This window comes from Lagopus leucura, unplaced genomic scaffold (assembly GCF_019238085.1).
Source record: "Lagopus leucura isolate 7727_CA_CO unplaced genomic scaffold, USGS_WTPT01 Super-Scaffold_100016, whole genome shotgun sequence".
NCBI classification, from domain to species: Eukaryota; Metazoa; Chordata; class Aves; order Galliformes; family Phasianidae; genus Lagopus; species Lagopus leucura.
In genome coordinates, this window is record NW_024962270.1 from 8,043,887 (window position 1) to 8,115,975 (window position 72,089).

General features: G+C 36.4%; 1 long non-coding RNA gene across 1 annotated transcript; it reads right to left on the bottom strand.

The window, feature by feature from the left end:
• Nucleotides 1-1,136: 1,136 nt before the first annotated feature.
• On the bottom strand, nt 1,137-59,825 carry LOC122182963. The gene is made up of 4 exons (XR_006180051.1): nt 59,785-59,825; nt 15,616-15,740; nt 2,881-2,922; nt 1,137-2,426 (listed from the first exon to the last, which is right to left on the bottom strand). It is a non-coding gene; the product is annotated as an uncharacterized LOC122182963 (long non-coding RNA).
• Nucleotides 59,826-72,089: the final 12,264 nt, after the last annotated feature.

Consider the following 72,089-nt stretch of genomic DNA (forward strand, 5'->3'; position numbering starts at 1 on the left):
GTATGGTATGACAGAAATGTTGGGTCTTAGTAACATGATGTTCATATTAAGTATGACTTTAAAAAAAAAAAAATCATATTTTTAAGAAATTGCTGATACTCTGATACTGGTTAGTATAAATTTTGAGAGTGCATCAGTTATATGGCAGAAGGACCAGAAGTTGCTTTCCAGGCTATTTTCATCTCCGCTTTGCTGTCCATAGAAAAGTTACAATTCTTACATATAGATCACTGCACTACTATCATTTAGCATAGACAAAGTTAACGTCATCTCCTACTGCTTCTTAGTGGGAAAGTGCTCTGAATGTAATTTGCACCATCTCCAGGAAATAATTGTTTATTACAATTGTGAAGTAAATGAGGTCAGCTTACATAGCTGGGGAGAAAAAAAAAAAAAAAAAAGGAAACATATTGTTAATGATGTAGCACAGAAGTGATGAGTTCTTTCCTTGACTGTTGTTTCAGTTATTTTCTTTTTTTTTAAAAAAAAAAGAAAAAGTCTTTAAATGGAAAATTGGTTTAATTAAACACATGCTATGAGTTATGGGAAAAAATGAGGAAAGAAGCATGGTCCTTTATTTTTCCTTCTTTCCATATAAAACATCAATATCAGAGATCTTCAGAAAAGAGACAGAGGTTTCCTAATCAGAAAAGTGTTTCCTCCATCATCAATCAAAAGTAAATCTAACTCCAGACATCTTTATTTAGGCCATCTATCCAAGCTCTGTGAAAACATAACCTCAGTGCAACAAGAGATGAGTTGAACCTTTGACATTTCCACAGATATACATCAGAGCCTCAGAGATTTATGCGATCGCTACAATTCCAATAAGCACATTGTTCTTATTGAATCCAACTTACATAAACAAAAACTGAGAACATTAACACTTCATTATATCTAGCTTAATGGTTGGCTGGATGATCTTACGAAATACACTAACAGTCCCAGCAATAAACATTATCTTCTAAAACACAACTTAATAGCAGCACCAATGCAAATATTCCCTTCCTCAGCAAACTTCTGCAAGTACAGATTTCAGAAACAGCACTAAAGTGAACCACAGAAGAGACTATGCAAAAGTATGCTGGTTTCTTTTGACCATTCTCCTGAATTTTTATGTTATAAAAAATGTGATGAGAAAGTAAACCACAGGGATTCATGGATGGCTGAAAAAAATCAAAGCTCACAAAGGCAAAACCAATATATTCCACATTGCAAAATAGGATATAGATTCCAGTATGCTTACAAATGATCTGTAATTTGAGTTTCACTTCTTTTTAACTTATTGAGAATTTTTAAGAACAGTAAGGCATGGAGTGATCTGACAGAGACAATCAATACTCTCAGAAGTTCAATACTTGAAAGGAATGCTCACTGAGAGAAAAAGTTAATGCGGTCAAGATCTTTCCCATGCAGTGTTATTCCCAGTGGAAGGCATGCAAAATAGCAGCAACAAACAATTCATCCTAATAAACTTTCAGTGAGATGGATGGCTGGCAGTTTGTAAGTAGCTTGGATTGCAATTAAGTTTTTCAGGCAAATTTCCTATGAGGATGTTCTGTGATGCCTGAGGCATAATGTCATGATGAGTTCTTCCACGATTTCCTTCTGGAACTACATCTACTTTTAGGCACCTACTAGACAGTTAAAAAAGAGCACTGTTTTTCTTCAAACCTTATTTAGACAAAGAGAGAGAAACAATGGACTCTGAAAAGCAATTCAAATCTTTTCAGATTCAGACACTTCGCAGAGTGCCTTTTCTACCTCCTTCCTAGAGCACAGACAGGTCAGTACTTTTGTCTGACATTATGAGCACTTAATGTGAACACACACCTTGACATCAGATGAAAATGAGTTAAATACTAGACACTCACTGGAAACTCTCTCCCTTTTATATACCAACATAGTGTCAAAAGTGAACGTAAGCCTTTAGAAAACTCACTCCAGCTATGCCAGTGGTAACAATAAAGAAATGCCTCTCTCTCCCTTGTCAGACACACAGTCCTATGTCATTGCATTGCTTATTTACTGTAAGGGCCAAAGGGACAAGACTTAAATACTGCTTTAAAAAACTTTAGTTATGCTCCTAGCTACATAATCACCAGCTTTCACATCACTGAAGAGAGTGATAAAGGCAAACACACTTGATTCCTGAGCCAAAGGGCCAACACATCCATAAGGGCGCTCATTTACAAGAGAGAGTTTGGTAGCAGAGTCCATTAGGTCTACAGACAGTGATCAACAAGGACATGATCTTGATCCCACTGCAGCCACTGTGAATGTTCCCATTTGCTTCAGCAGTTGTTGAACCAGAGAATGCTCTGCTGGAGAAATGCTAACTATAAAAGCATTCAACTGACAGCAATCACAGTATGGCTGGAAGGCTTTGTGAATGAACTCAGATTCCTGTGATTCCCTTGCCTGGGCTGTAATAAAAATCAGAAGAAAAAATTAAGTGTTACTGACTATCTTAACCACCAAAGTTTCATACGTAAGAACAGTATGACAAATTACTGCTTTCTCCACACAGAGAATGTGGCATAGAAAGTAACTGATGGAAGTTGCTGCTGTTTTTATAGCAATCACTTGTGCAGAAGCCAAAAAATTCAGCAGGAGGCAACTATGTTGCATTCTTTTGGTTTTTTTGGGCTGTTTTATTTGTTGGCTTGTTTGCTTGTTTTTTTGTTTTTTTTTTTTTTTTGTTGATGTTGTTTTGTTGTTTTTTGGTTGTTGTTTTTTTTTTGTTTGTTTTTTTTCCCCAACAGGGATCTCTTGCAGAGTAAGCTACTAAGCTACTCATTTTAGAGAAATCGCACCATCTACAACTGAGATGGAGTGACTCCAACAATCCTGTCCAAATACAACTCCACTTTGACTTACATGAGATAGATGTTCAAATTAGGTAGACTTCTACTTCAGATCCTGGAATGCAAAATCATCGGTTCAGGAATTGGCAAGTTCTCCTTGGCTTGTAGTTTTCTGTTTTTTGGGTGGTGTTTTTTTTTTTTTTTTTGTTGTTGTTGTTGTTGTTGTTGCTGCAGTTATTTTTCTTCTCTTCCATATTTCACAAAAGAGCAAAGTCCTTAACTTGGCAGCCAGGAACACAGCAATGAGAGAACAATATTCTAAAATTACTTCAGAGAGAACAGGGAAGATTGCTGCCCTGCGTGTCTTTGACATCTAGTCAGAAAGCTTAGACATAGAAATAGCATTCTCTATTTATAAGAGGGAATAGAGTACAAAACATTAAAACAGCTGAATGCACTGGGAACTGGAGAAGTAAACTAAGAAAACTAGGGAAACTAATAACAGCATCAACATTGTCCATATCATAACACAGGGAAATTCTCCATTATACATAAGGAAATGTTAGCCAAGTACAAAAAAAAAAGTAAATATCACATATGAATAATAAAAAAATGAGTTTCTATGTAGAAATCACTCTTGGCAATGGGAATTTACACAAGATGAATATAAAACATCTTCATGGACAGTTGCAAAAAAAATTACAAACAGGTGCCGCAGTGAAATCTGCCACTCATTTGTCATTTAAGGATTCAGATATCTTGGTTTTGTACGTGAGAATTTTTGCAGGACATCAAAGTTGAATGTATTCTGAAATGCAGAGGACAAAATGCTATCAAGCACATTTCACCACTGAAATGTTGTATTCCTAGTGGTAAGTTGGTAGGTGAATTAAACGAAAGGAGAAAAAAGGATGTATTACGCAGGAAAGAGAATGATAAATTGGTTCCCAATTCCCATCTTTATTACACTGCAGCATGATTATAGCAAGACATAGTAGGGGTAAACACAAGACTCTTTTTATTAAATTATATTTAACTGAAGAAAACACATGTAGAAGTAATAAGAAATACTACAGAGGAAAGCATGTTAGTCTCATATCCTATTTCCAATCAGAGCCATGCCATATGCTTCAGAAGGAATTAGAAAGTAAAAGTATTAATATGGAAAGGGAACATGAGTAAGAAAAGCGTTTTCAGCTTCAGACGTTGGTTTATGCCTTTGAGTACGAGAGTTTTGATTTCCTACCCTTTCTGAAATTGGTTAATCTTTCCTAAAATAACTGTAAATGTTTGCTAGACACAGAAAAATATTATAGGAAATCACCAGGCTTGCTGTGTCAGAATACAGAATGACTGTAAGTCAGCAAAGAATTGAAGCTTAAGCAAAAATGTGATTTATTCAATGTGGTTATCTTGCATGGGACTTGAACAACAGCAAGAGTTGACAAACTTGCTTCTCTGGCCTACATACCAGACACAGATGTGCAACTGATCACCTTGCCTATAGCGTGGCAACTACAGCAAGAGAATGACAGCTGGGATGGGAGGCCTCACAGCCCAGTGTTGTTTCAGTAAAGTCAGAAGAGCATCTTCACCTCAGTATCAAACATAGGGTTCAGTATCAACCCCCCCGCATAATTAACAGCAAGCCTTGCTAAGATGCCTATCAGCATGCACAACCCAGCTTCACCATAATAGAGTATAAACCTGTCCCTCTGTCACCACTTTGTTGACAGAAGACACTCTAGATCTTTCTCATCCTCCTTTCCCCATTAGCAGCCACGCCTCCTAGAGTATGATACTGTGCCTCTGTTACTTTGCAAATCACAGCCAGTGAATTGCTAATTAATTACCAGTAAGCCTTGAGACATTAGCACCAAAGCAGATAGTGAATTTATCAATGGCAATCCAGCAGTGATCCTTCTGGATCTCCTGGAACCCAGCAAACCATCAACTCTGACTGCGACACCATGATGCTTACTAAGCTGAAGTCTCAAACTTCCAGAGCGAGGTCAGAGAAGACAAACCTTTTTCATGCAGACCCCATACCAAATAGTAAACTGCGGAGCACATTACCATTCTTGAACAGATTGTCCTACCACAACCACTGTATATAAATATATATACACTATATGTATATATGTATAAAAACAAACCTTATCCTAGTAATGATATTGTCATAGTAGTTGTAGAGACCCATAGAAACAATGGGGCATTCCATTGGTACAGATTTATGAGTGTGACATGAAAGCTCTTACTCATCACCGGCAAAACTGCATAGCTAGTGGTGGTGACTGCACTGAAAAATAACCAAATAGTGCTATTATGCTCTTTGTACCTGTTGTATTTTTCCAGGAAATAAATCTGAGGTATTACTTTCAGAGTGACCTAACGTGTATGTTCATACATATATGTACTTCATAAAAAAATTCTAGGATTCTTTATTCCATTGTGTAAGAATGATTGGTCAGATACAAGAAAATTTCTTTGCCTTGATTCCAGAAAGTGATACATAATTGATTACTCAAAATTCTTTGTGAGTACGTTATAGTAATTAAGGCCAAAGAAAATGTGATCAATTTGACAAAGAGAAGCAGTCTCATTTAAGCAAAATAAACAGGGATAACATAATTTAGTCTTGTCATAATTCAGACAAATGTATGACAATTTAGAAATAAGCACCCATAAGTTACTATGATGATATTCTAATGAAAATGTAACTAGATTATTTTAAATTTTAGAAAGTGGATATCCTTAATGTGGGACATAAAAACACAAGAGAAAACAATACTATAATTAGAAAAAATGTTAGAACTAATATACTGGAAAAGTCTGCAAACCTACTGCCTCCCTCCTAGTTACTGCATACATTCCTTATGCTGGTATATTGCCTTAAACAGTAATCTACTGCCTACTTTGTATTTCTGTAAAGAGTGGTTTTCTAAACTGTAGATAAGCACACTGTAGCTTTCATTGCACAAACTCCAGCTTCTAAAAGATCTTCACACAATTTCACCAGCTTCCTCACTTCTACATTCCTCTCAGTTATTAGCTCCTTCATTCTGCTTCCTATAAACAAATCTGACTCCTTCCACACAGTGGTAAACTCAAGTGACAAGGATGCTTACATGAATTTGCTTGTCATAAGACGTTTTATAACCTAACTCTGAACATCCTTGTAACATCAAGAAAGAAGAAGTAGAAGAGAAGCTACTAGCATACATAACATTCAATATAGTATCAAGCAGTAAAAACCAGATGTTGCACATTCTGTGATTCTCTATGGAACTAATCCCTATGCTTTCCAGGCGCATCCTGGTCCTCTCAATATTAAGCTGAAACCTCAGATCTCTTTGAAAACCATTAAAAAAAAAAATCAGAACAGGTTTTCCAGATTCTTTAATCAGTTTTTCTTTCCACTCTTTCAGAAACTTGTTCCAAGTCAGTGAATATTTGAAGCTGAAGAAATAGTTTATTTGTTGAACAGTAATGATGGACACCATCACTTACACCTTTTCATTATATTGTCTATTCTATACAATACCAAATTATTCTTTGCTTGTCTTAACATCAGCAGCTGCTCATGTTAATCTTGCATCTTTAGAATAAGGCTCTTCCCTGTACTAGCCTCTCCAGTTACATTCATTTAATAGTCCCTCATGGGTATATCCTTTAAACCTCTTGTCTGTTGCAAGATGTATTTGGCATGGCCAGCAGACTGCATCCTGCTGTGCTTTGTATCATATTATATCCCAGCAATATCTTTCTGTAGAATCTCTGCAGCACAGCAGCTGTAGAGGATTGTAAGCAAAAGGAATAAAAGGTCATTTCCTTTCCATGTTTCAAAGCAGTTGTTTTCTTTTTAGACTAGCTACTTAATTTTTAATAACACAGTATAGAAATACAGTGCAATGTTGAAATTAAATGAATAGAGACAAGCAAAATAGAATTTCTAATGAAAACCAGGTAAACATTAGCATGCCACACTAACAAGTCTATCTTAGAACAAAAGAAAAAGTACTGTCATTATAGCAACAATTTCTCAGAATACCAGATGAGATGCATGCAGAAACTTTATTGCTCAGTACATCCAGAAATGACCACAGGACAAATGGATCAGACAGATTGCTGACAGAAGCTCAGAAATTATAGCTACGTTCAGGATCTCAACCATATCACTGCCAGAGAACTTCATGCAGCCCAGCCACCCCCTCACACACAGCCCTACTCTCTATGTCACATGCCCTGCCTGTGCCTTCTGAAGAGCCTAGAACCATCCACTGCGACCACCAGACACAGGACTCTTCCATCAGGTTTCACTTGCCAGTGATGTTGTAGCTCTGGTACTAAGCCATGATTTCTAGCTCTTGCTTGTTAGAGTTTTACCTAGTTGCAATCTAAGCCACATTGTAATAACAATTTTTTACTTTTTATTTTTTAACTCTAGCATTAGAATTCTCAATTAAACAACACTTAAGTATTTCAGGCAATTAAACATAAACCTCATTTTTAATAGCAGTCAATAGATAGACAGATGTGATGCTGAAACAACTTCAATGTCTAGTATATAGTAAGCAAGTGAGACTCAATCTGCCATAACTAACTTTATTGCTGCCTAAAGGCTACTGAGACCTTAAGATAAAGCAGATATTGAAAACAGAGGAAGTTTCATATTTTGTCTAGAAAAAAAGATGTTTTCTTTTTTTAAAATCAAAGTACCTTACTTGATATGAAAGTTATCAGTATTCTAGAGGAAAATATTGCATAGGAAATGGCTTCTGAACTTTGTAGCCACGCTACTGCTGTTATCTCATTAAAAGAAATTTTTGCTGCTTTTAATGCGTTCAGACCTCAAAAAAGGTTGTAAAATCAGATGAAGTAATGCTCTCCTTTCTAGATGCCTGGCACTCATAAGACATCAGCAGATAGAGGCATGCTCTGACTACTTAATTACATCAATCAATTAATTGCCAGCACTTTAACAAGAACATGGCATGGAATTCCCTTTACCGTTATTGATAATAAGGGCTAACAAATGCTTATACTTGCCAGGGGGAAAAGAAGATTGAGGTGTTCATTTATCTCCATTTAAAGCACTGTCACAGCCATTGATCTATAAGCTTTTTTTTGGAAACAATATGATAATGTTTTTAAATTTATGTAGTTTATAGTTATTTTTAGCTAGTGCAAACAAGTAGAGCTAACAGATTGTTAAACAGACCAATATGTCCAGATGTAAGATTAATTTACCAAACCAAAACTCATTTGATCTTCACACGCTGTAGCCTTTGTTTTCATAAGTTAAAAAGCATTTGGGCCTCGATAGCAGATATTTAAAAAAACTTTGATTAATTTCTTCTATCATATATATACATATTTAGACACGTTTTCCAAATATGTTCAAGGTGAAGGAAGAGATCTGTAGCTTTAAAATTTCAATTTGAGCCAGAATTTAATAAAACAGTTATCTTTATTATCTGCAAACTCATTAATTGTTCATTGGTGAATAACACTGTATATAAAACATGGTAATATTTAATGGCAAGCAACTGCCCACCATCCAACAGCACTTTCAATGATTCCAAAGAAACACTGAAACCAACTCATGTTTGATAGATATCACAAGAAATGAATAGTAGGGTAATCTAACAGGAAGATAACATTCATTACAGATTTAGTACCTATGATGTAATTCTTTGGAGGAAAAAAAAAAGCTGTAATAAAAATCCTACTTAAAAATACTGATGGCTAGTGTCACCTCTAATCTTCTGCTACAACATTGTGAGACATCATCTTCTTGTAATTGAACACATGAAAATCTGTCTTGTTTCTGAAAACTTCAAATCAAGGATTTACTGCAGCACTATGTGTTAGAGCCAGTGACCAGGCTAAACCTGTATCCAACAAGGATCTCTTAAATGAAGAAATATATTGGTATTTCACTTACTTGGACTTATGTATTTCTTGACCCTGAAGGCCTTTGCTGGCAACCCTACCAGTATTGCAGTCATCCCTTTCTGCAAACCAATCCAGAACTGTGGTTTTTTTCCTTTATTTTCTTTATTCCCAACTCCATGATGAAACAACAAATAAAAAGCACCCTTTCATCAAATTCAGTAGTATTATTTTCAGCTTAATATGATACTTTAGGGTGACTTCTTGTAAACCTCTTTAAAAGAGCAACACATAGGTAATGTAATAGCTTCAGACTGCTGTCTCAGTGTACATAAAGAATAAAGTTCACTTCCTCATAATGCTGGTTAACAAGTTGCTTAGTTTAATCATTTAAAGAAAATACCTGCAGCAACCAGTTGTTCCCTTTAAAGGTTATTTGTACCATTACGCTCTGCTTCTGCAACCAGTTACAGGTGTTATCACGTGTTGTAATGTCATGTTCCTTCACATCCTCCTTCATCCACTTCCATGAGAGAATCTGGAGAACCAGTGATTTATCCTGCTAGTTACCATATCACTTTCAAACTTTCTCTCTTGTAGCTTAAAAGAACACTGATGCTTTCAGTATGCAGCTATTTTAAATTGCCCAAGGACTTTTCTCTGAATGTTGTGCAATTCTGTGCACCTCTCTTCATCCAGAATAAAGCATTAAAAAAAATTTTAAGCATGCATGCCTGTTTCATCCTAACAAGTTCTGCTTTTCTTTACAAGCAAACACAGAAAGAGATCTAATGCAAGTTATCGGCTAAGAACTATACAATTGTAGGAAGTCACAGGTATATCTGCAACCAAACAGAATTTTTCTCCTACTGGCTTTTCTCCACGCACATTCACTACTTCAAGAGGAAAAACAAGTTTTCAAAAAGCTTATTACTTGTTTGTGTCTTTCCTTGCAGGCAGTTGTAGAGAGCAATGAGGTAGGTCTCCCTGGATAATATTCCAGACTAAATACCATTCTCTCAGTCAGACCTCAGAACTCTTATTTTCTAGCCCCTTCACTCTTCCCTGCACGTACTGAAGCTGCTCAATACTCTTCTTGTAGTGAACTACCCCAAACTGAACACAGTACTTGAGGTGTTGTCTCACCAGTGCTGAACACAGAGAGAAAAATCAATTCCCTAGGCACATTATATTATTCCCTGGGCACATTATTTGTGACTTCTATGAGTCTATGCAGACCAGAATGCTACTGGCTTTTTGCCACTTGGGCACACTGCTAGCTCATATTCAACAAGCTATCAACCAGCACAACATCTGGGTACAACCTTACCTGGTGGGTAACTTTCTAGCCTCTCTTTCCCAAGCTTATTAGGTTGCTATGACCTAAGTGCCAAATCCAGTACTGAGTCACGTTGAATATCATGCTGTCAGACTTGGCCCACTTATCTGGACTGCCAACATCCCTTTGCAAAGCCTTTATACCCTCAAGCAGATCAACACTTTCACCTAATTTGGTATTGACCATAAACTTAGTGAAGGTACACATAAAAATGTTAAAACTATGACTGATACTGAACTCTGGGGAATGCCACTGGTGACTGGCAGGAGTGAACTCCATTCACTTTGAGCCCCACCATCCAGATAGTTCTTCACCCAGAGAATGGTATGTCTATCCAAGCCACGAGCAGTCAGTTTCTCCAGGAGAATACTACACGAAACAGCATCAAATAACTCTGCTAAATTTTGGGTAGGCAACATCCATAGCCTTTTCCTCATTTACTTATCAGGCCATTTTGTGACAGGAGGAGATTGGATTGGTGAGGCAATCTCTGCTTTTCATAAACATGTGCTCACACACGTGTTCACACAATCATCCTATACATGAAAGAAGGTGACAGACGCCAGATAGAAAAGGGTGAAATTCATTGGCTCCTTTCTCTCCTCCTTGTAGATTGGAGTCACATTTCCTAACCTACAGTAAACTGAGACCTCCCCAGATAGCCAAAACGCCAGAAAAATTATTAATAGTGGCTTGGTGAACACTTTCTCCAATTCCTTCAGTACCCTCACATAAATCCTGTCCATCTTCACGGACTTATTCAAATGACACAGTAGGTCACGTGCAGTTTCCCATTGATTATCAGTTCTTCATCTTGTTTTCTGTTACCATCTTCCAACTTCCTGAGTTGGAAGATATTGATATTTTATTGCTCTTAAAACAGTCTTTTAAGAACAGGCATTCACTACTTATCACCTCCAAAACAATTGATTACATCAATATAGCAAAAATTTAGCTTTTATCATTCTTAATGTAAATTCTTTAGTATACAAAATAAACATTTCTCAGTTCTCCTATTATCTGTAATTTTAGTGTTTTCATTTTATAAAATTGTTCTTAAGAGTGTTTTTATTGCATTAAATGTCATATGTTACAATAATTTTCAGTTGATTTTAACTTTCGTATGCATAAACTCATTGCAGTAAATTATCTGTCAGCGCTTCTACATTTGCATTTGAACTTGTTAATAAGTAGCTCAATGAACATGCAAATGCTTACCATATTATTTATATTTACAGTAAACAAATTATCTCTATTTGAATTCTGGTCTTTCACTTGAATTGTATTCATCTGTGTAGGAAAGGTCATTCACTATTCTTGAATAAATAACTGACAGCAGACTTCAGTCTTTACAAGAATTTTTTGCCACATCTGAAAATAATTCAATAACTTAATTGATTCTTGATCAAATATAGCACAGAGATACCTTCTTTGCAAAAAAATACAGAAATATCAATAACTTATGGAATCACATTCACAAAATCAAAATGTTCATAAGAGAGAAAGATTTATGAGTACTAACATTATTGGCTAGTTCTGTGCAAAATATAGATGGAGTAAAATCTGCAACTGCTCTGAAAAACCGTTAGTGGATGTCCATCAAAAGTAATCTCTCACATTTGGTGCTTAACAAAATGTAGGTAGGCAGATGAATTTTGTAGCTATGTGGATATTCAAATCTCCGCTGAGGGGGCTTACTGTCCAGTTAACATAGCATACAGTACTCAACATTCATAGAGACCTGAAATAAATGTTTGTTCTGAATTACATAGAAAATCTTTATAATTTCTTAGCTAGAGCTACTGCTGAAATAGCACTTCTGACAAATGTCACAATCTTATATTTGAGACCCAGCTCAAATCATCCTCACGTCACTAGAAACACCAGGAAAAGAAAAATCTGCTTATCCAACTCTGAAGAATCACCAAGCTACCAAGAAGAGAAGATCCATCCTTGTAAGCCACAAACTATTGCATAAGTAGCATTACCTTAAGATCACCAGTCAGATTAACTCTATGTTTTGATGTTCACTTTTGTAAGATTCGTGTTTGAAAAGCAAGAAAAAAAAAGGGTCTGTTACACTATTCATATTGAAAAAATATTACTTATTAACTAAAGTCACATCATTTTATATTACTGGTTTCTGCAATAACATAGGCCATATACTTCTTTATATTGATGTTTATTGTCAGTTTTATTTGCTGCTTTATGAGTACAGCTTCAAATACTAGGTACATTCCTATGTTTTTCAACACCGTTTTTATGTGATGGTGCATTTGCAGAAACAATTCCTATTCCAAAAATGGGGATTCATTCTATTTGATGCATGTCAGTCAGATGTGACTGAAGAAGGCTCTAATGACAGGTAATACTTCATGTGATGATGTGCATTTCTTATAAACACAGCACACATTGCCTATGCATTACATACTGTCAAAAGTACAAAATGAAATCTTCTAGACTTGTCAGTGCAGAATGAAATAAAATTCCTCAGTGATGGCAGCTCAAATACTCTATTTAAGTAGTAAGCACTACTAAGTTTTTGGAGCTATTCAGCCACATTTGTTTGCAATATCAAGCAGAAATCAAGAAACTTTGAAGCCACTAGTTAGCTTCACAGTCACATACACAAAGGAAGATGAAACCAGAAGGCCTAATCAGAAAAGCCATATGGGTAGTAAATAGCTAAGTATCCTCCAGCATTCTGGCTGTAGCATTTCCATCTTCACTGATCAGTAACTATTCTCCATATACAGCAGTAGTTAAGAATTGGCAACTAGAACTGCATTTATAAGTGCCTCACAGTTCTTCATTATGCAGCTAATGAATCAAGTGAGAATCGAGAACTTTGAGAATACAATCCTAAATACTTGATTTGATCTTCAGAAAATATTGGCCAATGTTATATAACCACACTACACTTGAACAAGAGAGAATTATTGCCCTGAGTAGATAATAAGCTTTGACAAAAGATACAGCTTTTTTCCCCGCTCCACAAGAAATCTTTCAGCAGTATTTAGTTATTGAGACTATATTTACTACCTTAATTTGCTGTGCTTTGAAAATTATATCTGCAGCAGCACTATAATAAAGCACAGATTTTAGTCATTAATTTTATGAAATGAGTAAACAATGGTTACAGCTGAACATCAAGAATTTAAGAGAAAGTTGTTTGAGCAAATGACGTTTTGCAGTTCCTACTCATTTAAGCCATTAGCTTCCCCAGTAATAACTATCAGTTGCATTCATCAGTCCACAAAGGTTATCTGAACACTGTCTTACATTAACACATTCCAATAGTCAATGAAAACCAAACATTACCTTCTTAAATCTTTATCCTATTTAGAGGTAATGGGCATTCTAATTGGGATTCAATGAAAGAAGAGTTGGTATCTGAGTAATCTTTGGCTGTATTTTCCCTTTTTTCAGCATAGCATACTTGCTCTGCACAATGGATAACAAAAATATCTGACATATCTAAGTGATAAAGTGCCCTCTGTTAGCTACAACTCCCTTCCCTCTTTTAAATGTGAGAGGGAAATCCTTTCACCTTTATAGTAATGACAATTAAATGCGTAATATGGTGAAAGCAACCTTCTCAGCATTTACCACCTGTATTATTTACTATTCAAAAGCCAAGTAGGTACCACTGAAATATTACAGTAGATTATAAAACTGCAATTATTGGAACACATTAAGTTTCCTTATGGCAACCTCGTTTACTTACAATATGAAGGTATTTTACTTACCTCAAAGGCTACTTTTATAGTTTAACTTTTTATGTTGCTGTTTATTCTGATAAACTACTTGGGTTAGACGCCACAATGGTTTTGCAGGTGTTGACAAAAGATGACACACAGCATGACCACTATTCTACCACATAAATAGGATAGATCTCAAAAATGCAATGAAATGGGAACTGGAAAAAATGGGTTGTTAATTCGTTTTCATCTTTAGTTTAAACTTAATTCGGAAAGTCTCCATCAAGAAGAACACAAATCTTAAAAAAAAAAAAAAAAAAACTAAAAAAACCTTAATCATCTGTCAATAATGCCCATTAAATAAGATACAACCTAAACAACTTTCTTCCACAGAAAATAGAATCTCCAGCCTAAGCAGAAACAGATAGGTTGTTTATCAAGTATGTTGCCCTGTACTTGTTTTCAGTCCAAGCTGAATAATACATCTTTGTATCTAAAACTGAAGATTTCTATCTTATACACCTTTCTGTCCTTTATGTTCTAGCATCCTCACTTTCTGTCTGATTCATTCACTGTCCAAGAAATCAAATCTCTGGAATAGATGACAGCACAGTGTGTCTCATCCCTTACTATGTACTCAAACAACTATCTCATCAGCAGTCTCAATATTCCTGATAATGTAACAACACATACCACCACGATCCAGATGGCATGTCTTATACATACCTATATTCCAAATGTAAGGGTAGTTTGCTTTTTTGGTTGTGGCCTTGTGTTAATCTGATACACTTGATATGCAGAGATATTTATTACACCTAGCTTTCCTCAATTGGCATTTTAATAGTCACAAATCATAAAGATTAGAAAATTCTGTTTAAGCATGACTTCTACCTTAGATTTAACAATATTCACTTTGAATAGCTCATCTAGTGAAATTAATAATTTCTCCTCTTTCCACAGATTACCTGTTTGTAGTTATGCATTAGTAAGTTCCATATGACAGTTTAGTATCCTAGATAATCTGGGAAGCAAGCAGCAGACACTTTTACATCTCCTCAAGCTTGGGTCACTCTCAGAAACATTGAATTAAGTTGATCTTTGATTTAATCCAGCACAAGTAGTCCTATAGTCAATTTTAAGTTTTACATAGCCTGTGCAGCTAATGCCTTTTCATAACAAGCAAGCCACCCCCTCCCACACACTTTATCTTCTTCAAGGATAAAAATCTCAATCTGCACCACATCAAAAGAAAGGTGGGGGGAGAGGGGCAGGGCAGGAGAATATAGTCGTTACTTTCCTTAAAGCCACTTTGCAGTTAAAATATTCCAGAGTATCCCTGTAATTGCTTTTACTGTTAACATTATATTCCCCTTCTCATACTCCTTTGTATTTAAATCTCCTTTGAAACCCTTCTGTACCTGTTATGGGCTGTGAAACTGTACCAGATAATCCACATAAGGTAATTCAATTTGTTTTGCATATCTAAGAGTATGGTCAGGAGACTGAAGTCAGAGGGTGATACTCTTTTAAAGTGTGAAATATAAAAGCAGAAGATTAATCAGTGCTGTGACACGAGTCCTGATGAACATCCATTAGTAAAATTGGCAGACACTTCAGAAATATCATTTTCAGCCTAAACTGAGCACAGCAGAAAACACAAAGAATGCGAAGAGTCTATGAGGCTGTCATTTAAGGGTTCTGCATGCTATATCTCACTACACTAAATCATCACAAAACCAAAATGATATGAATTTGCTTTACACTGGCTCTTGCAGGTACCCACATCATGTAGGAACAGAAACTCAAGTTCTGTAGCTTTTTTCAGAAGGCAACATTTGAATATTTTTCTACAGTTTTTTAAAAATACACATACCTAGATACTGTAGACAGTGGAGCAATCAGTACCCTCACATGGATTTTCCTAATGAGCGAGATAAGGCAGTGAAATTACCCAATGGCATAGATAATCTTCACAATGGAGCCACAAATTCCGGTGATCTGCAACAAGTCCAAATGCACATACTTACTGAAATCAGTGTCATTCATCACAGCAACACATCAGTCTCATTCATGTAAAAGAAAAAAAAAAAAGTATCTTTACATCTTCCTGGAAAAGACAACAATGCAAAGCAGTTCTCTTCTGATGTAAAGCATTGTTCAGTATACTTTGTAGAAGGCTAAAATACCTTTCTAGTCTGCATTTTTGTACACAGTAAATAGGGAATTTTCCTGACCTGTGTATAAATAGGCTGTTATTATAGGTAAGAGGCTGTCATTGTAATTGTTAGAGCAAAGAATATTAGCATACAGTATCTTTTAAAGTGGAAATATATATACATAAGCTTATTTCTAATATATATACATAAGCTTATTTCTAAGAATCCACACATATAACAGCCTACTTTAAATATTCAATTTCAAATATACTAAAATTTTATTCTGTTCAGGACATTCAAGTTCCATCAATGCCAAAAGCACTTCCTTGTGGTGAATTTTCTTTTTAAGAAAAAATAGTTAAGACAGCTGATCTCTTCTGTGCATATCTGTATACAAAACATGTACAGTCAGAAGCATTTGGATATCTGGGCATAGACTGTACTATTAATCTGTAGTTCATACAGTGAATTTATTATTACAAAAGGAATGATGTACTTTCATGCTGTAAGGATGCAGCTGTGACACAGAGAGCCATAACCACTAGATAACTGTAGACTTTCATTTCTCTAGCGTAAGTAACGTACTCCTAAATTCCCAGGTTTTTAATTAAAAGGAAGGAGATCATTCATTATAAAGTTCAGGAAGGTAGTTTTATGTGCAGATGACATACCTAGAGAAACATTTGTTTCCTCTGCCCAATCCAAGCAACGCCATCAACACAGACCATTTCTTTGTCACCTTCTTCACTGGGTGCAAGACTAAGTATAGTGATTTCTCTAGTTTGCACTGCTGAGCAGCTGGCACTTGTGTCGTGCCATTAACAACATAAGAGCTCCCTACCTGGAAGTCATTGTATCATGAACTTTAGAAGGGAAAACAGTGCTTTGCTTTGTGTTCATTGTCACATATACATGAGAGAGGAGCTTGGACAATTAAACTTTGCAGAGGAGACACACACAAGCCTAATACTGTAGGCTTCATTACTGCTGTCATAGGGCAAAACTGTTCTCCATGTCAGCTGCTAACAAGTTCTGCTGCAAGCCTTCAAGCGATGCATCATTAGTCTCCCTCTGCATCTTCCTATTTCCAAGCTGATGAGGCCCTAATTCATTGAGTCCTCAAGAGAGGGAGCCACTGGTGCAGAAAGAGACTAAATTCTGGTCCTTCCTTGGCAGTACCAATCTTGAGAGAGTACACTACTGGAGATAAAGGAAACAGAAACAGTCAAGGAATATAAACTATAAGTATCCTCATACTAGAATCTAAATTTTGGGTATTCTAAAATATGCAATGCATTTTTGCAGTTTGTCCAAAGTGAGAACTTGCAACAACCCTTTCTTAATATGGGTTACAACTTGTAAGTAATAATCAGCCTTATGCATGTACCTCCTCAGTAAGTCAGTACAAGACAGATTTCAAGTTCAAGCTGTTTTAATGACAGACACCCAAAACTGATGTTTCCAAGTACCTGTACTTTTACATCAATCTTCCAATTTTGTTGCTTAGGGGTAATAAAAGCTTATTCTTCATTATGCCTTTTTTGCACATATTTTAAATATCAACAGAATTTACATTAAAAACTATGTAAGTTACAGAGAGGTACTTACGTGGAATTCTGCACAGTTACTCACTGTATCTGATTTGGAGAATGCAAGTAAGTACAGTACCCAAGCTGTGAGTATGAGATTATTACTGCTGTCAATGAGAAGACTGCCATATTCTACAATTTATAAATCTTTCCTGTGAAGTCTATGTTGATACTGTGTTTGCTTCCTTCAACATTTTTGAGGGAACATTTACATGCAACCATCTTGGTATAAGATAACATATCAAAATCATACTCTATTCTACTTTTACTGGATAAGAAACATTCAGCTATAGGAGATATTGGGGAGAAATATCAAGATACCTGGAGGAATCTGGAGTATTCAAATTTGGAAGTCTCATCCCAAAGCAGCATTGCAATTATCACTGTACTTTGAGTTTCCACTGAAACACTATTAATGACAATAATATTGTGAGAAGGATATTATGTGTGTTTCATTAGAAATTCCATTTGTCTGCACTACAGAGATCATGGCAGTTTGTGTTAAAAATGTGCCTTAATCTCTTCATCACAACAAGGAGTCTCTCTTATATACTGTCACTTGTTTAAAATGGCCCTTTTCTGCTCGGCTTTTAGATACTCTGTGATATAAAATTGTTCCTCGTTTTCATTAAGTGCAAATATAATATTCTCTTTTGGTAAACTATTACTATGATTGAAACAATTTTTTTTAATCAGTTGGCGCATTTGATTTACCAAAGATTGTGTGCTTAGAATTACTTTACATTTTAATTAGATCTGTAGCAATTTGTTAGCTAGCACTGAACTCTGACAAACACGAGTCTCTAGGCATGTTTGGAAAAGCTCATGAACTCTCTGCCATTTGCCTAATGAACTATCGGAAAGGTTCCATCAATAGCGTCAAAAAATTTGTTTAAGGACCCTCCAGACGTGCTCAAGAAGCTTGAATGAAAGAGAGCTCATACAAGATGAATGCCACTGGGCTAAATATTTCTGGAATGGTCCTTTGCTGCTGACAGAAGAAAAATTAAAGGTCGGATTGAATGCGTGCTATTGAGGGAGTGTTTTTGAAGCGCGGATTGTAAAACATAACTATTAATAGCTTCAACATTAGCTAGAGAAAAAGACACTATGCAGGTATATATATCTAACTATCATTTTCCCAGCCATAATGCAAAGATCTGTTTTTTTCTACTCCTAGCTGTATTCTAACTGCCAACTGCCTTGTTAATTCACATGTAAAAATCAGATGAGGGAGGAGTGTCTCAGGACTCTGGGAAGTGTCATATGAACTGAGACAGAACTTCCAGATGGAAAAAAATAGAAGGGTTGCAAAGATGCAGAAAATTAACATTGTTCTTTGCTGTGGAAAGCAATTAGAAACCTCAGCTAAGATCTGTGCCACCCTAAAAAAAGCAACAGTCACCTAACTGAACTTTGCACAGCAAAGTTTCATCTCCATACTAGAAAGGAAGATTCCAGCATGAAAAATTGGTGGTCATTTTCTTCAGAACATGCAAGTCAAGTAAAAGCTGTTGTTCCCACATTCTTAGTCAGAAGCACAGAAACGATTGAATTTTGTCAAGTCATGAGAGAAAAAATCATGAAAGATAAAGTGAGAAATCTTAGGTTTCAAGACATGATGGGATGAACTCCTGCATCCAGAAGCAATTCAGAGTTCTATTCTAATCTTCCATCACTTAGACTGCTCCCTCTGTATTAAAACACAAACCTGTTTTGCACACCTCCTACCCTAATGAGACCTCACTGCACAGGAACATCTATTTTAGAGAAACATCACGACTAACTCTTAACATCTCTTAACATCATACATCAACATAGTATGTGATCAGTGGTCTGTCCAGGCCCTAACTGCTGGCATTGACTTTCAAGGATGGCAATACCCTCTACCTGTGTTCTATTTTAAAACAAGAGCAATTGCTTCTCATAAAAACTAAAATCATCTTTAATTTTTCTGACAGCATTAACAATCACTCCTTTTTAAGACTTCCTATGCAAGTGCAAACCAACAAATAATTGTGGATTCTGAAAACATGCTCCACTAGGCGTTAAACTATCCTACCTTTGCAGCTCTGTAACTGGGTGACTCGTCAGCATGTTCTTTCAGTGTTGAACTCAGTGATGTTGCTTAGTTCAGCAAATATTTTATTTTCCACCAATGTCAGAAAAAAGGAATGCATGACAAGTTCAAAAGATTTTTGGCATAAATGGCTTTTTTTCCCCTTCAGTTCTTTCCTAATATTTTTTCAAACATTCTATTTAATCGGGAGACAAAGTCTTATTGCTCCCAACTAATAAATCTGCATTTATTTTTCTGAAGATTGCTTTTCAGGTTTTCACACTTTTTCTGGCTGTGTCTGTCAACTAGTTTCTGTGAATGCTAAGAGAATTTGAAACTAGCGTTTTCAATGTTTGTATCATCCTCCACTTAAGGGATTTCCTACATTCACAGAGAACGGAGGGGTACAAAAAGGATAAAATTTCTTTAGGTACAGCAGTGGAGAAGGGCTGATAACTTGCACAACATGGAAATAGCTGCATCTTCTCTGCACATCTCTCCCTTCTGCCACACCAGTCTCAAAAGCTCTTCCCACATCGCTCTTATGTAATGCATGGCTTTCCTTACTGACATGTTTTATTAGTACTCTTTGGAGAACGACAGGGACAGCATTAGGGACTCAGATTGAGATGCATTTGTTCCATCTACCAGATAAAATTCTCCTTTACTATACAAAGGCTTTATTAGCAGCTCATGTGTATAAGACATGAGAGATAACTTCAGCACGTGCCACAGAAAACAAATACTCAGGTTCCGAGAGAAATCAAAAGTCCTCTCTAGGTGAATTTAAGAAACAGGTTGGACAGTACACAGAAGATCCAGAACTGGACTTCATGAATGCTGCCAGGGCCTCATCTGAGGACTTGCCTTACACATTCTTTGTATTTGGGATCACAGGCTTTCCTGAAGCTGCTTCATACCAGACCAAGAAGAAGCACAGCAGCATATGTTCTTTGCTTCTATACCCTTATAGGCATGAAGGAAAGTTAAAACTTAGATCTGCAAACATTAAATAAAGTTACAATTTGAAGTAGTAAGAGACTAATTTCTCAACCTTTATTTGCTATTCAGCCTGACATCCTGAAATCAATTAAGGCAGTATCATTTTACTATTTTTATGAATAAAAAAATGAAAAAATAAACTACTCAGTTCTCCTTTGAATGCCTTGGAAAGAATCCTTTTTAGATTCTCATTGCACTGCCTTCATCATCCATTACAGGATAGAGCAAATGACTGAAACTACTTGATAATTCCCCACTGGCACAGAGTGTCAGTTAACTTCTGCTCTTTAGAGTAGTCTCCAGGTGTGTCTAACCTCACTTTAGGGGAAAAGCTAGGGCAGGAAATCCAGTAAACTGCCTGTGGTAAAGTACGTGGCCCCTGAAGCTACAAATGCTCTCATTTTCTTTCTTCCTTCCTTTTATTTTTAAAAAGTTCACAGGAACATTTATTCCATCCTCTGAACATAATCACTGCATTTCATAAAGAAGAAGATTCCCACAAGGCCTCATAAAAGTTATTCTCAGTGTTATAGCTCTACTTCAAAGGGCAAAAAAAGCCATTTTACAATAACCTTGCTGTCATAGAGTGCTTACAGCCAGGGCATACATTAGGAATAATCTGTAATAGAAAGGAATCCTTTGGGACTATCTGTCCTACTGCCATGTGTAAAACAAAGCAGAAAAAGTGCTGTATACTTATCTGCACATTAAGGTACTGACACCTGCAGCATCAAAAACTAAAGGAGTAAAAAGGATAGGCTAATTAAATGGCTATTTCTGAAGTGCTTTTCTTTGAGGGCTTTATTTTGCTTTACATCATGTCTTTTAGTTCCAATTGCTTTTCTTCCTTTTTAGTTCAAGCTATCATTATTTCCAAGGCACTCTGCACAACCTTGTGCTGATGAAGTTCCTTTGAACTCCAAGCAGACTAAAATTCAGCAAGTGCAAATGCTGGGTTAAGGGTTGTGTGTGTTAAACACTGAAGTGATGGGGCACAAATCAAACCATACAGTTCTGACCTTCTCAAACATAATGGCTGTTATGCCCCAGGAAAAAGAGATTGTGCAGCTTTACTTTGATTATGTGCTTTTTTAAAGTACATATCGATAGAACTGAGGGGCTGGTATACATCTTCAAAAGCCAAATCCATAGGGAGTACCAAAGTAAAAATTCATAAAGCAACATTATTTTTCCTTACAACCATTAGCAATTTCAGCCTAGATCTATTTCCCCTTGACACTGCACTACCCTCTTAAAATTAGGTACTTTGTTAATTGACATAATTGGAAACCTCCATCCTTCTGCTACAGGATATCTGCTCTATCTGTACAGTACAATGCTTACATGAAAAACATTTTGGAATGCTTCCATTGCGATTACACAATTACTGTGTTTCAAAGTTAGAGCCACAAATAATCTTGCATTGTTGTAATTTTGTAATTTTTTCCAAGTAGTTTCAATTAGGTAAGATACATTTTTGCTTCTGCTTTTACTTAAAATTAATATTTAAGACTGATAATATCTCCTGGCACATCTATAAAGGGATAAAAATTCACAAAAGAAACAAACATGTCAAAAAGAGAGAACTTCTGATCAAAGTCACATACCGCAGATGAGTTTTATGAGTAGTCCTGACCAAAACAGAACTCCTTCAAGAACTTCTGTTCTACTCTTTCATCTACACTCTTTCATCATTATTTTTTTTTTTGTGTGTGTGGGGCGATCCTTAACAGAATAAAGATTCTTCCCACTTCATTAAATATTTAATTTCTATGGATTATTAAGAATTCCTTAATGCCTTCTATTCTATCCTCCTTCTACACAGAAAATGGAATGCTTCTGCTTGTTTTACCTTTGTTGGCAAATAAGATTTTTAAAATGAAACCCAGTTCAGTAAAATCGATGTGGCAAGGACTTTGGTCACACAGATTACATTAAGTACCACCTACTAACCATAACATCCAAAGCCTAAATACATGGAATGCTCAGGCTAGAGCCTCCAGCACAGATGTGTAAGCACTTCATTTTCGTAAACACACTGAAGGACTTCACTTCTAATCTCAAGCCAAACACACAATTCAGTAATTTCACTGAGCACAGAAAAGTTACACAACATTTGCATTCAGGTGCTTGCTCTGTCCTTACTGCAGTTATTACTCAAATACTATTGCAAGAAGAAAAAAATTATTGGTTAAAATCTTTTGCTATCTCTTATTTTCAAGAGATGCAAAAGATCTCATGGACCACTGGCTACTGTCAAATGCTTTAAGAAAGAGTATCAATTTGCTGGAGCCTCTTTTGCCTTCAAAGTGTTGGGGTTTTTTTGTTTTGTTGTTTTGTTTTTCTTTTTGTAGAGTCTACAGTTAATCTTCCTTGTGGTTGTTTTAAAAACCTCCACCAGGCACAACCTTATTGTAACACAGGTCAGTATGAAGTTGACACAAGTTATTCAACCAAGTAAGAAGGAAAATTCACTGATGTTTCCTATGGTTAACTTGAGGTTCTACCTGAAGAAGGACTGAACTAATAGCTATTTCAAATAGAGGGAGGAAATCAAGCTTCGTTGTAAACATCTGAAAAATGTTTTGAAAACATCAGCAAAAGAAAGGGCACAGGAGATTCACTGTTCCTTAAATCAAATGGAGGATGACTGAATTTTCAAACAACTCTGAGGGTCAGAATCCAGCTCAGAATGCAAAATGAAGGAAGATGCAAGAACTCAAAACAGTTTGTTAGATCCATTAGCACCTGGATCAGTGAACCAAAGGGAAGACTTAGGAGCCAGAAAGGGAAGTCACAACAGAAAAGAACATTTTGAACATAATCAAGAAAGGAACAGAAAACAGACAGGAATGAAATAAACCAAAGTGATTTAATAAACTTTGTTTGAAATGTCTGAATGTGAGGCATTTTCTCTTACAAAATAAGCAAAACAATGAAACAGATACCTCAGACATTCCAAATCAAAACCTATAGGCTCTGTTTAAGTTATTGACAAAAGGTGAATGGGATTTTTCTGAGCTCTACAGAGAAATTGCTTACTTCTTGAACACTCCAAGTGAGGAACAGTGAGGTGCTTTTAATCAAGTGTTCACTCATTTCCACCTTCAGAATTCCAAAGGAAAAAAAGCTGCTGTCCCTAATACAGAAGCCATGAAACAGGTAAAGAAGTTTTATATTACAATGCTGCCAGTGTTCCGCCCTCTGGCAGACGATCGGAGAAAAATAGCATTTAAAGCTTTTCTTTGTTACACCCATCATAAACATACCTCCACAAATTTATGTTTCTCACCAATTGCTGTGGTGATGGCATCTGACAGTTACCAGCTGCAGACACACACATCCATGTGACTACTGGACAAAATATAGGTCTTCTTACAACCAAAGCATATTTAAACCAACTCAGAAAGAGATTTGAAATGAGAAAAAAGTTCCCTAATTTGGCAATGTCATCCTTATCTGATAAGAGTAGTTGATGAGCTACAAGCCTCTACACACTAAACAATCACGTCTCAATGCACAACACCACTCTGCACCTCCAAAAAGAGCACACTTCCCACTGAGTTTCCAGATCTCTGTGGCAATTAGAACAGTTACTTGTAATATAGGCTTTTTAAACAATAAATATTTACTGCTCCAGCAAAAGCTTTTTATCTCAGAGAAGTCTCCCCGTGTAATTTCCACTTATGGAAGAGTTAATTCTAACAGTCAGAAATAGTGCAGTTTTTAAAGGAGAACATAGACTTGACCAAAATGATCTGAAAAACAGAACAAGGTGTGTTTAATGATCTGAGCTACTGTTTTATACTATATTCATTTTAATATTACTAGGTGAATACAATAAAAAGTCAAAAGATAACAAGAAATTGTTACAGTCTCCTAGATTTACCCTTGGGAAATAAAAAAATAAGTACACTTTTGTGGAAGAAAGTATTATATAAAAAACCAGGAGACAAATACGTAGATAGTAGGGTGCGATTGTGTTCCTTTTGTCACTGTCACTAACTTTTTACACTGTATGTAACTTTTGTTTCTGTCTTGTTTATAACAGTAGCAAGCCAAAGGACAGCTTTATTCTTTGAAAGATAAGTTTTGCTGAATGCAAAAACCATATTTCAAAGACTTGGCAGATAAAATAGTCCATAACAGAAGTTTACACTGATACTTTTTTCTATTTCCATAAGAATTAATTTCCACAGCAAATAATACTTCTGCATATTTTCAATGTTTATCTTTCTATAACACCTCTGAGATTGCTTACTAGAAGTCAAGATTTGGTTCTGGAACTTCTTAAAGAAGTGTTTTGAAATGTCTCATCCCACAAAGGTGAGCTGCAGATAAGGAAAATTTCCCTTATAGCAAAGACATAACATTATGACACAAGCCTTGGGACTTAAGCATATAAAAACCTAAGTATTTAACAGTAAAAATGTAAGAAACATTTTGCTAGCCTTAGAGATATGACTTTTTAAAACATACAATTTTTCATGAGAATTCAAAATGTTTTAAAGTTAAATGTCATGTTATAGTTAGAGAAATGAGGTATAATGCAGAAGGAATTAGTGTCACTAAGAACAAAGAAAAACACGTAGAATAGGCTTATATTGTCAGATTCCAGGTTTTTTTCCTTGAGCACTTTCTCCTAAAACCAGATTGCAATTTTACTCACAGTTTCTTAGGATTCTCTTTCCTTTGCCCTCTCCGGGTTCATAAGTCAGTATATCAGTTCTAGTACAACTATTTGAAACTTACTGTCTGCGCATAGAAGACATTTATCAAACAAGTTTGTAGCAGAGGAAGATGGGAAGTGCAGAAGGCTGATAAAGTCAGGAAAGTTAAACACTCAGTCACTATAAAAATAGATACAAACGAGGGACAGAGGTGCAGGAAAAACTGCCTGGCATTCTCATGCATACAATAACTTTGCTTACATAAACTTCTACACATTTTCTAGTTGAACTTACATAATATAGATCCCACTTGCAGTACAGCAGTAAGAAAAAATTATTTGTAATGTAGAAGTTCATCACTATTCATATGTAGATCTTTTTAGATACTTGTCTGTTATTAACTATGTAACTTGCCATTTTATTGTTCTTAGGCCTGTCTAATTCTTATTAATACTGAGAAACTACAAAAGCTTAACCCTTCTTAAGTTTCAACAGACTTAAATGTTATCTTCTGGTTAATTCAGAAATGTCTGTCCTAGAGAGCGATGATTCTTTGCATGTGTACGACTCTCATTCTTATCTTGCTTTATTTCTCTTTTTACAGTTCCCTGATCTCTACGAAGGCAATAGCAGTTTTTATCCACAGTTCTCAATTAGCTGTATCATCTATCTTCATGTTTTTCAATCCAAACGTTAATCTAAAGGGTGATGAAAGTGCTTACTTAACTAGTTGAATAAAACAATATTCAGACCTTGTTGGAAGTGAAATACTAAAGAAGTACCAATCCGTTATGCCTACATTTTAAATTTGAAAAGAGGATGCAAAATGTAACACCGGCTGTTCCCTACTAAATGACTGCTCACATCATCGACATTTCTGTTGCAAGATACGTGAAGACAGTGAGGAAAACCTCTGAAAATAAGGAAAAAAAAATATCAAATGATGTCAAAATATAAGCAGAAGAAGCTTGCATTCTGTATAAGTACAAAAGGAATAAGGAATGATCCCTGCCCCACTTTATGCCGATACACCCAAGAATCTTCTATTTGGATGTGACTTGAAAGCACCTTTCTAGTGTTTGTCACTGTAAAACACTGTCCTCTTCAAGTAAGAACAGAACACAAAGGGTTTTTTTCCCCACATACTGACAGCTAGGTAAGCCTGCTTGCTGTTCTTGGACTGTTAGCTTTACTTTGGGAGTTAAGCACAAGAGGCCAACAGAATGCCTCCAGACTTGTGCACTGCTGTGGACTTTTCCACCTGGAAGACAGAATCCTGCTCAGGGAGGTTTCCCTTTTCATAACACATCATTGTTCTTTTCTTCCTCTTTCAAAAGGAGTTAAAAATGCTTAGCACCATTCCAAGCTGCCTGCAGAATCTTTCTTCCCTAATTTTATTATTGCAGCCAGCAGGAGCCAAGAAAACATACAATAACAATGATTCTGTTGCCCTGCATATATACACCGAAAACTGAAAGATCAGAATACCAACAGTGTTCTTATAACAGTTTGCAGCAGTATCTCTAGCACAATTCAGTATATCTGTTTAGGAACTGTTGCTGTAGACTTCAATTGATGGTGGTAAAATTAAAATCCAGAATTTGCAGAGGTGAGAACACAGATGCAGAGAGAAAAGGCAAGTAAGCAGAAATAATTTGCCCAGTTTTTGACTAAAGGCTTCCTGGTATCTAGCCAATTAACATAATTCAGCAATGTAACTAACTTACGGGTAGAAACTATACAACAAAGCACCACGTTTTGACTTCAGACATCTAGCTTAATGAACATCCTTCTCCAGTTCTGAACTAGGATGGAACCTAGGCAAAATGAAGTTATTTTGTATACAATTGAGTTGTCATGGTGGTAAGGAAGAACTCCAAGTCTAAACTAATAATTCATTTACAAAACATCAGAATTTAACATCAATGATTGAACAGGGATCAGAAGAACACAGTACAGGGAGAAGGACCCTGCCTTTGACTTGGACTGCTCAGATTTGTCCCAATATCTTCAAAATAGTTTATATCTAATTCCTAGACTCTTACAGAGTTGATCCAAACTTCAGAGCTTCATCTTGCTTCTTAACAGTGTTGATACATTAAATAGACAATAAGAAAATATATAATTTTTAAATTATTTTCCCATTTGCACATAGGTAACAAAAACACCTTTGAAGTTGAAGAAAATAGGCAAAATTCCTTCTCTTCAGTCCACCACTTATTCCTTATTAGAACATTTTTTACTTATTTTACAAAAAAGTTCCTTTCAAGTTAAAGGATTAAACTCTGCCCACAGCAGGGGGTTGGAGCTAGATGATATTTAAGGTCTCTTCTAACCTAAGCTATTCTATGATTCTATGATTAAGATAGAAGATCTCTAGACAGAGGATATTTAATCTTGTAATTAATGCAAATAAACTCATGGTGATGCTTTGTCTGATGGTAAATCAAGTAAACTCCTTTGATTCCAGCTTTGTTTGTTATTATTTATGATGATGTGGCTTTAGCGATCATACCGAAGAGTGACAATTATTCTTAAAATGTTCCCCATACAGTAAAATAACATTTTAAAATGTATCCTGGTATTTCCTTACTTTTTAACTGTTTTATATTTTCACACCCAGAGGCTTTGCCTTTATTCTCACAGCATTTGCCAGCCTTTGTTCACAACTGCAAAGCAGCCTGATCATTTCCCAGTTACAGCTATGACACTGAATCATCATCATGTCATAGCAGATTGTGAAAATGAGCCCATAGTTGCAGCATACCAAGCTTTCCATTACACTACATCAGTGATCTCATTCGAATCACACACAGTTGAGGTTTTCTTTACATTGACACTATCTAGAATGTTTCCCCCCAGTTTCACAGCACAATATTTCTGTTGGCCAAACCCAGCAACCATTCAACACAATACCAAGGTTTCTGCCTCGGACACAAGTGGTGTCTTTATCCCTCTTCTCAAAGAATGAAAGAAAATTCTGTCTATGCAGCCTGTCACCACAAGGTGATTGCAACTGACTTACAAGAGATCATGCTGGAAATACAATATATTACTTTCCTTGAAAAAAGCAATTAGATGATCCCCAGGAAATGACTTGCACTGTAACACAAACATCTTAGAATCCTACATCCACAGCTGGACTACTGACTTGCTAAGGGTCTCTTTTTACTTTTTTTATTCATTTAACAGTATGATGAGAGATGACTCACAAAAATACTTTTGGAAAGTTGGGAGTCTGAATTAAACAGCACTTCCACATGAAAAGAGATTAAATGCTACTCTGACCACGTATGTTTTTCTACATTAGTATCACAGTTTTGAAATCTAAATAATAAGAGAGACTCAACTCCATCAGAGTATGCAAAACAGGGTCATCATGCCACAGTGCCAAGTAGGATAACAGAAAACATTAAAGTTAAACCAACTTGTCTTACACTTCCACTCAAGTTGTGAACTTCCCCTGGGAAGTCTGGATCTGGGAATATAGAACAAGTAATACAACATTTCATCTATGAATAAGCAGATGAAGAACAGAAAATAAACAAGCTTTAGAAGTTCAAGTGACCAAAAGAAAAAACATTAAAAAAAAAAAAAACTGACAGCAAGTTACTACTCTCCTATCTTGAGGATCAGTGAGAAAGTGGAATAAGAACTTTATAAAAGCAAAAAAATGGTGATCTTCATTTTTAATCATGAAAAAAAATCATGGCATGTATCTTACTGCTGGAGAAGCCTATTGAGATGGTGATATGATTCAAAAGCACTCAGACCTAGACTTTGAGTCTTATAGAAGAATCAGATTCATTATCAGAGTCCACATTTTCCAACACAGGATGCAAATGTACAAATACAAGGCAAAGAAATATCCTTGATCAAAAGCAAATTAACTATGTGAGTGCTCATAGTTCATACACATGCATCTTTCCCTTTTGGGGTACAGTCTACATAATAACACCCATTAAAGCACAGGTGCATTCTACATATTAGAAAGAATGTATTAACAACTTTCACCTACGAGTCAATTCAACTGCCAGATATAGCAGGACCTTTCTTTTGGTAGAGATAAGGGCACACCTGGCATAGTTAATCAGCATGCAGCTGTTTACAAGCCTTTCCTCTCTGAAGAGAAACATACCAAGAGAAGCCTACATAAAAATGAAGACAAACAGCTGCACATCCCAGCTGGCACATAGTTTTAACCAGTAGGTTTTCAGCCTGTTTCTAGATTAAGTGGAGCTTAAAAAAAAAAAAAAAAGTATTCTTAAAATTCATTAATTCTAAAAGGAACTTGAGTATTGATTCACTGCTACTAACCTCTCCGACACCAGCCTGGCCAAACCAAGGTTTAATACTAATTTTCCACTGAAGAGAGAAGTAGGTGACAATAGCATCACAGTAGAGTACTGGAGTATCGAAGGCTTTCACAAGAAGGTCCTTTGAGACTGTAAAACAAAGGTGTGTGTACAAGATTCAAGTGAAGTCAGAAAAAAATTTCCTCCACACCACTGTAAGCCGATTGAATCTCCATGTACATCTTGAAGACTGAACTTGCAATTACCTTTTCTCCTGCTTTGTTAATCTGCATAAATATACTTCATTACTATTTCCTGAATACTACAAGAATTATTTCATTTACATATTGTAGAACTTTTAAAGCAGGAGGAACTGTCTTTCCTTTGCACTGAAACTCACAAAATCAGTTTCTGCCTGGGACGGAAAGGTTCAGTGCATTCTTTGAAATGTAAATAAATTAGATGATAATCAAAGCAGCATCACCTTACTAAATATATCATGAGCTATTGTTCAGTGATTTATTGTATCATTCCTCAGTTTACCGTGCATTCTAAAGAACTCACAACTGTTCTTAGATGCAATATGCAGGAATTGCCTCCAAGTATTTTTATGAATTGCAGTTTGAAATTATTTATGCAGATATTAAAATGCAAATATATTATCAAACTGTAAAATATTGAAGAAGATGATAAAACTGAGAACTAAGAAGCCATTTAAAATATAAGGATTGATCTCTAGTCTACAGATTTTCATGGTGTAACTTTTTTTGGTGTTCCTCATGTTAAAATGTATCTGAGAAAACAGGAATGTGAGGAAATGGATGAAAAAAATATCGCTTGAATAATAAGGCCAGTCAAGGAACTGTGTTTGCAATACTAAAAGGAGCAATTGTACTGGAGCATGGAGAAGTACTTAAGAAGATTAAAAGAAAGTTCAGGAAGATACGGAATAACAGCGTTTCTACATTCTGCATTGCTGACATTACAACAGCTCTGTTGCGCTACAGCATACCTTTCACCTAGCGTCATATGCAATATTCCCCACATGCAAGAATCCTAGACTGGAGCACTAACCACTGAACCCCCCCAAGTTCTCAATTTCACCTCTCCATGCATTCATTTTTACCCCTATCTAACAAAGGTGTGAACTTCATTTCATAATTATCTAACAATAATCTAAAAGAAGGCCATAAGTGACTTTAAAATATTGAGCCAACTCAAAGGTATGTTCTTGAAAAGCAAACCTCATATTCTCCTTTAGCTACATCACAGTTGCCTGCATCCTCTCTCTGATATTTCTGTTGTCTTTTTTTTTTATATATAAATCCATACATTGCAAAAGGAATTAAAATATACAACTGCAGCTTCACTGACGTTAGAGATATAGAAGAATTTTTGTAGCATTACATTTGTGTGATCGCTTCCAAGTCCATTGACCCAGGAATTCTCTGCTCCCATTTTTTCTGCTTATCTACTTTCCAAAGTACAGATTAAGCCAAGCTCTCCATCTTCTGTGACCACAGTGCAATAAAAAGCAACAACTGAATTTAAAATATTTATTAGAAGTGTAGAGAATGAGAAGAGAAAAGCAACCAAGGGAAAAGCAGCAGCAAAAGAGCATTGGACAAGGTTACTTTAACTGCCAATTAATGTTCAAAAATAACCTCAACAACAAGCACAAACATGACAGTCATGAAAAAGAATAAGGCTGCAGCATTAATAAATACTTGATATAAAGTGCAGCTGCCAGAAAGTAGGTTTTCCCCAGGAATTCCTATATCAAACCATGCACTTCCCTCTCTTCTTCTGAACAGACACTAAACATCCCAGGCAAAAGTCTGAAGCTCAAAGGACTGATCAGTTTTGAATTCCCAAGCAGCACAGTCAGAGCACGGCCTGTACCAGGCAGCCTGTCAGCATGCAAGTAAAATAAATGAAGCAGTTATGTATCAGTTGCCAAAATAACTGATGTGAGGATCTACAGTTGGAAGTTTACAACTTCCTTGGCTGCTGTTCTGATCCATTACCTAGCCAGGGTAGCCTTGTGCCCCTTTAACCTCTTGGCCACTTAAATGGGGTACTCTTTGAGCATTTTGTAATCGCAGTAAAAAGTACTTAGCTCAGAAAGGTCTACGGGTCCTAAGGCAGAAAAACTACAAAAACACCACAAACATCAACTCTTCTGTGACACTGTTCTTTACTATTACCATGTTGAAGTATTTTGAAGTATTACTCCTGCATCCTGTGATTTTCACATGCTGACCTCCTCTCAAAAGAGAACATGAACTAGCCAGTTCTTTCACTGCCAAGTTTTTCCACATTTCACTTTAAAAATGGACTTCTCCTTTAATTGCCTTCCTTCTTCTACATAACCTAATTACATGCTTCCTCCCTCCCCCATCAGCCTCATGTGTTGAATTGTGACTTTATCTAATGAGCCATAAATACTGTCTTTTATAATATATCAACTTCCGCCTTTGGGCTTCTGTTACCTAACACAAACTTGCCTCATTGATATTCCTGCAAAGTCCTTCACAGTTGATACTGTTTTTTCAACATTATTTCAGTAACACCTTCCTATTTTAAATAGCTGACTTTCCTAACAGTCATATTCATAATTAAAATCATATTATAAATAAGAAGTCTCAAATGCTACTGTTGAAATCTTTGTTACTTAAAAAGTGAAAATATTTAAATAGCAAAATGAGCCAATTAGTAGATATCATGCTTCATATCAAAAGAATGAACGTTCAAATACTAGAAAGAAAACAGTATTTCAAAAAAGTACTAAGTGATTTAGGAACTCCATACTAACTTCGAGAAATATATTTGCATTAGTTAATGTTCCCCAAGTAAGTCCTCACTTACAAATATACCCATATTTTCAAACACCTTGTAGACTTCTCTTTCTGAAATTGCTATTGGAAAATTCTTGGCCAAGGGCTCATTCTGGAAATGGGACAGTACTGCAAAGAATAAAGATCATTTATTAGAGAGCTTGAAATTGGATAATGTGTAAAGAGCTGCAATTAAAGACAAGGCTAGTAACATTTTATTTGTTTTTATGAGGTTATTGCTTGGCAAAATATTTCTTGCCTAAGGATCCTACTAATAAAACATCTGTAAGCAGATAGAGGAGATGGGAAACAAAGTGTTTAGTTTAAAACAACTTTGGGCATATGAACCTCTTCCCTCACAGAGAAATACATCAAAGAGTCACTTTGACTATACTAGCACTCAGCTTGGGCAGTAGTCCTTACTTCCTCACAAATACAAGACTTTCAAGATGGTTATGTAGAAGAAACAGTGTAGAAAACCTGGGGAACCCAGAAACTGTTCCTCTTTGCATTCCAACCAAATAAGAACATCATTCACATTTTCTGGAAGGAATGGCAATTTCCCATACCTCCATATCCTCAACATAAGGTTTGTGAATTATTATCTTACTGAAATATTCATTATGTAACAAATATTAAAAGTTAACAGTTAATATTTATTAAGTGTTAAATCCAGGTATTTCAATACAAAAAAACCCTTTATTTATAAAATGCATTGAAAAGTCACAGTACTTTAACTAGAAATTATGTTGTGTATAATAATTACCTTACTATAGAAGTTCCTACTCTATTAACCCTTCCAAAAAGTCACAGCAGCCCTGTCACCTGACATCTTACTCAACAATTCTCTACATAATCAGCATGGCAGAATGAGTACAACACTCAAGTCACTCATGTGACATATCCCTGAATGAGCTTCTAACTAGTTGAGAAAAGTGAACGCTCCCTTTGTCTCAGCAGAGCACAAACTTTCCATGAAATACAGTTCTCTTCTTATATGAGGGTAGAAAAGAGATCACTTTTTTGAACAAAGTAATTTAGTATTTAACATTTGAGACAAATTAACAAAAATAACAAATGAATCTCACAATAGTCAATAAAGTATATAGCACCTAAAATTATAACACTCATACCTAATTTAACATTTCCTACTAGATTATAAAATGAAATCATACTTAAAATATCAATATTTAAATGAAGTAATAGTTTAGTAGGCTAAAAGATTTTTCATCAGAAACTCAGATACTCAGTTTCACCTTCTGCAAGCATATCCACAAACATTCGTTATTCTCAATATTTTAATTCATGACATTTAAGAATTAGCTGCAAAATTTTTCAGGAAAATGTGAGTGAAAATAAGAGTACAGTAACTGTCCTATAAAGACTGTAATATCCCCTAGCTGATCAGTGCTTCCGTAGCTAGGATTCTACCCGGAATAGAGAACTATGGCCAAATAAAGAGGAAATACTGACAGAACCATCTCTGTCAAAATGAAATTCCACTGAAGCCAAAATATTTGTTTCACAGCACATATGGATTGCTGGGCAAAAATGCAAGAAAGACGCTGTACAAGATGAAACACACAGCATTGATTGGGTGAAAGTGAAGCTCAAGTTGATTATGTAGAATTATATCGATGAAATACTCTGCTGTATTTCAGCCAGAGTATCCTATTCCAGATCTTTAAAGTCAGGACTGAAATCTGCTCTCACATCTATAGCCATTTGGCGCCCATAGCTTTTTTCAGCCAGCCATGGTTTTAATACCAAAAATGTTCAGAAGCTCCAGTGTGGTTTTGCCAATAGAAACAAAACTGTTAAGCTCCAGAAGATGCGGCACAACAGAATTTCATTTTTTTAGTATGGTCACATCCTAGCATAACCAGTTAACAACCTAAAAATGTAATAAAGGAGATAAATGGCTTTGGGTGCCATTTACTTAGAGTACAGAGGGTTCACAGAATCACAGAATGGCCAGGGTTGAAAAAAAGGGACCTCAAAGATCATGAATCTTCAACCCTCTGCCACATGCAGGGCCACCAACCTCCCCATTTAATACCAGACCAGGCTGCCCAGGGCCCCATTCAATCTGGCCTTGAACACCTCCAGGGATGGGACATCCAAAACCTCTCTGGGCAGCTGTTCCAGCACCTCACCACTCTCTCTGTGAAGAATTTCCCCCTCACATCCAACCTCTCTCCTCCCTCAACTTAAAACCATTTCCCCTTCTCCTGCAGTTGTCAACCCTTTCAAAGAGTTGATTCCTGTCCTTTTTGTAGGCACCTTTTAGGTACTGAAAGGCTGCAATAAGGTCACCCCGCAGCCTTCTTTTCTCCAGGCTGAAAAAGCCCAGCTCCCTCAGCCTGTCTTTATAGGGGAGGTGCTCCAGTCCCCTGATTATCTTCGTTCAGGCTAAGCTATGGCCTTTGTTTTATCCACCTACAGCACACAAAAGTTGCAGTGAAAAAAAAAAACATAAGGCATGTATTCACAGTTTTAGGTATGTATTCTAGGAAATATAGAGTAATCATTAAAGATAGTCAAGAGCAACGGTCCATATCATTATTTACATCTAATTAAATGCTAGTCCCATATATGGCCTTCAAAGACTCAAGAGAATTTGCCTACTAAAAATATTTAACTGCAGCATTGCTGTGAGTAGAACTAATTTATCTGCAGTGTGGGCAGGATAGTGCTGCTCAGTTTTCTACCACTCAGAGACAAAAATGCAGCAAGAGAAGAGATGGTTGCATTGATTTCTCTTCACATGGACTTCTCTGAGCTGTATTAAACTCTTCTTTTTCCAACTCCTCAAGTACTCCATAATCAAAGAGAGCAAGAACCTCTTTTATCTCTAAACACACAGATACAGAAGCCATACTTTTAAATTGTTGTCAAAGTAACTAAAACTCATGCATGAATTCTGCATTCTAGGCCATGTACCTGTTTTGAAAATCTGATAATACCTCAATACAATAATGGTTTGTAAATACACAAATACTTTGTGTATTTACAAACCATTATACAAGCAAACATACTCAGAACATGCAGTGATTACGTATATTTTTAAAAAAAAAAAGGCATTGAACTTCACTGACTCAGTATCAGCTACACACAAATTATCCTTGTGGACTTTGTTTTGCAAAGCATCTCTGCAACTGGTAAGAACACTGCATATTCTACTTACTACCATTAAATGAATGGATGTATTGCATAATGAATGAAAAAATACTGAAAAATTGGCTAAGCTTGAGAGGTGATTCTCAAACAAGACTAGAAAATTGAACAATCTGAACAATAAATCAACAATTTATTTAAACTGAGTAATAAAAAAAGGCATCTGACAAAGACGCACACGACAGAAATCCCTTATGCATATAGAAAAACACAAAAGAATGCATTACAGTATATTCACAGCTTATTTACTCTTCAAAATAAAAAGCATACCAAAACTTTAAAATCATCATAAATTCTGCCTGAGGGAAAAAAGAAAAAGGGGGAAAAAAAAAAATTCAAATTTTCAAAGAAAATCCATCCTTACAATCAACAGAGAAAGATTTAGACCTAAAAGCTATTTGCTTGGGAATTTCATTAGAAAAGATCATGTGGGAGATTAAATTTGCTTCATGTGTATTCATGAAAAGGCTTTGGGAATGAAAAGTATATCATCTTTCTACTTGCACATCTTTTTAAAAGCGCATTGACAGCTAATACTGGATCACACATGAATTTCAGGAACTGAAATTTCACCAGTAATATACTTATTTGTTCCAGAGCATAACTGTAAGATTTGAAATACACCCAACTGTCTTGTAAAGATGTTTAACATAAGCTCACCTGGAGAGTTGAAGTGGGATATATAGCAGGATGCTTATAATACATGCATGTAAACCTCTAAAAGAGTTTATCAGTCATTTGGTTAAAGAGTTGTGCGTTAGAGCAGAATGGATTACGATTAGACCCCAGTGCTGGAATAAAAGGGGAAAAAAGAAATGGTAAGAAAAAACATTTGGATAAATTAGATGCATCCAAGTTGACAGGACCCGATTCAATTCACCCCAGGGTACTAAATACATTCTAGCCAATTACATCTGTGAATCAGTAATGACTACCCTTTAGAGCCTAACTTGTAAAGAGAAGTTCTAAAGGTCTGGTGAAGAGCAGACTTTATGAATATCTCCAAAATGAGGAAAAGGTCCTGGAAAGTTATAGATCAGCCAGTCTACCTTCAGTGTTCAAAAAGATACTGGAACAAATCACTTAAGAGTCAATTTAAAAGTACCTACAGGATAATAAAGGTGATAAAAAGCAGCCAACATGGATCTGTCAAGAACAAATCACATCAAAATGATCCAATTGCCTTCCGTGACAGGATAATAGGCCTAGCAGATAAGGAGGAGGCATTAGAGACAATCTGTCTTAACTGCAGTAATGCACTTGGTGCTGTCCCTCAGGATACTCATGAGTAAACTAGGAAAGTTGGTTTCAGTGAAGACAACAGAAGATGGGGCACAAAACTTTGTAAGTACAGTAACCAACAGTTTGCTGCCAACTGAAAACAAACTTTGAATTCTAGAGAAATCTATTCTGAATCCAGTTCTACACACACATTCAATAATGAGAATGACACAGTAGAGAACACAGTTAAAATGTTAACATACAAATACTACAATTTACCGAGTCCAAATGGACTAAAGAGGTGTTAGGAACTTCAGAAGGCAATATGGTTAGGAAGATGTTGAAACATGCTGCAGCAAAACAGCAGTGTAGATTAATTGCTAATAGTTGAGTTTACTTCATGCCCTCAAGCAAAATCTCAGTAAAACTTTTGCTTTTCCTTACTTAGTTACACGATATCATCCTTTCTCATTTAATGTTTATCAAGTGCTCCTACAATCCAGAAGTAGCAGTCACAGAAAATGAACTCAGAGGAAGCTAGTATTATTTTAGAACTCACCATACACCCTACCCTTCCTTCCACTTTGAGATATCTTCCAACATCCTAGATTGAAATATTTTTCTAAAGCATAATTCACTATTTGATTTTATTTTAAATTTTGCAGTAGTGGCTGTGAAAACTTTTCCATATAAAAATGTCAGAAAATTGAATTAAATGATAATATATGCAAATTACTGATGTTACAATTAGTGTTAAAACAATTTGACTTTCCCTCACATCACATTTCTGGTTTGTAAGGTATCTTTTTGAAGCACTGAGTACTGACAGATTTTACTAGAAGAGACTTTTGATTTTTACTGATGGTAAAGTGACACTGTTGCTTTAAGGACAAATACATTTACTGAAATCTACCTTGATATATTTGTTTGAATATATTATGTCTTGGAAGACATAAGCACATTTCTCAGAAAAAAAATAAAAGTAGGTTGAAGACCTGCATATTATACCAACACGCTATAGAGCTTGAGTGAGTTGCTCTAGTTCTCACTCTACTTAAAAGACAAATGATAATTCTTCCTCCATTTGCCTCCCTGTGCAATCATTTCAAGCTGCACAGAAATGCTAAATGTTATTATTAGCATAACCCAATTGAATAAGATACAGAAAAAAATTCTGTTGCATATATCCTATAATATTGATTTGTTACGCCTTGCAGTAAAAGAAACACATTGGCTAGTTTAAAGTGAGATAAAACAGTGAGCAGGAGAAACTGACCATATTCTGGAAAAAAAAAGAAAAAAAAAAAAAAAAAAGAAAAGAAAAGAAATCAAAAAGAGAACACACATCAACACAAAACTGACAGCTTGTCAGGACAGAGGAAAAATACACATGACCCAGTCAGCAAGACAACCAGACCTCCAAGCCAAAGACAGCTCAGCTGGAAACAGATCAAAATCTTTAACAAATGTTCAGCACAATCCTAGTCATTCAAAATCCACAAGTTCCCAATCTTAACAGGTTGTAGCAAGTGAGAATTTTATTAAAAGTCTGGAATTTGCAGAATTGCAGAGATTCCTCTGAAACTACAGTAGGGTAAGACAATGGGTCTACAGAGACCTAAGCAAAAACCCATATTCCACAGCTTAAGGTCAAAAAAAAAAAAAAACCAAACACATTTCTGTAGGCTGATATCATTCTTTGTAATGCCCATAATGTTTCAGTATTGTCTAACATTCTTTCCTCTTCCTTCACAATCAGTAAAATTCTAGTTCTTGTTATCTTTTTCTCCACTCTAGTTAAGCTAAATTTAAGGTATTTGATAATAATGCACATTCAAAATTTCTACAGAGACTTCGTAGATCTTTTACTATCTGAATTGTCAATTTGACAACTTGCACAGGAAAAAAAAAATCAGTAAGGTTGAAAAAAAAAAAAATCCTTCTCCAAGGAGAAATGTAGGTGACAGCAGTGAAGATATTAAAAAACAAAACCAAACCAAAAATACAGCTGAAAAAGGGCCTGTGGGTAACCCAAGAATGGATCAAACACCAGAGAGTTTATTTAGATTTAGGTTCACTCCAAGCTAGGGCTCCAATGGGGAGCAAGCAAAGACGACATTTAAACATAGACATTTAAACACCCATTCGGCACATAAAGAGGTATTGAGAAGTGCAATAACTGGAGCAATCTTTAGCAGTTCCAGCATGTGAGAAGAAACAGATTTATCCTTTGTACTCAAATGGAAGATCACCTTCCCAGATAAGAAAATCTGTGTAAGAAATTGAGGTTAGTACAGACCACAGGTATAAATTACTGCCTTTCTGTACCCATAGTATAAGCTATACATTCAAATCCCAATACATTCCATCTGTAGCATCCCCCACATTGAACAAAAGCTCAGCATTCTTCTTGCTACCTGACTGCACCCTGCAAGAATGTTCATTATCACTTCTGTTAACCTGTCCTGTTTTATTTAGCACACAGTTGCCATGGTTTTAACTCTTCAGATCACACCATTTCTAACTAGTTTCTGGGCTAAACAACAAAACAGATTTTGGAAAGCAAAGTCTCCATTGACCAAAATCATGATGCTTTCTTTCACCAAAAAAAAAAAAAAAAAAAAAGTGGTCTTTTTTTCTCAGGTCTGACTGAAAGGAGTCGAGCGGTCACCTCATTCCTGTATGCTGTCACTGGATAAGTCACTGCAGCAAGGATAGAATGCTGATTCATGCTAGTTGCTCTTCAGGAGTCAGGAGAAAACAAAACGGGGCAAAACTTTTTCCTCCCCTCTTCAGCTGCAACATGCTAAACTCTATGCAGTTCCACAAGGCTGTCCTTGCTATCTCTTGGAAATTCACTTCAGAAAAAGAAGAGCCTAACTGGAATTAATTCCCACCCAAATTAGGAAAAGAAAGTAACTGATTTCTGTGCCTTTAACAGGAATTAATAGTTAATTAGTACTGAGGAGCACTCAGGATGAACAAAGCAATGTCTGTTGACAACAAAAGCAATATTTCTGCTCTCAGTAAAATAAAAGGCAGAGTATATAGCTTAATTGGTGCAAGAAGTTTCATTAATTGACCATATTTACAACCACAGAAACTGAACTTCTTGCCTTCAAAAATCTTGACAAACACTGCTAATCTCCACAAGTACAGATAAAAATTAGAGAACCACTGTACAAAAAGGTACACTGAAGGCAGCAGTAGTTTTGAAAACAGAAAGACAAATCTATGAAGAAAATTTTACTTTCTCTCATTCTCTTAAGAGATTCAATTTGAAGGCATTTTCAAGCAGCATCATAAATATGCCTTGAAAGAAAAGAAATGTTTGGACTACATCTCTTTACAGAAACTATCAATTTAAGTGCATTCATATGTCAGAAAAGCATCTGTACCATCACTTGTGCAAAACTGACACATGCAGAATTTAGGATTTAATTTTCCATTCCTGCAAACTTAACTGAAATCTGTATTACCCTGCTCATAAGGGTATTTAAGTCTCCTGAGTGGAAAAAAAACAACCAAACACCCATGTAGAAAAGACCTATGTTGAGGAAAAACTCTTCTTTCAACCTCTTTGGCCTCACCAGGTTCATGCAGCACATTGCTTTGTGCTGTTCAGCTCCTCAGACCTGCTCTCTGCTTCTCAGGACTGGAGTACCAGCAGACAACTGCAGAATTCAAGCTGCAGTCAAGAAAACACTGAAAGCCTGTGTTTGACTGCCTTTGTTCTGCTCTCCTTCTGAAATGCAGGGCCTCCCCCCTCTCTCTACCTCTTCAAACATCACCTTTTGAACAAGTATTTCTTCACCCCAGGGATATAAGGTTAAGTCCTGCTTTTGTGTGACAGGCAATTCACTTTCCACCTCTTCCTTACATGAAGAGGGGGGAGAAGGAACAGCTAACAACAGTGGAGAAATTGAGAGGGATTTTTAAATACTTTTTACACTGAACATAATTGTCTCATTCTCTGATCCACAGAAAACATGTGTCCTCACCTGGAGCATTTCCCATTACATAGTACAACACTCAAATCCCTGTATAACTGAAACTGTGAGGAAAAAAAAACAAGTCCTGATTGAACATTTACGGGGGCTAAGGACATTGGAAATCAGGGTAAGGTCAACCACATATTTCAAGAGTCTCTTAAAGCAAGAGATTTCTGTAACATAAATGGGAGGGAAAAAAAGCTCTTTAATCTTAATTATTTAAATTAATATTTTTGGTGTTGCAAATGCAGGGGGTTATACGCTTAGCAAGTTCAGTGTAATCAAGTTTCCTTCAATATTAGCTGATTAATCTCTCCTTTCTCTTTTCAATGATTTCATTTGTTCCAAGTTGGAATTCAGCTCAAAACAAGACAGTGAAAATAACCTACTGAAAAAGCTAATCCTTGTGGGTAATTCGCTTATAATGACTTGTAAAGTGAAAAAAGCAGCAGCAAGAGAAAAACAAGTATGATTTTTCTCCACAGTATTGTCTTTAAGAAATACTGCAGTAATGCCAGAAGTCATCAGCTCATTTATTAAATTGCAAGTGCTGTCTTGTTAATTAGCAAGCCATAATGTGGCTACATTTAAATTTTTGAAGTTTACTCATTGTTCTGCCCACTATATTTATTCTCCATATCTTTCCGAAACAAACACAAACACATACAAGTGTATGAATCTGCATGTCTTTAACTCAATCCCAAAGGAACTGTAGAGTAACGGAGGGAAAAGCACAGGAAGTAGGTAACACGATATTTTCCCATTGCTATCATCTAATCTCTATTAATTTTCCACATACTGCACAAATCTGTATGCCTTAGTTAGCAAGGTTCCCTGTGGAAGGGACAAAAATTGTTTCAGAAACAGTAGTTTCAAGCACATTATCAGGATAGAGGAAAGAATAACTCAGATTTCACACTAAGAAAGGCACACAGATGATTATTTTTCCTTCCTTCAGTCCTCTGGGACACTTTGTGTAACTCAGGGTAAATGGTTGCCATACCCAAAGTACTTACAAAGGTATTGGATTGTTTAGCATGAAGATGCTCCTCAAAAGCAGAAACGAAGAACTTCCAGGAAGATGGAGTAATGGCAAATAAGGAATAAAGCAGATTCTTCATCCATTTGATAGATGTGCACAACAGGGAAAAAAAGAAGGATAGAGCTTAGTGTGATCAGAACTGCAGAACTAACTATGGAGAATGGTAAAATAGGCTTGTTTGAAAGAAAATCTCTCCTCATTCTCCTTCCTCCTTTCTAGTTCACAATGAAGGTCCTTTGAGCAAGATGTGAAATAGAATCCAAAGACACCAACATAAAAAACTGATAGAAAGGCCAGGGCCGGAATGACAGCTTGAAAAGGATCAGAGGATAAAGGAAAAGTAATGGCAAGGTATCAGTGGAACAGCAAAATAAAGGAAGATCAAATAGGATGTGTATGGTTTGTAATTAGAACGGGATATTTTCTGGAAGTGTTGGTGCTAAAAGCAAGGAAAATATTTAGTGCTGCTTTTAGCATCATTAATATCCTCTGAAACAGCATAAGACAAACTTCCAGCAGTCTCACATTCAGAGAGAATACAGTAGTTTTCAGCTGATTTTAAAACTCGTTTGATGAATTGCATCTCAGAGCATATGCATAGGCTGTCTTTTGATGCTTTTGATGAGTGATTCTCATTGCATAACAGGCTTACATTTAAGTGAAATACTCCACATATTTTAATAAAAACCTTACAGATAAAACAGGTGACCAATGTACATTGAAATAAACCAAAGAGTTCTTGTAATTTATCAAAGCAGAATGTTTAAATACAGATGTAAATCATTGTTACTGCATTTTTCAGATTATTTTTTTTAAAAACAGATCCAGAGATTTATGTTTCCATAGTATTTCACTATAGAAAATGCTTACAACCAATCAAAAATGAGAAAAAAAGAGTACTTCTCCCCCCAGTACAGAATAATATTTATAGAAGGAGTAATGGCTAACAAAAAAGGAAGTGTAAAAAAGTCAGCAAGAATCTTAAGAAAAATATCAGTAATCCATATGATGAAGGTCAGAATGTAAAATCAGCTCTGATGTTCAGATCTCATCTCTGTCAATTATAGAGGGGGCGTGGGCAAATATCTATATGATAAACAATACTGATTTAATTTCAGTACACAGCATCAATCAGAAAAAAAAAAACAAGAAATGCACTGAACCTCTACCAGCTATTTCAAAGCAGTTTCAGAGCTGATTAGATATTCCTTTTGTGTTCTCATTGACAGGAAGATGTAAAAGCTACTTGCTGGCACTGAAGTCACACCATACTCCTTAGATCTCTCATGAATATTTTGTAATAATCTTAGTTACTCTGCGCTTTAGAACAAATCACTTTCGTGCAATTTATTTGTTTATTTCCTAAGTGGACAATAAAACTCAAAATACTGAATTGTTACAATCATAGGAAAAAGCCAACTACTGACATAATATACACAAGTTGTATTAGTTGTTTTCTTGAGTATATAGATTCTTATTCTAGAGTTCTAAATGGTCAGCAAGTACTCATTTCTTCATCATCTCAACTGAAATAGAACTTGAAAACTTTGCTACTAATGAAACTGTAAATGAAGACAAGTTTTAAACCAGTTCTATAAAGCAGAACAATTAAAACATACAGAGAATGTTAAAATATCAAAGGAATAAAACAGACCATAATTCCTCACAACAGTCCTGCATTCATTTTTCACAGAGACTACCTAAGTCTTAATTCCTCTTACTTATCCTTCTATGGTGGCTATCAATGGGGAATGCATTAAGAATCTGAGGTCCCTCTGTGGTTCATAGGCGAGGGAGGTTCGTGGTTCATGGAGGGAGAAATTTTTCATCCCCCTCAACAGGGAGTCCTGTACCCTCAATCACAGTGTAGCCCAGAGCACCTATCATCAGAAAGTTAGTGGCTCAAAAGAAAATAACCAATTAGACTCCATAGATAATGAGCAAGCTAAACAGTATTTATCTGTCCTCAAGACAGATAAATTTTAAGACCTATTCTCTCAGGTCAATATAAGATGTCAGAGGTCTCAGCCCTTTTGCGCATAGTTCGTGCACAACAATCTAAACTGGAAATGCCATATTCCTTCATGGCACTGCTAATGTATCCCCTTCCTCTCTCAAATATCACAGTGAGGGCAGAGAAGTCCAGCCTGTATTGTTAACTTCTGTTCTTGCAGATCTCTACAAAAGATTCACACCTTTTGTGATTGTCACCTTTCACATCAAAAGCTTATTTCTTCATAAAATGATAAGTTATATTCATGGTACCTTTGAAAATAGAAAGGAAAACACCTTTGAAAAAGCACAAGAGACTGGCCTAACTTCTATTAGTTCACCAAGACAAATTTACTGTCGTTAGACAAGTTACATTTCAGACCTTGGGTCAAGAAAATGAGTTGATTTTTTAAATGTATATTGCCTGTTCCCACATTCAAAGAACATCTAAATATGCAACAAAACATTTAGGAAAAAAAAACTTCATCATACAGAGCATTAATTTCATGTCTTCTATGAAAATAGCCTTTCTGGACAGTTTTCCTAATGAAGACTCAGATTGTACTTGAGACTCTGGGTCACACAGCAACAAAACAATGGAATATTGATAGGAAGGTTCAACACCTACCCCAACATCACAGACCAACATAATAAAACAGGAGACATTACTTTCAGGATACTCTTGCTAACTATATTTCAGTTACAGTAAGCATGCTTCCTGAGTCACAATTAACTGATAAGGTCATTTCAAAGTGTTTGTCTATATGATAGCTGTTTTACATTTAGAGACTTAGATTTAATATTTCCCTTTTACCTATCCTGAGAAATGAAGCACCTTCAAAAAAATATTTAAAGACAATACCAAATATGAAATTTGGTCTTTTGTTTGTTTTTTTCTTTTTTTTTTTTTAAAAAAAAAAAAAACTATGATCAAAAAGGAAGCACTGAGACAAGAGTTATTTTTTCCTAAGGAATTTTTATATGAAGTTACTTGAAGACTACCTGCAATGTTAAGAATGAAGACTGAACGGTTACTGTTACACCAAATAACTCAAGGGAATGCACACAGGATAGCCAAAGCAAAAATATATAGGCAGTAATTAGAGAAGGAAACAAGAGATACAATAAACATGACTGTATGCACATCTGTTCCAGCAGGAATAACAACACTTTCTCAGTGCCTTAAACAGCAGATGGTGAGGGACTGCAAGGATTCCCTCAAATATTCAAGTTCTAGCCAGCTCTGTTTATAGTCCAGAAAGCTTTTACCTAATTTGCCTTTCAGCTTCTTGAAAGCAACAGGCAGCAAAAAGTCCCTCAAAAAAAATACTCAGGTTTCTAGCTCAATCCCAGTTCTTCAACCATTTAGACTTCTGGCAGAGTATATAGCATGTTGTATACTGACATCTGGAAAACGTAATTGGGACTTCTTTTTTCCATATGTTATCATCATCTTTGTTGGCTTCCACTTACACTTGGTACAAAATTCATTAATAAATGATACTGTACTAAAGTTTAGTGATGAATCATCAAAATAATGGCCATACTACTTCCCATTATTTTCACCATAAACTTTTGTTTCTCATATTTTGTTTGTTCTTCACTTCAGAATTTTCTTCTTTTCAGTCATTCTGATTCAGTCACTCCATGAATTACCGAGTTTCTCATTTACTGAGCAACATCTATCATCTTTTACAGCCAGAATTCCCATTGTTCACAATGCAGACATGCTGTTACTTGAGTTGCTATGCCCCGATTCCCGTGGATCGCAGTGAAAGTACAGAAGCGAAGCAGTAATGATATGAAGAATTTGCGTAATCACGTTATTGCAGCGATATTATCTATATCTCCTAAACTGTGCTGCAAACTTTTGTCTCAGTATTGCTTTTTATGCCTTCCTGTTTTCACATAAAATTGATTCATGTTATTCAAGATCTCCTGTTTCAAAGCAGAAATCAGCCCAAAACAGTAACATGCTGGGGGCAATCTGTCAGGCTACTTCTGCTCATCTTTAATAGATTTGGTTCTGGACATTGCTTGAAAAAGAACGCTACAGTGCATAAGGCATTACATTTGACCAAGCAGACATTCTTGTATTTGTAGTAAAAACACAGATTACAGCATATTAACAGGCTTGTAAGACAGAAGGAAGATTTAGAACCCCATCAAGTCTCATGAGAACAAGAATTCCTCCTCCTCTGGTTTCATTGCAGAAATAGAAGAGTTTGCAGCAAGTCCTCATTATCTTCTATTTATCCCTTATGACATTGAAGTCTGTGTTTTTTGTGCTCTGAGTTCTCACTTCCTACTACACAGATTTTAACTCATAGAAATACAGAAGCCTAGGAAAGCACTTGAAAGAACAGTATCCAGGCAGTGACAGATCAACAATGCACTTTTAATGATGGCAGAGAACCTGTCTTACAAAGACAAATTTCTAGAAGTATGAACAATTTTAGGAACAGCAGCAACGAAAGACAAAGATCCATGACCCTGTATCTTGTCAAGACTGTACAATAGAACTGAGGGGCAAAACAAAGCTATGCAATTGTTTATTCTCCTGCAAAATTGTTTGTCTCGTCTTGTACAATAGACAGAACTTTACTATAAGTAGATGTATTGTCCCATACATTAACATATTAGACAGTATAGAGATCCTTAGAAAATACCTCAGTAGAACTTCAAAATCCATGAATGACCACACCTACAGGACACAGATGACAACACTGCAATGAAAAAGAACAGAACAACGTGGACAGGATAAAAAATATTTTTTGTGGGAATTGCTTAATGATAACTTGACCATTTACAGATCTAGCAACAAAAAGGAAATTCCTTCCAGAACAATAGCTGGTCAAAATGTCAACGTTTACTGGAATTTCTCTATACTGAAAGACTAACAAGAAATATCTACATGTCCATAATGGCATTCTTGTCTTTCAGGCTTATCCTGCAGCTTATGTCATGGCACAGCTATTTCTCAAAGGTTCATAGCATATTATGAATAAAGAAAATTGTACGTGACAAGTCTCTTTAGAGTACTTAGTAAGGCTATTTTCTTTTTTTCCTAAAAACATTTAGTGATACGTAGAGGGTCTTTCACTTCTTACTTTAGAAGAAAAAGATCCTACTTCTCCTTAATGGTCTTGCATCCCTGAAATCACAGCAGTTTCCCATGAAAATTATTATACGAATCCAACAGCCTAAGAGATACATAACTCCTAACCACCTTAAGCACATCCACTTGTGAAGCTATCCTAAACTCCTGCTGAGAAATGCATGGTCCCTATTAATTTTTTACATCCACACATCATAGTCTAATCTTTGGAAGGTTTTCTTGCATAAATTTAATGTATATTGGGCAGATATTTCAATAAACAGGTGAGGAAAACTGGATGGCAGCAAAAATTTCTTGCCCAAACAATATTATTGTAGCATTTCAGTGAAACTTACAAACAAGCTAATTAAACAGGTTGGTCTGACTTCTAAATATATGTGCTAATTTTTGAAATAAAAGATTCCCTCTCTATTAAAGCACTAAAAAAAAATGTCCATAAGGAATCTAAAGCATGCTGCAGAGCCAGTAATACAGAACCCGTACATCAATCAACAACTGGGGATACTGTATTACTGAAATAACAGCTTACATAACTTAAAACAATCAGTAATCCCACATGTAAAAAGATTTAATTCCCCATCACTTCGAAAGTTAACAGTATCTCTGTTCTTGTCCCTCTCTGATACAGAGAAAAAGAACACAATGCCAGACTACCACAAACAGGTATTTTCAAGTTTGCATAGCTTCTTCTTTCAAAACCAATTGCTTCAAACAAGGCAGAGTGCAGATTACTCATGCCTCCTACTGAGCCTAATGCTTTAAAAGAGAGGCTTTTAGACTTATGTAATACACACACCCAACATTTTCTGAATAGCAGAAAACGCTCTTCTCACATTCTTATACTGTAAGTCGTGGATCTAGCTGGGTGTTTGTGATGGAACTTTCCCAAACAAATTTAAGTTCAGATGTAGCACATGAAAACTCCGGAAAAATCAATATTCTGTAAAAATAGAGGGTTTAGAAATAAACATCTTAGAAACTGAGCATTTACATTACTAATCAAGCACTTTTGAGTATCTTGATACTGCACTAAATAACCAGCCTGAACGCATAAAGCTTTACACGGCACAGAGAACAGAATGTGGTTTTCCTACTAGTACCACAGTCTACGAGAAAGGAGTTCAGTGGCATCAAAAAGGACTACCCAAATTAACACATGCACAGACAGCCTTCAGACTAAGATTGGATGTTTTATGGATGTTCCATATCCATTAAATACAGACCAAAAATGGAAAGACCAAATGAGCCCCAAATGCACAACAGATTATTTTCTTAAATTAGATGCCAGAAATTATGTTAAAAGTTGGAGATCACACATACTACTTAAAATTAAGTAACAGCGAGTGTGTCCAGTTAAAGGTGGGGGTTTTTTTTATTTATCTCACTGTCATAACACGATTCAGATACTTAAAGCAGCAATCACACACACTGAGCATTCCGCATTCCATTTAGCTTCAATAGTTGATCAAGTTGTTCTCAGACTTTGACTTTAGAGCATCTACTTCAGTTTCTAATAGCCCATTTTGTGCAACCAATGGCTTTAGGTGAAGTCATTAAGCATGCCATTTAAATGATTAATGAATATATTGCTGCTACACTGGAATAGTTAAAAAGCATTTTTTAAACAGACGTTCCAAATTACAACAGTTGCACAAAAATCTCCATCTGCTGGCCTTCTTCAGTTACTTGACCAGAAATAACAAAGAATCATTCTACTTCTTACTTCAGTTATACAGTTCTGGTCTTTGTTCATTTTATCAGCTGGGTGTGCTATCTAGAAAAGCAAGAAACCTAAGTCTGAAACTACTTTGTTGGAATCTAAATAGCCATCCTTTCACAGTTCAGTCATACAAAATGCAATCTGGACTGTATGAATTATTAACTCGTGTACCTGTATTCAGCCAGTTAATGTTAAAATTGCTATTTTCATGCAATGAAGTCAGCATGATTGGAAGTACGCAGTTGTGCTGCACATTATGAACACAAAGCCACTAAAATAAACATACAGTGAAATTATGCTTAATAGCTAACTTTGAATCATGCCCACAACTCCGTCAGCAAGGCAAAAACAAAGAGGAATGAAGGATGATTTGACATCACTACCAACACAGCTGTAGTGAGACAGAACATCTGATTTGCAGGTTCCCCTAAGTAATTAACACATTCAGCTACTTCGTAAAGGCAGGGTATAGTAATTTGCAATAAAAACCTCAAGTATTATGCAATCAGGATTATTCAGTTTTATAACAGCAATGTACATACCTCTCTCATGAACATTTCCAACTTCTTCAGTTATGCTTATGTTTTCTCCACCAATTGGCTATAAAACCAAAGTGACCATAGGTCAGCATAGTCTCACCTTAGGGGAACTAGTTTCAGATAAAAAGAGTAGTGCACTTGCTCGGTAATTACCGTATCACAAAAACACAAGGGAAAAAAAATGAAGTCTCCAAGCAGAATCTAAGCAAAGCACTGATGGGGCAGCTATGCAAAAATCCTTTCTTAGACTGGATAAACTCTGCAGAAATTGTACCCTGGACATGGAAAATCCACATCTGCACCCATAGCTTAGATTAGCAATCTTTCCCATACAACTTTTTCTTAAACCCCATGCTTGGGGGATTTCAGTTACATTTATACTATATACAGCCATGCACAGACTTTATATAAATATATTTATCTCTTCTTTAGACAACTTCAAAAAACCCAAAAGCTATCCACATATTTTCAAAATCCTGGGAAAACAAATCTCAAAAACAAAAAAACACAACAGCAGAACATGAAGCCTGCATCAACATGTCAGGTTTAGGAAGATAATCACTTATGTGTTTCCTTCACAGAGCCTGGTAGATGAAGCTCATTATTTCTCTTTCAGCATCTGGGATAAATAAGGATTAGTAGGAGCTAAAATCATCCAAAAATATGTCCAACGACTGCCCAGAAAGCATAGATACATTCTAGACAATAAAATGGTTTATTCAGGAAAAGATTTATGAATCAATGTCAAGGAATAACAAAATAATGTTATCCTACTAAAATAAACAGAAGTTGCACCTTAAGGATTCTCATGAATTGGACAAGACTAATATCAGTGTCCTTTCACTGATTTACAAGGTTTCAGGTAAATAAAAAGCAATACTTGTACCAAAATACTTCAGTGTATGACACAGTTAAGAGATTTTGATGCTGAATCTTCAGTTGCATAAGCCAGAACTGCCTATATGGCAACTGTCCAAACAGAGGTATTTCTCCATGATCTGGAAGAACTAGACATGCTTCTAGCTTAGCTCCCAGCCCCTTCTCCCCTCAAAGCAAAATCCAAGCACAAACACCATAATCTTTCCTCTTTACTATCTGTAGTCATTCCTTTACTTGGCTGACAGATTATAGCCTGGCATGATGGAAGAGCTGTATCTTCTTAATTGACTTGGCAATACAGAAGTACAGAAGCTGGGACTGCTTTGTCATCTAAATCATGCTGTTTAGGCAGAACCTCAATTGCTACTTTGAAACATCTGGCCCTATTAAAGCAGGACAGTGTCCTAACTCATCTGAATGGCAGAGAAAGGTTAATGTCACATGCCCCAAAGGCAAAAATCTGTTACATGCAGTACCCAGACTTTTCTTACCTATTACAGAAATTTTGACAGTTTGAAGGAAGTTTGTCAAGCTAGGCAAGAAATCAAGAAAGAAGGGGGATGGAGGGAGGGAAAAAGGGTGCCAGGTCAGCACAAATATATGCACACATCATCCTCTGCCAGCATTGGCAGCACCACAGGCACAGCGCCTTGGGACTCAGGATTGAGTCCCATTTTCTTGGTTATTTCTAAGCTGCACATAAATGTGGTTTCTGCACATGAAAAATGGATGTCAGATTAAAACCACTGAAAATATCTAAGAAGAGGCATTGCAAGAAGAGGTGGAGCTTCCTGCACTCTTCCTGAAAACTATTCATGCCTATAATAGCCAATATGAATCTTCAGCTATGGGTCCAGTATAGTCTTCAGGAGGAGATCATTAAGCTTGCTTTATGTGTTTCAAACAACAGTATTTCAATTATTCACATCTTATTCACAATAGTAACAATGTGATCTGTTTAAGAGATAGAAATTAAAACAATTTATTGTATTAGTTAGCACCTTCCCTTTCTCTCTGTGATACTCATTCCAAGTAATCTGACAATTTAATTGAGCAGATCATTTATTTAATTACTTTCTTTTCATATGAGAACAGCTGGTACTATTGGATGAAGCTGGAAATTAAGAGTAGGAAAAAATACAGATAAACCCCAGGAAAAAATAGCAGCAAAAAATATTTTATTCCCTCACACAGTTGATGTGATTTGCCACCTTTTCCCTGGTTAGCCTGTATGACACTGATACATCAACAGTACAGGTGGAGCAGCACTAAGAAATTCTAACATTGCAGGATATCCCATTAATTAATCTGTGTTCAGACTCAGATAAACTATTATTTCCTTTCAATGATCACCAAATTACTTTTCTTCCAATGATTAATTTTCAATAGATTTTGAAAATCTGATATGAGCTTAACTATTACATTGAAATGATTGCTTACTCCAAACCATCTGCTTAATGTAATAAAAAGATTAGTGCCTTAACAAGATTATTTAAAATAATAAGATATGGATTGTTACATTTTTTCCCCAATTTAAAAGAGCATTCAACAATTTTTTTTTTTAGTAAAAGCCTTTAGCTCTGAAAGCAGAGATACACTTATAGATGTAAACATTTGTAATTGAAAGGGCAGGAAGCCACTTTCTGGTCTCATAACAAAACAATACAGTCACCAAATCCAAGGTAACAAGAACAGGCTCCTCAACAAATTCTCTTTCATTCTTTGACGCAGACCTCCAATTTTTCTAAGGTTGAAAAATAATGCGAATGCATCCCTGTGCAGATACAACATTCTGGAAAGGCAAAACAACATTTTAAAGGCACTAAAATGTTTTAAAAGCAGAGCAGAATTGCTGTTTGTCAAGCTCAAAGAGCAATAGCACTTCAAAGGAGAGGGAAAAACATGACTAGATGAATAAGAACCATCTCACTGAACACTTCATAGGAAAGCATCAGGGTTGTTTTTTTGTGTATTTTTTTTTTTTAAACTATTCATTACAAACTAGAGAGATGACAGACACTCAAAGATACAATCTTCACATATGTCATATTTCTGTGGCTTTTGCACAGAGGCATCTAAAAGTATTCAGGAAGGACAATTAGAAACATCTAAATTGCTTTAATTTAATGTAAGCACGTACTTCAGTTATCTGTTCATCTGCATTATTCACATACAGTCATAGCTATGTATCATTTTACGTACAACAAACAAATTACTTACAACTAATTTGTTCCAAGCAGATTTTGTCCCTGCTTACAGGGGGAGAAACACAGCTCCAATTAGTTATAAATATTCAGTACTTATTCCTGTCCAAAAATAACCAACTCTTTTTTGGTTTGTTATTTGCAGGAATGATTATTAATGTAATTAGCAAGCTCCCATGTATGTCACCCAAAGCAGGCTTAGTGCCCTCTGGCTATTTTTATCTGTCTTTGTAAATGAAAGATATCAAGTTAAAGATTTGTTTTTCTTGAGAAGGGTGAGGAAATAAAAGGCCATGTTAGCATTTGGGATTTCAGGTGGCATGCATCCTCATTCCAGTGACTGTGCAGAGAAAGATGGACTAAAGCTGGATGCATCCAAAACGATACTCTCACCTCTACCTCCCACTTTCTCCTTCAACCAAACTGAAGAAGTCTGAAAGATTTTCTTTCACTTTCATCAAACCCTCAAGAGAGAGATCTTTACTATTCTTGCCTTTAAGATATCAGATGCAAGAAATAGCACTCATTGTTCCAACCTTACTGTTATTTTGCTTTTAGCTCAGACAGGTTATTTCTCCCATTAAACAATACTTTCAAGAAATCTAACTTTGGGCCATTCCATCTTAAACACACACAAATGTAAGAGCACAGGAAGCCTCAGACTGTTTAGACACTGGAAGATAAAAAACAGTTAAGCACTTTTCTCAACTCCTTTTACAACACTGTGAAAATTTATTCAAGTATTAAGAAGCTAATAAGATTTTAAAACTTTTCCAAAGAGTCTGGATGCAGCATGGTGGTTCTGAAACACAAATACTTCATGCTCCAAAACGTAAGATTTCATTAACCACAAGGTGACATTGTACTGACTATAATTGCTTTATCTGAACAGAGTGCTTAGTGATCAGAACACTAGCAATCTCTCATAACTCGTCAGCAAGTTTAGGATGCTACACATGAGTGCACGTACATAACAGAAACCTTCCTGAAGAACTAGAACAGTGTTTGTTTTTCTTTAAACAAACGTGCTTGATCACAATGATTCCAATAAAGACATTGGAAGAGAACATAGGCAGTAAAACACTTCTCACCTCTACTCCCTACAGCTGTGAAAATAACTCTTGCTCAGTTGCTTTTAATTTTAGTTCACATATTGCCACTTCAAACAAAGCAACATATGGTAATAAGCTGCAGAAGAAGCAGATCCAGAATTCCACATTCCCTTTGCTGGAATACAAAGCAGAGAACATGACACAGAAAAATTTTCCACTGGTTGTTAACAACGTATACAAAAGTCTTTACTCAGCCTGAAATGAGAAATACACATAAGATCCAAGTTTGGCCTGATAGATGTGGTCTTGGATAAATCAATTCAAGCATTTAAACTCAAGAGGCAGTGACCCTTTCAGATCACAGAAGGGTAAGTAAAAATTCACTAGTAGGTGAATTTTCTCATTTGCACTAGTTAAATTGGTTGTCTTCAGTAATAGAGAAAACACCTGTACTTAATGCACAGTGCAAGTACGCAGATAGGCACTCATCTCTAACTGATGGCTGTACAGCTGTGTTGCCATAGTACAGTTCCTTCTACAACATCTCCATTCGAAGAGGTGCTATCCAGATAATTTATCAGTTGTTTGTCTTCCAGGCTGCTTGTCTTGGCATATGTTACTATGCCCTTAGCTCCGTAAGACTGTTTCCATATGAGCCTGTTAATTATTCCAATTCCAGACTGCACAGAATCACTTTGTAGAGGGATTGATGAAGTAGAAGCAACTATTTTACTAACAGTAATTGAGAGATTATGGGACAAAAAGGGATCTCAAACCAAGTTTACCCTTTAGTGAACTCTGACACTGAATTGCTGAATTGCAGCCAAGTATGCAGTGATACTGTGAAAATCTAATTTCTATTTCAAAAGAACAGTTGAAGTTTTTTTTAAAAAGTCTTTGTGAACATTTAACTAATTGCAACTCTATCCTGAGGTAAGAACAAGGATGAACTTGGCAAAATACAAGGTCCAATAATGTCAACAGACTTGCATATACACATATGTAAGAGGTGCACATTAATAAACTTGTTTAAAAAGTGTAATTGCTGTGGGAATCACTCTCCTTATCCATTTACCATTTCTGCTATAAAATGAAGGGAAACAATATAAGGAGCAAACTGTGGGACAGATAAATAGCATTTGTGGAAAGCTGGTCCCCATTGAAATGTATGTTGCATGTTCAGGATCATCAACTCTCTTCAAGAGAAAAATTTACGTATTGTTTTCAAAGTCAGAGATCAGAAACCACCCTGTGAGGCTCCATACAAACAATTCAGAAGTTTCTGGTTAATTCCAGGCAACTGTCAGTCCTACGACTAATTCTGTTACAGTGAGAACTGGAATGATTGATATCTCATGCAAGAATTCATATGTTACAGCAGCTAATTTAAAAGAAACATTTTCCAAGATGCAGGTGAAAGCCAGCTCCAGTACAACCACCCAAGCCAGCAGCAAGCTATAATACAATTCAACACAGCCAAAAATTCCACAGCAGGGCTTTACATTTTTCAGTTACATCAACATTGTGATTCAGGCTCCTGAAGGGATTCCCTCTTCCTCCACAGGCACACATACCACAAAACAGCAATGGCAAACTGCCATCTGCCTCTCCTCTGAGACACATTCCTGAAGCTGGAATACCCTCAATGAGGTTTTGCTAAACAGTTCTGAAAAGAGCATTCACACAAAGTTTAGCAATCTTGCACATTTGATTTGATGCACCACAGGAATCATTTAGCTGGACAATAAACCTTGAGGGGAACTGTCTGAAAAAAATGAGGCAAGGAGATTTGGAAGCCTGCATCCTGGAGGTGACGCTCTCTGGGATTAAGCAATGAAGCAAGTCAGGCTGACCATGAATTCCAATGAGCTGTAATACTACCACTACTTTGGGTGGGAAACAGGTTATGTTCTCCAGCAAACTGTTTTAATTTGGCTTTCTGAGAGGTGATTTGGAAATACGTCATAACCAAGTTGCACCAACCAGCAGGATATTAAAAAAGCTAGATCTCAAGATCGGTTCACTAGGACCATTAACATTGTGTAGTTCTAAACAAGCTTCTCAAGCTTCATAATTTCACCTGTAAAATGGAGATAGCTTATTTTTTTGGTCTATCTTTTCCACTAAATTTGCAAGCATCTTTAAAAATGAATTTTCTCATTCTTTGTCTGCTACAGTACAGTTCAGAACTTGTCTGTAAGGCACATTTTCTTGTTTTTGCTGCTGCTCTGTATCTCCTGTTAACAAATTTACTTTGAATCATTAATTATGAGTAGAAATCTGTATTCAAAGTACTCTCCATAATAATTTCCCAGATGTAGCTGTTGCTACAAGAGATTTTCTTCACTAAATTTCTAGTCACCTCAGACATCCTGGCAATTACATGCAATCACTGAGTGCATCCAGATGTACTTTTAGCAGCTGGGGGGAGAGGTATTCTGGGGACGTTTTGTGTGTAGGCAGGGTTTTATTTGGTTGCATTTTGATTAAAAACATCGATTCAGAAAAAAATTCAACAATCTATAAAGCCATTTGGAATCTTCAGAATGCTTACCCTTAGCTGCTAAAATCCTTATCCTTCTTCTCCTTCCTGAAGGAAAACAAAAACTTGATGCTCTTCTCTCAATATTTCCTAACACCCACTTCAAACAGACAGCCACATAAAAATCACGGTTCAGACCCACCTATCATACAGCTGTGATAAACACCGTCCAAAGATATTACCACTTATCAGCAGTGCAGATGTTCAAACTGGACTATACTGCTCAGAAGGCATCATAATCCTTGTTATACCCCAAGTAGCACTGATCCACAAAGGAGATAAATCACCTTATCCTCAGTCAACTTACAGGTTAGCAGGCAAGTCAGCAACAGAACTGATTTTCCTGGTCCCTTCTTTATTCACTAGGCCTCAATATAAACACGCACAGGATCATGAAAATACATTTTTTTTTTTTTAATCAACTCTCTTTCCATTAAGGTTTAAGTCAAGAATTTCAACTGCAAAACTCATCAGTTACAGCCCAGGTGAATAGGATGACACTGCTGAAGCCAGCATCCTGAACATCTTTCCATGCAGGTGACAGATAACCATTCCCTTGGGGAAAGCAGAAACAGTTCAGTGAACAGAAAAATCTCTTCTGAAGGTATCAAAAACTTTGAGCTGAGCCTTTTCCACGTGTTTACCATTAAGCACGCTGACATTCCTACTGACTTCAGTAGTTTCTACAAAGACCCTCTGTGGGCAGGTATTTAATCTTTGGACTCAAGCCAAGCCGGGCTCCATGAACAAAAGCTATTTGTGTGCCGATAGTTTAGACTGCATTTGAGTGCTTTCCTGGAGTGAGTCCAGTGCCCTCTTTCAGAAGTGAACACTTAATATGAAACAAAACATTTGGCATCCAGGTATTTTTTTTAAAGGATGTTTCAAAGTATTATATGCATTCTGCCATCCTTTAAAGGGAAATCTCACTTTAGGCAACATGAGTTCTGTATTAAAAAATAATGGATTATAGTCATATTCAGCTAGATCCTATTCCAGACTAAGGCATCCTATTGACTGTGAGGTAGGCACAGTATGTGCTAAACTGTGCAACTGTGAGCCTCTGCTTCATCTACTGCAGATTTTATTAAGTTCTTCCAGAGAGGAAACCATTAGGCAAAAGCTGTATTCAAGCTGCAGGAGCAAATAGTGCAGATGGCCAATGCATTACTCTCAAACAGTAAAACTAAGCACCCTTCTGGCTACACATGAAGTTCATATATTCTCATTCCAGGACAACATAGCAATTTTGGACCAATCACTCCTAGTCAGAAACAAAGCGCCAGCAGCAATCAGCTTTTCAGAGCAGTCACAACCCAAACAGGAACAGTGCATGGGATTCAGGAGTATTTCAGGAATAAAGAAGCTTTCCACACAGAGCATCTCAGTTTATTTAAAGATGATTTTTTTTTCCTTACTGAATCTTGATTGAATCATCAATCACTGAGCAGTTCTGTGCTGTTTTTCCTCTACCACAAGATAGCACTTAACTTTGTATAACCACTTATGACAACATTTTTCAAACATTTTTTAAGATGCAGCCCCTTTCTCCTCATCAGTCTTCCTGCCACCCTTCCATTCCTTCCAGTCCTCCTCCTCCCCAGGCATCAGCACCTCTATTTCTTCTGGGCAGGGGAACAAAAACAGGATGTAATTACTGCCTGCAAGTATTTACTTACTCCCACATCTTAATGGAACCGAACTGCTGATCTTTCCACAACCCTAAAACAGGTCTCAATCCTCAGCTAAGAAAAAAAAGAAAAAGAATACTAGTTTACTAAATGATGTGTTCTCAAAAAATCTCCACACCACTTATGTCTGTGCCAACAAGTTACAGAAGAATATTAGGAGAATTACCTTTACTTTTTCACTACAGCTTTCATACATATAGGATTCTAAATATTGTAATGCCATCACTGCCCATAGGACATGGAGGGAGCACAGTGAAGATGCATGTGAGCAAGAAGAGCCTATGCCCTATTTAAAGGGAGACCCACCACAAGGGTACCAATACTGTTAGCGTGATGACAAAAAAAAATAATAATAATATTTATGAGGACAACATTCCCAATAGAAATGAGAGGAAAAAAGAACGGTTGCAAACATAACCCGTGGGGGTTCAAACCGAACGTTCAGAATAGAGGCTGAAAAAACAAGTTTGACAGGGTGTGGAAGAACACTGAGAACAAAGGCTGTCTGCAGAAGAGCCCAAATCAAATAGGGCGCATAATCCCCATGTAATAGCGATCCTGACCGGAGAAGCGCGTGAATAGAAGCAACTTGAGGCTCTGATGGGATGAGCACTTGCATGGGCAGTCAGTGTCTAGACGGGAAGGAGACTCGTTAAGTCTTCCGTTGACATGCAGGGGGATGGAAAGTTATGGGGGGGAACTTGGAGATGCACGTACGGGAGGTTAGAACCTGCAATAGAGAATTTGGATCGTTCACGTATCTGAGCCCGTGCCTTCAGACTGCAATACTCTAATCCACATCTAGCTAACTCAGTAGGAAAAGCTGCAATACTTGTCTACTTAGCAGCACTTCCCTAGTAACAGGACACTCCTCAGCAAATCAGCTGCTGGCAGATGCTTCTTGTGCAAGTACTCCCAGATTAAACTAATCCAATCATGGAACAAATGCTAAATCAGTTCAGTACCATCCACTGTTAAAAACTATCCATTTACCGGGAGTCTTCAGGAGTATTCCCGGGAGCACTTTCCGTAAGCACCTACAGAAGGGTTACTCTTCCAGGTGCACAGAAGCCCTGATTACAACTTTATTCATCTAAGGATGAACGCATCTTAATCTGTATCTATGCCATAGATTTATACTACAATTTGTTTTCAACCAATTCAGAAATCAATGCATCTTTTTTCCATTCAAGATAGCACTGACAGAAATATCAGTTACACAAAAAAAAAAAAAGTTATAGACAAAAATCTGCTCGCCTTTCTGTAGCTCTTCCTTAAAGACAAACATTTCATTGAAGAAGAGCACAAGTTGATGACTGTAAGCATCACATTTAAGATGAACCATCTTCTGTAACTGTAAAATATAAAAGGATTCATCCTAATATACTGCTCATAATGAGAGAGAAAACTACTAAAGAAGGTTAGCTTCCATAAAGACACCAACTCAAGTAGATTTCTAGAAGACTGCAGGTACGTCAGAAGTTAACGTCTTGTGAAAAGGCTGTCCCTTTGCATCACACACTGCCAGCAGCTCGGCCAGCAGGCCTGTTGGTGGCCCAGTGCTACTGTTGCCCCAGCACACAAAAAAACCGAAAACAGCTGCTCAGGCAGTGGAGCCAGCACAAAAGCACGAGTCTCTCCCAGCACTTGTCATCCAGCATTTGCAACCTAGGCTCAATCACACAAAATGAAGCCAGGGCCCTGTCTCCCCCTGAAGTGAACCATATGAGCAGCTGGGAGCACCTGCTGCTACTCCTATAATGCCCCCAGATGGGCTCCCTCTCCCACAGCCGTACAGGAGGGACTGTCCTTCATGCATTGCCCTGAAGGATAGGGCTCCATTAAACAAGTGCTTCAGTTATCTCAGAAAGAGGACTGAAAATCTATACAAGAAGACAAAATACAAACCAATAAACATCACCACAGTGACTGGGGAGAAAAATGCCTTCCACGCACCACACCTGGAAATTAATTTAGCCCTATAGGTAAATTATGCCAAGAAAGTGTATTTCTGCCTGCTCTTATTTTGAGAATTCTCAGGAATACTCTACAGCACAGTTTCTGCAAGCTCTCTTTACACAAGGTGGCAGGCAGGCTTTCTGCAAAAAAGCTGAGACTGTAATCACCAGCCAGGTTTCTCTAGGAGGTCATTAGAGACTCTTGGTCCTTAGAAGCAGTAAAATTGCTTCTGGTAATTTTTTTGCAACACCATACAAAACAACATCAGAAATATCAATAATAACATATATAAAAACGCTGACTCACCGAACTGCTGATACACAACACTCCCTCTCAGGAAGAGCCTTCATCCAGAAAGGGCTCTGCTCTGCAGGCTAGCCTTTAAATGAGCCCAGGGAGGGGAGGGCCCAGGCTCTGCCCCCTCTGCTCGTGTGGGAAGCACGGTTGAATTCCTTGCACCTGTGCTTCGTGGGCCAGCCACCCCTTCACCAGGTGCCCAGTCATCAGTTCAGGCATAAGAGCTCCCTTGCATATGCCTATTTAATATGTGCAAGAGAGGCACATATCTCACCTGTGTGCAGAATAGGTAGATTTTTTTTTTCCTTATTTTTGTTTTGTTTTAAATTTAAACTTGTGGCTCTATTAATTTCATTTCAAAGAGATTTTTGCCTTTTCTGGTTCTGTTTCCTACATTGTTGTGAGTCTGCATCTCATCACACACAACTAATTCATCATTTTAGTTTGAGTCATTAATCTTTGCCTCTCCTCCAAAAGATAATCCATGTTTAATAGCTATATTATATAATGTGCATCAAGGTGCTGAAGGAATATTTCGCAAACTTTGGGAGAACATTGTAGCTACACCAAATTTAATTACACATCCAAATATCATTTTCAGGAGGCCAAAAGACCTCTCTGTAATAGCAAGAGCTAGGAAATATATTATAAATAATTCCTGCTTGACTGTTGGGAGAAATATAAGAACACAATCAGTTCCCTCGTTTCTCTCTCCTCCAGGCCAGTACATTTTATCTTTAAACAATGAAGAAAAGGATGCAGTTTTAAAAAGATTGTAGCATTGATAAATATTTACTAACTCAATAGCATCCTCCTTGAAAAAGCAGAACACTTACAGAAGATTAAGTTGCCAAATAAATAAACGAGACTCAAGCTGATCTTGCATACCTTGAGACAGAATTTAACCTGCAATAAGCAGCGTGTCTTCAAACGTTTCTCCAACTGCCTGCCGCTACTTGCTTGCCTCATAATTAGTGACCGCACAGCCTGAGCACAACAAAACAAGCATTAAGCACTAAGGCATTATGTCCAAAAATTATTTTACTTTCATTAATTGACACATTTAACAGTTTTGTCTTTTAAAATAGTGCTTAAAGCTTCATAAACTTTTCTGAACTACAACAGAGTCGGGTTTCTTCCACTCAGTGTTTTAGCTGACTGGTGCCCAAGTTCATCATCAAGTTCATCAGTTCATAAGATTGTGTTAAATAATGATAGATTGCAAGCCATGTAGTTGCTTCTCTGGTTCCTGAATTCCTAAATCTGAGGGTTTTTTTCCAGCTTTTCTTTAATGAATGTTAATATCTGTCTGGTCCTAAAGGCTCAAAAACTAAAAGGTACATAAAAAGTAATACATATTCTTTGCATTTTTAAAATCTCATTATATTTTAAACCAATCTTATAAGTTGAATGTCTAAGAGAGAAGAAGTAAGTAGTGAGTTCTGACTGCCTTAGGTTCCTATTACCAAAATAGCTTCGAGGAGAGGAAAAAAAAAACCTAGAAACATAATAACTCAAAGATGAATTTAGATGGTCTGCTGCCATAGACTTTGCCATTGATGAATTTAATAATCATGTTTAGTATCAACAGTTGAAAACACCTCAAAAAGAGCTGCTACTTCCTGTTACGTTTATTTTCATTAAATGTTATTAATAGTATTCATGACTTCATCTCACACATTATACATAAGTATAATTGCATTCTGTTGAACCTGTTAAAAATATTGTAAGAAAATGCTATAAATACTGAAATTATATTAACCACATATCACAATACTAAAGCTATTTCAAACTAGCACTTTGCACCTCATGCTTTCAGAATTGTACATAGTTCACAACACTAAAAGAATAAGTAAATTATAGGTGATCCATTTCCAATTTAAAAATGGAAAACTGAGTGACAGACTTTCCTACAGGGACTTACTAATACAGAGCTCACATTATCCTGCTAATACATATCTTCCTTTCCAAGGAACATGCAGTACTACACATCTCCACTTTGTAATTATTACATTTGTATTCAATCACTAATTTCCTTATTTTTAAACCTTGTTAAGTTGAAAATAATTGTTGTGAGTCCTGCCTTTCTCAGCCTGACTCCAAAGTTTCTTATATTTCAATGGAGATGTTACATCAGTAAGGCCTATGCTTCTCCTCTTCACAGAAGAGATGCTGACCAGCCAGTTCAATGGACTCTCAGGGCACAAGATAGGTTGCTCTGCAACCAGGAGCACCCTACAGCTCCTGTGGCCTTACATATAGGAGCAAACTCAAAATCAGTTCTAACATTATCCCACAAGGAGGCACAGTGCTCTTGCAGCCAAAATTTATGAATCTCACTTTGCCGTTTTTCCCACTTTCCAAGCAATTACCTGTCTGCAGTGATGGGATCCAGGGTGATGTGGGATTCACTTATGGATTTATCCAGTGTTTTCCTCATTGGTGAATGACCCTCAGTTTCATCCAGTCTACTCTCATGGACTGTTTTTGCCATGGAATATTTTACTTTTGTATCTTTGTTATTCATTCTCAGTACTTAAATACTGATTCCCAACGTTTCACCCTCCTCCTTTGCTGTCTCTAATCAGCCAATATATGTACACTGTGCTGAAAGTAATGCAACTCATTTATTTTCATGGAAACTACAACGGATATGAAGAGCACAATAACACCACTTGATAGAGCAAATGGGAAGCTGGACATGAACCAGTAATGTGCCATCACAGTCCAGAAAGTCCAGAAAGCTAACTGTATCCTGGGCTGCATCAGCAGAAGTGTTGTCAGCAGATCAGGGAGGTGATTTTGCCCCTCTGCTCCATGCTGTGAGGGTCCCTTCCAACTTCAAAGACTTTATGATTCTATACCAACAGAACAAGAATTCAAAATTGACTCCCCAGCAATATTTGCAAATTTTAAATGCAAAAAGGTGGTTTGTTTTGAAAGCTATATACCAAATGTACACCATCAGCAGTTTCTATTATTTGATCTAGACCATTAAGTAAGGAGACTTTCACTGATTTTCTTAGAAACTAGCCCTTAGCTTTGGAAAGTATATTTTCTTCAAGCAAAGGACTCTGTACTTTCCCCTTGATTCAGGCTGACGCACCTACTTAGCAGGTCTGACTGCCTAGATTTCAGTCACAGCCTTTTCCTCTGGAGTGAAATGAATACCTGACACACATCTAAGTACTTTTGTGTGTGTGCCTTCAGAATGATGGAGATGAAGTTAATACATATACATGCAGCACAGCTGTGATTTAAACTTAAGAAACTGCATTTTTATGTTGTAAATGCAAGCACCTGTAATATTAAGAAAAATGACTGAAAGTTGCAAGAAAGTTGCAAGAATGTTTTCAGTGTTGTTTTTTTCATGGTACAGTGAAGCCTCTCGCTATGCTCTCTATTAAACAGCATACAAGGTACAATGGCAGTTTCCTGTAGTTCACTAAGAAACCAGTAAACATCGTACTTTAAAAAGCTGCTAATATAAATTTCCCTTGACAACAGTCAGTGGTAGTACCCCGCTGACAAATTACAATGATGCTGTACATCCTTAAAGTACCATAATTACTACTGTTTTTGTGAGGGCGTATAAGTTGAATAGAATTGAGTGAGCATAGTTCTTGGAACTGAGATCCTAAAATGACTGGAAAATTGTGAGTGCCTTATTTTTAGGCACTAGTAGCTCTTCTGTATGATCCAGAGAAGAGATATATATCTAAACAGGAACATAAAAGCTTTTGCCAGCAATAAGATTTGTGCCAGTTGACCCTAAACAGGCACTGTGGGCGTCTGGAGAGCTAACTGCCAGAGGACTTTGTATGCGCATTTTAATCAGGGTGATCTGGATGGCACCCCAGCATCCAGCTCTGGTCTTGAATTCACTGTAAGTAAGACTGTGTGGAAAGCACCAGTGCTGTAGTCCATGTAGTTTATTCACAAGCACAAGGTGGAGTTGCAAGGTAAATCTGTAACAGAAAAGTCATGCACTCTGAATTGCCAGAGCTGCAGCCAGGATGTTATCTCTAAAACAGCATGGCAAGTTCTGCTGCAAAAAGTACCCCATGTTATTGATCTTGGTATATCCTGCATATGACCAGCCATTGAGCAGGTCAGCAGCATTAAGACCTTGGCACTTCCAAAATTACCTAGCAAACAAGGGATGTGAGAGATGTAAGCACAAATGCATTCAGTACTAGGTTTAGATAAGCATGATTTTTATGTTGGTTTTTACATTTCAGTTTCAATCAGACATAGAAATCTCTTGCTGACCTAGGTCTACTTCAATTTCACATATTCACACTCTGCTCATATTTATAACCTTTAGTACAGCTATGTGTGTAAAATAATCAGTTAAGAAATGCAGATTGCAAGCAAGACATCCATAATTAAGTATGGGGCACAAAGAAGATATTGGAGATAGAATTTTCACATTTAGAAAGTCTTAAATCAAGGGCTTCCATTTTATCATCAGAAATCATCAAAAGATGTGAAAATTCATACCGATTCTTAGGGAAGAAATGTTTTCCAGTGTTCACAGAAAACCACTCAAGAAAAGAGTCCAGACTGAGGACGTGAGAAAAGAAGACATGTTGGCTCAGGAACTTTCCAGGCTTACAATAGACATTGAAGTTCGTAAGAGAATTTAGCTTATTTTCTTTAAAAGAATCAACTTCAAATTATTACAGAAGTGCACAGAAACGTTATCATACTTTATTTTGACAACTCTTGCCTATAGATGATTTTCTGTTTAGAAAAAAGCCATATCCAATGTAAATGGAAAAAAAAAATGTCTGCAAATGAAATCAAGCATCTCTATCCTGCTACAAAATTGACTTTTTGGAGTTATATTGTGCAGCTTTCCAGCTTTTAGCCAAAATGAATTACATTTCCATAGTCATTAAAAATACTTTTCCTCAGCTGATTCAATATCATTCAGCTTGCAAACACTGGAAAAGAAGCTATTTTATGCCTTGGGATATCACTTTCACTAGTCAGGCAGTAGAACAACTCTTCAATAACTCCTTGCTGATCTTGAAAATTTCAAGCCTATTTTCTCTGTTACTGAAAAATCATTCAGACATATAGTTAAGATTTACTTTATCTCAGTTACAGGAAGGTACTACACAGGAAACCCGAGTGCATAATTGTACAATAAAACAGTTTGCTCCCCTCTCCTGTTTTTTTGTTTTTTTTTTGTTTTTTTTTTCCCCTGCAATATCATGCTTGATACTACAGGATATTATTCAACACCAAGTGACTCTTAACATCTATGAATGAAATGCTTAAAATCTGCAGAAAATCAACTGTTTAGAGTTAACAAATCCCTCAGTAGAAAGGACATCTCAAGCTATTCCAATGCACTTTGTGCTTCATGTTTATGTTGCAGTAACTAGTTGGCAAACATACAGCTGGGGAGAAGTGATTTACTAATGATATGAAGTAATTCCAAAGTGGATTTGCTAAAAGATCATACAAAAGTGAAGCATAATGAATTGCAAAGAGAAACAACACATCTGGGGTTTCTATTTGTTTGTATTACAGCTAGTAGAAGCCCCATGGTTCATAGCAAGATAAATCTTGGTGTCCTCATATAAGAAAGTAAAATTCTCTGTTGTGTCAAAATAAACATCTGACAAGCATCAATCTGAAACTAAACAGTGCAATCAGCCTAAGTCAAAGTTCGCCTGCTGAAACTTGGTTGCATTCTTAAGATCACTTATACTTGTAAAACAGCCATTTTTAATAAAGATCATCGTTTTTATATAGGTAAATATTAACACTGATATCCACTAGATCTATATAAGTGCAAATAACAAAAGACCTTTGCACGCACACCTTATTGCTTTTAAAATCAAGTCTGTGCTCTTGCATGATCATCACTGCTTTTTAAAAAGGTGATGTTCTCTCATGCAGACCAAAACTGTCAGGAGAATTGCACACTGCTTGAGCTCCAAAATCCCCTCATCATTTACTCCCAGAATGTGCTTTTCCAAGCAAAAACATTGAAAAAAAATACCTGTTTTGATTAACTGAAAGAATCCTAATATTCCTTTGAAAGACTTGAAACTTTGAGTCTTCATCTGAAGAATAAACGTAAAGCCTTTCCCCTGCCTCCTGCTTTTCTGAGCCTCACTTAACAGGTTGTCCTCCCTTCATGTTTTCAAGGCTTTCTTTAAACAATGGCCAGAAACCATTTCACTGAAAATGAAAACAGGTTCTCATGAACTCTGTTGACCACAGAAAACAAAAGCATGAAAAGAAGCACCAGAGAACCATGACAGAAATCTGACAGCTTTGCAGCTATTTCTTTCTGATACACTTTAATGGTAAGCAGCAAACACCTGTTTCTGTTTCCTATAAATACTCCTTTTTGTGTGTATTCACCTGAGTTTTTCTGACAGATTTTAACATTCATACTTGAAGCTAGGTTAACTTCTAGTTCTACTGAAAGGAATAATTGATCTCCTTGCACTAAAAGGTCACCCATCACTTTTTAAGACACGGATTAAAAAAATTGTTTCTGATACAATGTGTAGACCTGGCTACATAAGGCACAATTCATTTAAGCTTAAAACATTCCTCAATTATCCATTCTAACAACAATTTAAGCATTGTTACTTGACTTTAGAAATGCAAAAGACAAGGTGTCTTGATTTCACTAAGTGATACTGAGGTACAAACATTCAAAGGAACTGTAGGATGCAGGACCTAGCACATTTTGGAGTCACTTACGCTTTGCAAATCAAACCATGTCAATTTAGCTTTTAACATGTCTGATAGATGGAAGAGACAGGAGTTCCAATTACCTTCAGGCCTCTGGTGCTCTTTTACTATAAGTCACACAATATCAGATGCAAATACCTACAGAATCAGTACTGACATGTCTCCCAAACAATCACCCAAAGGTGATTTAAATATATTCTCCACCTGTAAAGTTATTAAGTTCTCTTTTTGTTAAACAATTTTTAAAACAATATGAATACTACTCATTCCGGATCACTTCTGGAGTATCTTGTTAAATGATTTTCTTATACTAGAAAAAAACAAGCAAATCATTTAAAAATTTTTCTTCCCAATCTCAAGACTTGCATTCTATAGGCTAGAATATGTTTAATATATGTTCTTAAAACACTTAAATATCTGTTTTTCACTCATCTGTACTAACATATATTCTCTTTCTAAAGATGGTAGAGATGTTCAACATTCCATTTCTAAATAATGCACCAGATTTTCCACTTCCACATAAAAATGGGTGAGGGAGGGGCACTAATAACAAAAGTTGCATGTTTCATTAATACAGATATCATTTCAAGCAACTATTTCCAGAACAAAAAGGAATTTCCACACAAAAAGACAAAAATCAGATAATTGTTATTGTGGATTGGGTACCTTGAGAGTTGTATGAGAGAATTTTATCTGCAGATGCCAATACACAAATATACAGAACTTCATGCTATACCTATATTTATTTTCATGAAATTAGTCCTAAAGAAATCTCAGAGAATGAAATTATATGAAGATAGCACCAGACGTTTCTTTGATGACTCTCTAACATAGAGACAACAAGCTTTGAAACCAGGTGATTTTGCTAAGTAAACCTCCCAGTTCAAGAAATAACACAGGCATCAGAGAACAAGCACACAAATTTTGGTCTTGCGTTGTTTCCCGTGCTACTTTTTCCAAACTACTCTTGCTAGCTCACCATGATATTTGTTGCTGCACTGCTGCACCCTCACAGTTTCCCACTGCATTTTATGTTCTGCACCGTTGTTATACTTGCTTTTAGAGAGCCAGTGTGCTCACTGAGCAGAAGAAATGTATTTTATCACCTAGCCAAAAGGCAGTTATCAGAAGATAATACAGTCATGCAGTCAGAAGCATCTCCTTCTCTCCATAGGACTGTGCATCTTATGGGTTTTCCATGTCATTAACTTGTTTAACTGGAGCTTAAAAATGAACCAGCAAGCACAGTTCTCTTTTGTGAGAGCAAAAGAATCCTGCTGCAGTAAGATTTGCATTTGTAGTGCAAAGCCCTGGCATCTGTGTGCCTTGGAAGACCTTGACCCAGTGCAAGACCCAGTGGTTTTCCTTCTGGGTCTCCTCACATGGATCCCTTGCACATCAGCTGTGGAGCCTTTCCATGATAATATGCCCAGATTCTGCTCCGATACTTGCTGAGAAATGCTAGAATCGTATTATCTCCTAGTTTAATTGTTAGCTGTAATCCATCACATATTGCACGTAGCAGGCACAGAAGAAGTAATTTTGCGACACAGTTCTTAAAATAGCTCTTGTGATGTAACAAGGCTATTTAAAGAACAGGTTCCTTTCAGTCTCAGTTTGTTAAAATATATTTATACTTCTCTGTTTATATAATGCATATATTTATATTTGTGCATACTTTATATCTACGCAAGTTCATTCATACGCTAAAAATGGCTGACACATAACACATGACCTGTTAATTCCCATTGCAGTTATAAAAAGATCAAATTTGAGAAAAAACAAGGACAGAATTGAGAGGCACCTTGAAGGGTATCTTCAAAGCATAGCCATGCATTTTGTTTTTTAGAAGTAGGTTTTATCAGTTTTATATCAGCTAGAAACTGCTTTCACAAACAGACAATATCGACAGACATTCTTTCATTACTTTTTTTCTTAAAACTCATCTCTCCAAACTAAACGTGTTTGTGGTGTTAATCAACCATACAACACAGGTACGTTTTACTGAAATCTTATTAAATTGTATGTAACAGTACTTTGGGACATACAGATGTTTTTGAACTTGGAAATGGTTAATATTTACTACCAGGCCTGGGAGGAGAGAATTGAACGATAATTTCAGCCCTATTTATTACAGCAATCATCTTTATTCTCGAATGAACACTATATGAAAACATTAGTAGTGAAATGGTCATATTTCCACCATGTAAACTCTATTATCTAATGAAACAAAAACACCTTTTATAAAAGTAAGGTTACTTATGAATCTTTCATTTTTTTTTCCAAAAGTATGAATTCAGAGTGACAGTCAGAAGCAGAAGGAAATAAACCCCAGCTTAGTAAGATTATGTTCACAGTTACATGAGTCAAAGTTTATAGTCACAGGTTAACTGTTTTATGTTGCCATGAATCAGAAATTGTTTATAATAAGACTTGAAAATTATGTGTGTACATGTATACATCAAAAGGAGAAAAAGCAACCATTATATTCCCAGTCATCTTCTCCCCTTGTTTTCTGTTACATTTGCAGTTCTTATGATCTGAAAACAAAAGATCAGAGAGGGAACAAATTCAGATAAAGAAATCATTATACTGTTATCCACTACTGGATTTTCAATATCACAAGCTATTAGTGGTGACACGTATTACTATCATGAGACCATTCCAATACTTTCCTGTGCAATTCCATTTGTGACATTTATGCAAATAGAAGTGCATACACACTGTGATGTTTTTCCTATATTTACATAACTGTTGACAATTTTCATGTGTTTGTTTAAACAAAAATTGTTCTGTGCTAATTCATTACTTGAAGTTTGAAATTGCATCATCATCTATAGGATACTACTTACTACTTACACCTACTTACAATTCAGGTAACATCGGACTTGAACCTATCTGGAATTTGCATTCTTGATTATAATTTGAAAGTTGCATTGTGTACATTTCCCATATTTGCTTTAAATAACTGAATGCTGAAACTTATTCCAGTCCTGAGATCAGCTCTATTTGTCTGAGTGTACAAGCAGTCCAACAGGACTTCACAGTCACTGTCAAATTTACATCTATTACAGTTCTGAGTCCCTTATGGCTTAGGTCTTTATGTACATAATTCTGTTGCTGTTTTAAGTCCCAAACTGAATCTCTAACCTCAGTTTTCTGCCACACTTGTGATGGCCAGGAATCCATGCTAAACGAAGCTACTCCTCTGAGGTAGACCTTACTCATGTGCCTATGTTCTAGTTTATGCCATTCTCCAGATTTCAATCTCCTGTATCTAAGGACAGAAGAGGTCCAACAAGGTAGTAGGACTTTCTTCCAATTTTACCATTTCCATTAGATATATGTTGCTTTTTGCAGACAACCTTCTCCTCCCATTGCTTTGTGGGTGCTCAAAGGAAGTCATCTTAATGCCACAACGGTGCTGAACCATTTAAATTCAGCTTCAGTGAACTGTAGATCATCATCTACAAATTCAGTGTCAGCTGCCTTTTATACTGCAATGCACTTTCAGCTTTCTAATCATAGCACATGTCTGAGTGACAATTCATCTCCCAGAAATGGGAGAGGTAATGTTCCGAAACATAGTTTCCATCATTAAAGAGAACAAAGAGTAAAAAGATTGGACTCAGAGTTAGGACAGAATTTTATGGGATCAGACAATCCCTTTCCACTATCAGTCCATAATTCTACATGACTTGTAATGTTTTATGCATGTCCTTAGGGATTCACAACTAGCTGTAAGATATACTCCCCAACTCACTTCAGTCATGACCAGCTGTGATATGTGTATTTCTCCATGACGTGAGCTCTTAAACCTCCTAGCATTATCCTGTTTATACTAAATCCTGTTCTGCTACCACAGATTACTCATCTCTTGATACGAAGACTGGATGCATCTTGTCATTTGCTGTGACCAGCTTTCAACTTTGAGCTGTTTTATTGCTCGTAACGCCCTATACTGTCCACTGCAGTGATTGATTAAAATACCTCACTTGAAGAGACAAACGCAGTTACAATAAGCTGATGCATGCCATCTTTGAGTTCTATCTGTCATATGCTTTGGAAGGTATATCCAACTCAGTTTATTCATCATTAAAAGTAGTTACTGAAGGCAATACTTATCCTTTATCCACAAATGCGCAGACTCAACAGCAAGTTAAGTAACTGGTTACTGGAGCTCTGTGGTGGCTTCTTTGCAATAGTTAGCAGTAGCTTGTCATCAGGCAGCATAGCCTCAATATGTCCAGGTGTAAAAGAGTGGAATCATTCTCCTCCTCTGATGAAGGTGATTACAAATAGAGCCTGAGCAGCTAGTTTTAGAGCACATTTCAGCTATTTTAAGTTGAATGAAATGAATCCCACCAGAGCAGTCTCACATTCAGGTTGAAAAAGCTCAATGATAGCTCTACAGAGAGAATTTTCTTTAACTAATAAGTACTGATTTGACAAAATAATTTCCAAAATTTATTTGAATTGCCCTTCTTCTTTTATTAGAAGTTGTCCTCAGGAATTGAGGACTTGGAGAGTTGGACTATTTCCTTAGTGACACAAAGCTGATGCTTCTAGCAGGTAAAGGACGTTCTCACAGGAGATGTGAGTCATAGCTTCATAAATCTGCTAGGCTTAGGGCTGCATTTAAGTGTTTCTCAGAAAGAGTGGTGAGATAAGAGCAAAAACCTAGCAAGCCTGTAGCAAGAGTACCAAAAAATACTGAAAAGTCTCTTAAAAAGCCCAAAGTACAGCTCTTGTAACTCCCGATATAACAAAGAGGGAAATAAAAATTTACTCTTAGCAGATTTTCCTCATAAAGAACAAACTTCTTAATGGTACCTGAGTTTCCAAACACCAAGGTCTGATTTATACCTCCCTTTTTCCCTCCTAGCTAATGAATTGTGCTAAATTAATAGAAAGCAAGCCACTCACTCAGAAACCTTTATCTTCATTTTAGTTTCTCTAAACAAACTGTCTTTTCTCCATCAGGACAGAAAGCTGGCATAAAGAAGAAAAATATAAAACTTATAAAGCAAGGAATAGAGGCATAGGAAATTCAATTAACTGTTTTCATTTCCTTTATATCAAATATTCCATGTACATTTTTGACTGCCACTTACACAGAAAGGCAACTCTAAAGTGATATTGCAGAATCTTGTACATTTTTATACAACATGAAGTCTTTAAAATGAAATGTATATATTTTTAACAGGTACCATATGGGAGAGAGAAGTGATTCTTTGTTAAATTCCTGACACGACAAGTTTTGTCATTTCTTATTAGGCAACTCAGTGCAATGCCATGGTGTATTACATCTTTTGATGCAACAGCAGCTAGAACAAAAGTGCTTTTCTAAAACTTTTAAGAAGCAACTGGAAATAGCAAAATACCTGCTGCAATGGCAGGTCACTATAACTTGCACGTCAGTACTTTCCATAACCAGTGCTTGAGGGAAAGGGAGGCTATAAACGATGCTCTGCTTCAAGTAAGAATATTCCGAGTCATTAAATGCCAGATCTTCCCTGCACAAAACACGTCTGAATTCTTCTCCTCAGGATGCTGGCACTGATATTCCTTCATGACTGTCCGGCTTT